We start from the raw sequence: 60,948 nt of genomic DNA on the forward strand, positions 1-60,948 counted from the left end.
ATAACTTCTCTAGGGCCAGTGGGATGAAATCGTCCCACCTACGTAACAGCCAGTGGAATCCTGTGGCGCTCTATTCAAATACCTTAGAAATGCTATTACTTCAATTTCTCAAACATATGACTATTTTACACCATTTTAAAGACAAGACTCTCGTTAATCTAACCACACTGTCCGATTTCAAAAAGGCTTTACAACGAAAGCAAAACATTAGATTATGTCAGCAGAGTACCCAGCCAGAAATTATCAGACACCCATTTTTCAAGCTAGCATATAATGTCACAAAAACCCAGAAGACAGCTAAATGCAACACTAACCTTTGATGATCTTCATCAGATGACACACCTAGGACATTATGGTATACAATACATGCATGTTTTGTTCAATCAAGTTCATATTTATATCAAAAACCAGCTTTTTACATTAGCATGTGACGTTCAGAACTAGCATACCCCCGCAAACTTCCGGTGAATTTACAAAAAATGTACTAAATTACTCACGATAAACATTCACGAAAAGCATAACAATTATTTTAAGAATTATAGATACAGAACTCCTCTATGCACTCGATATGTCCGATTTTAAAATAGCTTTTCGGTGAAAGCACATTTTGCAATATTCTAAGTAGATAGCCCGGCATCACAGGGCTAGCTATTTAGACACCCTGCAAGTTTAGCACTCACCAAAGTCAGATTTACTATAAGAAAAATTTGATTACCTTTGGTGTTCTTCGTCAGAATGCACTCCCAGGACTTCTACTTCAATAACAAATGTTGGTTTGGTCCCAAATAATCCATAGTTATATCCAAACAGCGGCGTTTTGTTCGTGCGTTCAAGACACTCTCCGAAAGGGTAAAGAAGGGTGATGAGCACGACGCATTTCGTGACAAAAAAATTCTAAATATTCCATTACCGTACTTCGAAGCATGTCAACCGCTGTTTAAAATCAAATTTTATGCAATTTTTCTCGTAAAAAAGCGATAATATTCCGACCGGGAATCTGCGTTTAGGTAAAAAGACGAAAGAAAATAAAGCACGGGGTCGACTCGTGCACACGCCTAAGCCCATTTTCCTCTGATCGCAAAAAGCGCAAATGTGTCTCAGCCTGGGGTTGGAATTACATCATTCAGCTTTCTCCCGCCTTCTGAGAGCCTATGGGAGCCGTAGGAAGTGTCACGTTACAGCAAAGATCCTCAGTCTTCAATAAACAGAGGCAAGAAGCTCAAGGAATGGTCAGACAGGCCACTTCCTGTAAGGAATCTTCTCAGATTTTTGCCTGCCATATGAGTTCTGTTATACTCACAGACACCATTCAAACAGTTTTAGAAACTTTAGATTGTTTTCTATCCAAAGCCAATAATTATATGTATATTCTAGTTTCTGGGCAGTAGTAATAACCAGATTAAATCGGGTACGTTTTTTATCCGGCCGTGTAAATACTGCCCCCTACCCCCAACAGGATAACCCCTCACACTAGACTACTGACATAACCCCTCACACTAGACTACTGACATAACCCCTCACACTAGACTACTTACATAACCCCTCACGGTAGACTACTGACATAACCCCTTACACTAGACTACTGCAACATTGTTTCTCCTGACATAACCCCTCACACTAGACTACATACATAACCCCTCACACTAGACTACTGACAAAACCCCTCACACTAGACTACTGACATAACCACTCACACTAGACTACTGACATAACCCCTCACACTAGACAACTACATAACCCCTCACACTAGACTACTGACATAACCCCTCACACTAGACTACTGACGTAACCCCTCACACTAGACTACTGCAACACTGGTTCCCCCTGACATAATCCCTCACACTAGACTACTGACATAACCACTGACACTAGACTACTGACATAACCCCTTACACTAGACTACTGCAACACTGTTTCTCTTGACATAACCCCTCACACTAGACTACTGACATAACCCCTCACACTAGACTACTGACATAACCCCTCACACTAGACTACTACATAACCCCTCATACTAGACTACTGACATAACCCTTTACACTAGACTACTGACATAACCCCTCACACTAGACTACTGACATAACTTCTCTAGGGCCAGTGGGACGAAATCGTCCCACCTACGTAACAGCCAGTGGAATCCTGTGGCGCGCTATTCAAATACCTTAGAAATGCTATTACTTCAATTTCTCAAACATATGACTATTTTACACCATTTTAAAGACAAGACTCTCGTTAATCTAACCACACTGTCCGATTTCAAAAAGGCTTTACAACGAAAGCAAAACATTAGATTATGTCAGCAGAGTACCCAGCCAGAAATTATCAGACACCCATTTTTCAAGCTAGCATATAATGTCACAAAAACCCAGAAGACAGCTAAATGCAACACTAACCTTTGATGATCTTCATCAGATGACACACCTAGGACATTATGTTATACAATACATGCATGTTTTGTTCAATCAAGTTCATATTTATATCAAAAACCAGCTTTTTACATTAGCATGTGACGTTCAGAACTAGCATACCCCCGCAAACTTCCGGTGAATTTACAAAAAATGTACTAAATTACTCACGATAAACATTCACGAAAAGCATAACAATTATTTTAAGAATTATAGATACAGAACTCCTCTATGCACTCGATATGTCCGATTTTAAAATAGCTTTTCGGTGAAAGCACATTTTGCAATATTCTAAGTAGATAGCCCGGCATCACAGGGCTAGCTATTTAGACACCCTGCAAGTTTAGCACTCACCAAAGTCAGATTTACTATAAGAAAAATTTGATTACCTTTGGTGTTCTTCGTCAGAATGCACTCCCAGGACTTCTACTTCAATAACAAATGTTGGTTTGGTCCCAAATAATCCATAGTTATATCCAAACAGCGGCGTTTTGTTCGTGCGTTCAAGACACTATCCGAAAGGGTAAAGAAGGGTGACGAGCACGACGCATTTCGTGACAAAAAAATTCTAAATATTCCATTACCGTACTTCGAAGCATGTCAACCGCTGTTTAAAATCAATTTTTATGCCATTTTTCTCGTAAAAAAGCGATAATATTCCGACCGGGAATCTGCGTTTAGGTAAAAAGACGAAAGAAAATAAAGCACGGGGTCGACTCGTGCATGCGCCTAAGCCCATTTTCCTCTGATCGCAAAAAGCGCAAATGTGTTTCAGCCTGGGGTTGGAATTACATCATTCAGCTTTCTCCCGCCTTCTGAGAGCCTATGGGAGCCGTAGGAAGTGTCACGTTACAGCAAAGATCCTCAGTCTTCAATAAACAGAGGCAAGAAGCTCAAGGAATGGTCAGACAGGCCACTTCCTGTAAGGAATCTTCTCAGATTTTTGCCTGCCATATGAGTTCTGTTATACTCACAGACACCATTCAAACAGTTTTAGAAACTTTAGGGTATTTTCTATCCAAAGCCAATAATTATATGCATATTCTAGTTTCTGGGCAGTAGTAATAACCAGATTAAATCGGGTACGTTTTTTATCCGGCCGTATAAATACTGCCCCCTACCCCCAACAGGATAACCCCTCACACTAGACTACTGACATAACCCCTCACACTAGACTACTTACATAACCCCTCACGGTAGACTACTGACATAACCCCTTACACTAGACTACTGCAACATTGTTTCTCCTGACATAACCCCTCACACTAGACTACTGACATAACCCCTCATGCTAGACTACTGACATAACCCCTCACACTAGACTACTGACATAACCCCTCACTCTAGACTACTACATAACCCCTCACACTAGACTACTGACATAACCCCTCACATTGGTGCCACAAATGATAGAAGATTATGATGTGCAGGTTCACAGGAAAATGTTGCTGTTTTTGAATATTGATTAGAGATTGTCAAGGATGCACAGATATTCCAAAATGTGTGGAGTTTATTGTTCAGATTATTTGTTTGCAATGGGTGATCTATAGGCTAAGAGAGGATAATCAGCTGTTTATTGATTGTGGTGTTTGAATAGCGTGAGAAGACAACCGATTTGTCATGACTTCTGCTGAGATCGGTCCCTCTCCTTGTTCGGGCGGCGTTCGGCGGTCGACATCACCGGCGAACTGCCGATCCACTTTTCATTTTCCATTTGTTCGGTCTTTGTCTTACACACCTGGCTTCACTCAACCAATTTATTGTTTATTATTTAACCCTCTGTTCCCCATGTTGTATTTGTCGGTGATTGTTTGTTGTAATTCGGTCCGTCTTTCTGGGCTCGGTATGTTCCCTTCTATATTTGTCTTTTTGAGTAAAAGAACGTTGATTACTCATATCTGATGTCCTGCACCTGACTACCTACACCAGCTACACACAGGACCCTTACCGAATCACCGACCGAAGAATGGAGTCAGCAGGAGCAGACGCCCTCCCCGTTGCAGTGGAGGAGCGTTTTCAGCAGCACGCGACCATGTTATAACATCTGGGCACTGCCATGGATCGCGTGTTGCAGACGATGGATCGTTGGGAGAGAGGAGGAGGCTTTCCAGCACCTCCACCAGCTCCACTACAGCCGGTCCCACTGTCCAACCTTCCTTCACCCGGTCCCAGCGGGATTCGACTCGCACTCCCGAGGGAGTATGATGGGACGGCTGCCGGATGCCAGGTGTTTCTACTCCAGCTGGAGATCTACCTGGCCACCATCCACCCGGCTCCTTCGGGGCGTGAGAGCATGTCCGCCCTCGTCTCCTGCCTCTCAGGCAAAGCCATGGAGTGGGCCAACACCGTACGGAGTGAGGGAGACACGGCGTTGGACCATTACCCAGAGTTCACCCGCCGCTGTTGGGCAGTGTTCGACCACCCGCCTGAGGGTCGAGCGGTAAGTGAATGTCTGTCCCACCTGAGGCAGGGGCTGAGGAGCGCGCAGGATTTTGCCTTGGACTTCTGGACCCTGGCCACCAGCGCGGGATGGAACAACAGGGCCCTGATTGATCTCTACCGGTGCAGTCTGCACGAGGACGTCCGTCGGGAGTTGGCCTGCCGAGACACCACTCTCACATTGGACCAGCTGGTGGACCTGTCCATCCGGCTGGACACCCTGCTGATTGCCTGCGGACGTCCGGATCGGGGCCTGTCAGTTCCATCCCCCAGCACCTCCACTCCGACGCCCATGGAGCTGGGAGGTGCTGCACTTAGGGCGACCGGAGGAGAGGCCGCTCTGTGGCCGCAGATGGCACACTGCTGGTCGGTGCTGGGGGGGATTCCTCAGGGAATCGAGGCAGCAGGCAGGGCACTCCAGGTGAGCCGGCACCAGGCTCACCCAGAGCCCCCTGTTGCTCACGTGTATGTGTTTATTTCATTTCCTGAGTTTTCCCCGCATTCCCAGCATAAGGAGCTAGTAGATTCAGGTGTAGCTGGAAATTTTATTGACTGTTTATTTGCCCATAGTTTAGGGATTCCCCTTCTTCCTGTGGATATGTCCTTCCCTATGCACGCCCTAGATAGTCGACCATTAGGGTCAGGGCTGATTACGGAGGCCACCGCTCCACTAGACATGGTTACGCAGGAGGGTCAAAGGAGGAATCAGTCTCTTCCTTATTGATTCTTCTGCGTTTCCCATGGTGCTGGGCTTACCCTGGTTGGCCTGTCATAACCCCACTATTTCGTGGCAACAGAGGGCTCTCAATTGGTGGTCACGATAGTGCTCAGGGAGGTGTGTGGGGGTTTTCCATCGGTGCGACAACGGTGGAAAAGTCCAGACCAGGTCTGCAACATGCGCATCCCCTCACAATATGACGATATGGCTATCGCCTTCTGTAAGAAGAGGGCGACTAAATTACCACCTCATCGACGGGGGGATTTTGCGATAAATATCCTGGTAGACGCAGCACTTCCCAGGAGTCACGTGTATCCTCTGTCACAGGAGGAGATGGTAGCTATGGAAACATATGTCTCCGAATCCCTGGGGCAGGGATACATTCGGCCCTCCACTTCACCTGCCTACTCGAGTTTCTATTTTGTGAAAAAGAAGTATGGGGGTCTGCGCCGGTGTATTGACTATTGAGGTATCAATCAGATCACTGTGAGGTACAGCTACCCGCTGCCTCTCATCGCCAGTGCGATCGAGTCAATGCATGGGGCGAGCTTCTTCACAAAATTAGATCTCAGGAACGCTTACAACCTGGTGCGTAACCGGGAGGGCGACGAGCGGAAGACGGCATTTAGTACCACAGGGCACTATGAGTACCTCGTCATGCCGTACGGGTTGATGAATGCTCCATCAGTCTTCCAGGCCTTTATTGACGAGATTTTCCGGGACCTGCACCGGCAGGGTGTAGTGCTGTATATCGACATTCTGATATACTCCGCTACACGCGCCGAGCATGTGTTCCTGTTGCGCAGGGTGCTTTGTCGACTGTTGGAGCATGACCTGTACGTCAAGGCTGAGAAATGTCTGTTCTTCCAACAGTCCGTCTCCTTCCTAGGGTACCGCATTTCCACGTCAGGGGTGTAGATGGAGAGTGAAGGCATTTCAGCCGTGCGTAATTGGTCAACTCCCACCACGGTAAAGGAAATGCAGCGGTTTCTATGGTTTGCAAACTACTACCGGAGGTTTTTCCGGGGATTTGATCAGGTAGCAGCTCCCATTACCTCACTGCTGAAGGGAAGAAAGGTGCTGCTGCAGTGGTTCGGCTGAGGCGGACAGGGCTTTTGGTCACCTGAAGGCTCTGTTTACCTCGGCTCCCGTGCTGGCTCATCCGGATACCTCTTTGGCATTCATAGTGGAGGTGGATGCATCCGAGGCTGGGATAGGAGCTGTGGTCTCTCAGCGCTCGGGCACGCCACCAAAGCTCCACCCCTGTGCTTTCTTTTAGAAGAATCTCAGCCCAGCTCTCGACCCGAAACCTGCCCCTCCGCCTGCCCTGCCGGAAGCTGGGTCCACGGTTTGTGGGGCCATTTAAAGTCCTGGGGAGACTGAATGAGGTATTCTACAGGTTACAGCTTCCCCCAGGTTATCGTATTAATCCCTCATTCCATGTGTCTCTCCTCAGGCCGGTGGTGGCTGGTCCACTCCAGGAAGCTGAGGTGCGTTAGGTTCCTCCGCCCCCTCTGGACATCGAGGGGGCCCCGGCATATGCTGTTCGAGCCATCCTGGACTCGAGGCGTTGGGAGAGGGGCCTTCAGTACCTCGTGGAGTGGGAGGGGCACGGTCCGGAGGTCAGATGCTGGGTGCCGGTGGAGGGCGTCCTGGACCCTTCGTTGCTGCGGGATTTCCACCGTCTCCATCCGGATCACCCTGCGCCTCGTCCCCCGGGTCGTCCCCTAAGTCGGTGTCGGTGCGATGCTGGAGCCACACGTCAAGGGGGGGGGTAATGTCACGACTTCCGCTGAGGTCGGTCCCTTTCCTTGTTTCCTGCGGCGTTTGGCGGTCGACGTCAACGGCTTTCTAGCCACCGCCGATCCACTTTTCATTTTCCATTTGTTCTGTCTTTGTCTTACACACCTGGCTTCACTCAACCAATTACTTTTTTATTATTTAACCCTCTGTTCCCCATGTTGTGTTTGTCGGTGATTGTTTGTTGTAATTCGGTCCGTCTTTGTGGGCTCGGTATGTTCTTTTGTATATTTGTCTTTTTGAGTGAAAGAACGTTGATTACTCATTTCTGCTATCCTGCGCCTGACTCTCTACCCCAGCTACACACAGGACCCTTACACTATTTGGTGACATCACACCATAGGGTACAACATCTCTTCCAGCTCTTAAAGGGACAGTACACTACCTTGGGTGTACATTTTTCAATTAATCCATTATTTTTTCTGAAGTTATTCTCCAGTTTTTCTATTGCTATGTATTCTGTTAGCAATGAAATGTACAGTACATGTTAATAGTATCTTCTGATTATAATTATTATGTTGGTATCTACTATCTTCCAAAATGTAAGTCTGTTTATCTAGCTGTCCAGTAACACATTCGGATTGAATGGCTTGTCCTGCATTTTGTAAAAACCCAGGGTGCATTGACATAGAAGTGTGAATGCAAATAGGACTCGGTCCACAAAATTGGTCAAATGAACTAGCAAAAGAGTTGAGTCCTCATTCAAATCCATGGGCAGAGTGAATACAAAGAGAACTGAGTTATGTTGCTCTCTTTTACCCCAGTTCACTTTAAACAGGACTGAGATCAGTTATTTTAAACAGGACCATATTTGTTTTATCTTTACTTAACAACGCAAGCCAGTTAAGAACAATTTCATTTTTACAATGATGGCCTAGGAAACAGTGGGTTAACTACCAGGGGCAGAACGACAGATTTTTACCTTGTCAGCTCGGGGATTCAGTCCGCCAAACTTTTGGCTACTGGCCCAATGCTCTAACCACTAGGCTACCTGCCACCCCAAAATATGTGAAAACACCTAACAGAAATTAGGGCTCATAAATATTACAATTTATTCATTACTTTAGCAATATTTGATTTAACTAAATAAATGATATATAAATAAATACCTGTACATAAGAGATAAAATTTATAAATTGCCATAAGGTGGTCATCGAGATCATTTTGGGGACCAAATGGGCCCAATACGGACAGCCGATCCAAGAAGTCCGTTTATTACAGGAACAGTGAAGGCTGTCCTCATCAGATATGAGCTGCCAGCACTGGGCCAATGTCTTGGGGATAATATGGAGCCGATTAGCAAGGACGTATTGCTGAGACACACACACAGTAAACTGACCTGAGATTAGCAGGGTGAGATACCACAACGTTTCCATCACTGTGAAATTCAAAGGATATATGATTAAAATGAATGCACTTCAAGGCTGCAACACTTTACTAATGCAAACTGTCTTTCTCCTTCTTTACTGATATGACGTGACAGGACAGGTGAAGATAATGCTCCCCACACAGAGGGTTATCACCTGTTCAGAGACAGGAACAATCAGTGATTGTTAGGTTAGGTTTCTAAAGTATTGGAAGTGGGTAGTGGTGAAAAACCTCAACATAACGTTTCCAGAGAGTTAGAACACATGGTTGATTATTCTACACTGGAACCTTCAAACTGGGAATAAAGAAAGTATCTTATAAATATCATGAGCATTTCTCTACAATTAAATATGTTAGAATTACAACATGATTCTTCAATCCAAAATGGCCTTACCTGTTGTTTGAAGAAAACTCTCTTCTTCTCTCTCTGTCTCTTTATCTCTCTCTCTCTATCTAACTCTGTCCCCTTTCTCTCTCTCTGTCTCTCCTACTGTGTGTCTGTCATTCCATGTTTGTCCCTATTTAAACCTTATACTGTTCCTCATTTGCTTGAATTTGCTATTCATCTCAAAACAAAACAAAACTGTGACATGACATTCATCACACTGGATAAGGGATTGGACAGAACCAGAGAAGGAAACAGTTAGAGAGGCTATACAGAACATGTTCATGTGATGGTGCTGTTGATCCAAAGGAGATAACCGACTCCTCTAGACAGACATATTGCCCAGAAAGTGTCTCATTGTACCGAAAACGACCGAACGCATTACGTCCAAAAATCAAAGGGTTGTGTAATTTTAAGAATTGTTCAGGTCAGTGAGTGAGGCCTGAATTGAGAGTGATACAAGGTATCAATAGAGTTCCACAAGGACGAATGCCCAAGTTGACGCCAATGCTTCGCACAGTTGTGTCAAGTTGGCTGGTAGTGGATCTCCACTCCAAACAGCTCATTCCATCTCATCCCTCATTATCAGTTGGGTTGATATCTGCTGACTGGTGAATGACTGGTAACTGTCATGGAGAGAGCAGGTGGTCCTGATGTTTTGTCCACTCAGTGTCTAGATAAACACCTCTGCATTGGGTTTTCTGCCCTCCCACTCCTGTGTCATTGGGTTCTCTGCTCTCCCTCTCCTCTGTCATTGGGTGCTCTGCCCTCCCTCTCCTCTGTCATTGGGTTCTCTGCTCTCCCTCTCCTCTGTCATTGGGTGCTCTGCCCTCCCTCTCCTCTGTCATTGGGTGCTCTGCCCTCCCTCTCCTCTTTCATTGGGTGCTCTGCCCTCCCTTTCCTCTGTCATTGGGTTCTCTGCCCTCCCTCTCCTCTGTCGTTGGGTTCTCTGCCCTCCCTCTCCTCTGTCATTGGGTTCTCTGCCCTCCCTCTCCTCTGTCGTTGTGTTCTCTGCCCTCCCTCTCCTCTGTCATTGGGTTCTCTGACCTCCCTCTCCTCTGTCATTGGGTGCTCTGCCCTCCCTCTCCTCTGTCATTGGGTTTTCTGCCCTCCCTCTCCTCTGTCATTGGGTTCTCTGACCTCCCACTCCTCTGTCATTGGGTTCTCTGACCTCCCTCTCCTCTGTCATTGGGTGCTCTGCCTTCCCGCTCCTCTGTCATTGGGTGCTCTGCTCTCCCACTCCTCTGTCATTGGGTTCTCTGACCTCCCTCTCCTCGGTCATTGGGTTCTCTGCCCTCCCTCTCCTCTGTCATTGGGTGCTCTGCTCTCCCACTCCTCTGTCATTGGGTTCTCTGCCCTCCCTCTTCTCTGTCATTGGGTTCTCTGACCTCCCTCTCCTCTGTCATTGCACTGTAATGTAAAACCCTTTCCACAGAGGGTTCTACATGGAACCCAAAAGGGATATTATTCAAAGTGCTGTCATATGGATACAGTCGAAGAACCCTTTTGAAACCTTTTTTTCTGAATGTAGGATCCGCTCCCCAGTGTCCATGTCATTTCATTCATTATGATATGAAAGGCAAAACTGATCCTAGATCAGCACACCTAAGATGCTTGTGGTATGATGTGGTAGTTACAGTATGTAGCTTGCAGGTCCCAGATCTTGAAATATTTTTGCAGCGACGCTTCCGTCCAACCTGACAGAGCTTGAGAGGATCTGCAGAGAAGAATGGGAGAAACTCCCCAAATACAGGTGTGCCAAGCTTGTAGCATCATACCAAGAAGACTCGAGGCTGTAATCACTGCTAAAGGTGCTTCAACAAAGTACTGAGTAAAGTTTCTGAATTCTTACGTAAATGTAATATTTCTATTTTTATTTTTAATACATTTGCAAAAAATCCAAAAACGTGTTTTTGCCTTGTCATTATGTGGTATTGTGTGTAGATTGATGAGGGAAAAAAACTATTTAATCCATTTTAGAATAAGGCTGTAACGTAAAAGAAATGTGAAAAAAGTCAAGGGGTCTGAATACTTTCCGAATGCATTGCAGACCAAAATATAAAATATAATCTAACCTTTCATCCAAAAGTGGTTAAGCATACATTTTCCATATTGGCGGCCTCAGGGAAAACAAACCAACAATCCTGGCGGTGAAAGCACCATGCTCTACAAACTGAGCCACACAGCACCACAACAACATGAGACTTGGCAAGAGGCCACTAACAGATCTGAGACCAGGTTCATTACTGATGTCACATCATTGTGTGTTCCAGGAAATATCCTGGGTCTGGCTTGATGTGGTAAAGTTCCCCTCTGTCTAATTTGAGGAAGTGATGTAAAACGTAACTAAATCTCTGGTCAGCAGGACATGGTTCTAACTGGTACCAGTGTATCAGAGTCCTGAAGAGAGGAGTTGATTACACATTATGTCTAGATGTCTTTATCATTAAGGTAAAATGTGTAAAATAAACATGACAATAATATTAAGTTGAAACTTGAAGAATCACAACTCTAGACCAATCTGCAACAAGTATTTATTTGATCATCAGAAAAGACATCTTCATTAACCAATAAAAAACATGCTGAGACTACATTGGCTATGCAGTATGTAAACTATGGTCTAAATACATTTTCAATTAAAGAAAGTTGCATTCCAATTAGAAAAACACATTGATACTTACAGTGCTGTGGAAAAGTATCTGCCCCTTTTCTGATTTTATTTATTTTTGCATATTTTTGATACTGAATGTTATTAGATCTTCAACCAAAACCTAATATTAGATATAGTAAACTTGAGTTTACAAAATAACAAAACATATTTATACTTATTTTATCTATTTAATTAACAAAGTTATGCAACACCCAATTCCCCTGTGTGAAAAAGTAATTTCCCCTTTACACTCAAAAACTGGTTGTTCCACCTTTAGCTCTAATGACTGCAACCAAAGGCTTCCTGTAGTTGTTGATCAGTCTCTCACATTGCGGTGGAGGAATTTTGGCCTACTCTTGCATGCAGAACTGCTTTAACTCAGCAATCATCCCCAAACCATCACACTACCACCACCACGCTTGACAATTGATATGACGTTTTTTTACTGTGGAATGCAGTGTTTGGTTTTCATCAGACATGATGGGACCCATCTAGTCCAAAAAGTTAGTAGAATGAACCATGAGTTCTGCTCAGTATCAGATAATTCTACAGGAGAATGACAGGCCATCAGTCTGTCAGCTGAAGCTGAGAGCAGCTGGGTCATGCAGCATGACATTGATCCAAAACACACAGTCAAGTCTACATGAAAATGGTTAAAAAAAAAACACATTTGAAGTTTTGGAATTACCTAGTCAAATTCCAGAACCAATCCAAATTGAGATGTTGTGGCAGGACTTGAAACGAGCAGTCTACATGAAAATGGTCCCTTCATCTAATATTCTGTTTTCTTTGAAGATCAGATAACATTTAGCATCAAAAATATGTAAAAGTTGAGCAAATTAGAAAGGAGCCAAACACTTTTTCACAGCACTGTATATCAACATAACTACAGATAACTCATTTACAGACATGATGTGTGAAAAGTCTGTCTTGAGAACATTACCTGTTATAAAACAACCAAGTCAAGAAAATGATTAAAAAAAACATCTCATGATAAAACACTATTAATGTTTCTAATTAAAACATTTACTTATTTAAACACATTTAATTAGGTTCAGAAAATACTTCTCAGTACAGATTATTAATGTAAATAAAAAAGAGAAATGTTTGGAGAACATTTTACATAATTACAGTTCTCTCTTTGTCATCATTCTCTTCATCTTCTTCTCCTCCTCTTCTTTATTGGGAGACCCCTCTTCCTCCTTGTGGAAGACCTTCCCATCAGGATGCTTTTTCCATGTCACTTTGGTGTCTGCAGGTAACCCCTGCTCCTTCAGCTTGTTCCTTATCTTGAGAAACACAAAGACACACAGAGACCCACACTTTTATAGCATCTATTGCATCTCGTCTACACCGGTCGGTCATGGCCCAAACATTTATTTATATGTACATATTCTTATTCCATCCCTTGACTTAGATTTGTGTGTATTAGGTAGTTGCTGTGAAATTGTTAGATTAGTTGTTAGATATTGTTGCACTGTCGGAACTAGAAGCCAAGCATTTCGCAACACTTGCAATAACATCTGCTAACCATGTGTTTGTGAAAAATAAGATTTGAGATCATCCACAACAGACTAGAACCCAGACCAGAAAGGAGATCATCCACAACAGACTAGGAAGCAGACCAAAGAGGAGGTCTGTGCAGTTGGTATCATTGCTGAGTTGGTTCTTCATGAACAGGGTGACACTCACCTCTTGTAAGATGGCATCCTGAACAGCAGGATCACTGAGGTTCATATTTTGATCATTTGGGGTCATCTTTATTCTCACCACCTGTTTCTTCAGTTGAGGTTTCTCAGGGGTCGGGGAGGCAGTCTGGTGTATAATCCAGGGGGTAGTCGTGGTTGTTGTTGTTCTCGGGGTTGTAGTCATGGTTGTGGTTGTGGTCGGGGTGGAAGCCGTGGTTGTGGTTGTGGTCGGGGTGGAAGGCATGGTTGTGGTTGTGGTCGGGTTGGAAGGCGTGGTTGTGGTTGTGGTCGGGGTGGAAGCCGTGGTTGTGGTTGTGGTCGGGGTGGAAGGCGTGGTTGTGGATGCGGACAGGGTGGAAGGCATGGTTGTGGTCGTGGTCGGGGTGGAAGGCATGGTTGTGGTTGTGGTCGGGGTGGAAGGCGTGGTTGTGGTTGTGGTCGGGGTGGAAGGCATGGTTGTGGTTGTGGTCAGGGTGGAAGTAGTGGTTGTGGTTGTGGTCGGGGTGGAAGGCGTGGTTGTGGTTGTGGTAGGGCTGGAAGGCGTGGTTGTGGTTGTGGTCGGGGTGGAAGGCATGGTTGTGGTTGTGGTCAGGGTGGAAGGCGTGGTTGTGGTCGGGGTGGAAGGCGTGCTTGTGGTTGTGGTCAGGGTGGAAGGCGTGGTTGTGGTTGTGGTCGGGGTGGAAGGCGTGGTTGTGCTTGTGGTCAGGGTGGAAGTAGTGGTTGTGGTTGTGGTCGGGGTGGAAGGCGTGGTTGTGGTTGTGGTAGAGCTGGAAGGCGTGGTTGTGGTCGGGGTGGAAGGCGTGCTTGTGGTTGTGGTCGGGGTGGAAGGCGTGGTTGTGGATGCGGACAGGGTGGAAGGCATGGTTGTGGTTGTGGACAGGGTGGATGGCGTGGTTGTGGTCGGGGTGGAAGGCGTGGTTGTGGTTGTGGTCGGGGTGGAAGGCGTGGTTGTGATTGTGATAGGGGTGGAAGGCGTGGTTGTGGTTGTGGTCTGGGTGGAAGGCGTGGTTGTGGTCGGGGTGGAAGGCGTGGTTGTGGTTGTGGTCAGGGTGGAAGTAGTGGTTGTGGTTGTGGTCGGGGTGGAAGGCGTGGTTGTGGTTGTGGTCGGGGTGGAAGGCGTGGTTGTTGTCGGGGTGGAAGGCGTGGTTGTGGTTGTGGTAGGGGTGGAAGGCGTGGTTGTGGTGGGGGTGGAAGGCGTGGTTGTGGTTGTGGTCGGGGTGGAAGGCGTGGTTGTGGTTGTGGTTGGGGTGGAAGGCGTGGTTGTGGTTGTGGTCAGGGTGGAAGGCGTGGTTGTGGTTGTGGTCGGGGTGGAAGGCGTGGTTGTGGTTGTGGTCAGGGTGGAAGTAGTGGTTGTGGTTGTGGTCGGGGTGGAAGGCGTGGTTGTGGTTGTGGTCGGGGTGGAAGGCGTGGTTGTGGTCGGGGTGGAAGGCGTGGTTGTGGTTGTGGTAGGGGTGGAAGGCGTGGTTGTGGTGGGGGTGGAAGGCGTGGTTGTGGTTGTGGTCGGGGTGGAAGGCGTGGTTGTGGTTGTGGTTGGGGTGGAAGGCGTGGTTGTGGTTGTGGTTGTGGGCAGAGGGACAGTAGTGGTCTTCACATCTGGGTCTACAAGAGAATAAAATCCAACAATGACAGTATTGAGTCTTGGGGAAACAGAGTTCTCCTGTCATCATAATATCAGTTAGATCATGTGGACAATATTGTAATTTACCAGTATAGCAGAAGAAATTATGTCTGTGGTCACAGGGATGAATTATCCATTTAGCATAATTAACTGATTCAAAAAACAATGCAACACAGTTCTGTCCTGAAGCATCAGGATATCCTAATGTCCAGTTTCTGAATGAGGAGTCACTCTGGTCTGACCATATCCAGGAGTCTAGAAACAGACCGATCCACACAGGAAGTCCCCTCAGTGATATCTTCTGATCTATCTCTGTGTTCTCAGTCTGGTTCCTCACACTGACCAGGTCTGTGTGATGCTGTCTGCAGTAACTCTGAGCATCTATCCAGGTCTTGCTCTCCTGAACTAAGACGTATGTTAGGTTGGTGTCTTGTTTTCCTGCAAAAGTCAAATTTAAAAATCAATACAAATATCCATTGAAATATAATCTACTGATCATCTATAGTACATGTTGTCATTGATTTGGTAACAGATCAATAACTGATTAACAACTTAAAGCTATCATCAGTCTATGTTTCAACTCAATGGCAGCCCCAGCACTTAGAACAGGCTTCATCATTAGTATGTAAACACTCACCATCATAACAGATGAAGTGATGCTGGTCATCACAGGAGGCGTTGTTCCACAGCCCAGCTGTACTCATGAAAGCACAGTTACCATTTTGGGGTGTCCCAGTGTCCCAGTTTCTGAATTCAGTCTCCCCCTCTCTGTAGAAACGTCTGCCTGCCAGAGACCAGTGCCACTTCATGGAGTCTCCCTTCTCCAATCCAATCCAGGACAGAACATCAACACTACCACTGGTAATCAGCCTGTTCTGGTCCTCCATGTCATCTACTGTAGCCAGATCAGTGTAATGTGCTCTGCAGTAACTCTGGGCATCAGTCCAGTTCATGTAGTTGGTAATGACGTGATACTGATTCAGACACGAGGAAGGTGTGTGGAATCCTGTGAAAAGAATAATGATTAATGAGGGACATTTTTTCCATCAACTTCTCAACCCCAACCACACTATCTATGGATCTGTTAACATACAGTACAGTACACCTTGGTGTGCAAACACACACACACACACACACACACACACACACACACACACACACACACACACACACACACACACACACACACACACACACACACACACACACACACACACACACACACACACACACACACACACACACACACACACACACACCAAGCAAACATTTGCCCTGTGTGGGTATTCAGAGGCCAAGGTGGTTACGGGCTAGCCAACAGCAATCACAACACAGGCTATTCAACAGCAAGCCCACAGCAACATCTCAGTGGATGACAGCAGGAACTTTGTTGTCTTTCTGGTGTAATGTAACACATAAGATAAATAATGGAGTTTTCACACTTGTTCATTTTCAGCCATTATCTGTGAACTCGGAATGGTTCGCTTATTTGTTTGTGCAGATTCAACACTCCAAAGCAACGCAGACACATAAGTTATACTCGCTCCCCACTGAGTTCAGTTCGCTTGAACTCCGATATCCGGTTCCCATTTTTAGGACAATGTGAACACAAAGCTCCCCAGGTCTGCTTGTCATTATTCCCGCACCACACGCTAGTCTACAACAACACTGTTTCTCCTGACATAACCCCTCACACTAGACTACTGACATAACCCCTCACACTAGACTACTGTCATAACCCCTCACACTAGACTACTGTCATAACCACTCACACTAGACTACTGACACAACCCCTCACACAAGACTACTGACATAACCCCTCACACTAGACTACTGACACAACCCCTCACACAAGACTACTGACATAACCCCTCACACTAGACTACTGACATAAACCCTCAACCTAGACTACTACATAACCCCTCACACTAGACTACTACATAACCCCACACACTAGACTAATGACATAACCCCTCAAACTAGACTACTGACATAACCCCTCACACTAGACTACTGACATAATCCTTCACAGTAGACTACTGACATAACCCCTCACACTAGACTAATGACATAACCCCTCACACTAGACTACTGTCATAACCACTCACACTAGACTACTGACATAATCCCTCACACTAGACTACTACATAACCCCTCACACTTGACTAATGACATAACCCCTCACACTAGACTACTGACATAACCCCTCACACTAGACTACTGACATAATCCCTCACACTAGGCTACTGACATAACCCCCCACACTAGACTACTGACATAACCCCTCACACTAGACTACTGACATAAGTCCTCACACTAGACTAATGACATAACCCCTCACACTAGACTACTGACATAATCCCTCACACTAGACTACTGACATAACCCCCCATACTAGACTACTGACATAACCCCTCACACTAGACTACTGACATAAGTCCTCACACTAGACTAATGACATAACCCCTCACACTAGACTACTGACATAACCCCTCACACTAGACTACTGACATAACCCCTCACACTAGACTACTGACATAACCCCTGACACTAGACTACTACATATCCCCTCACAATAGACTACTGACATAACCCCTCACACTAGACTACTACATAACCCCTCACACTAGACAACAGACATAACCTCTCACACTAGACTACTACATATCCCCTCACAATAGACTATTACATAACCCCTCACACAAGACTACTGACATAACCCTACACACTAGACTACTGACATAACCCCTCACACTAGACTATTGCATAACTCCTCACACTAGACTACTACATAACCCCTCACACTAGACTACTACATAACCCCTCACACTGGACTACTACATAACCCCTCACACTAGACTACTACATAACCCCTCAAACTAGACTACTACATAACCCCTCACACTAGACTACTGACATAACGCCTCACACTAGACTACTGACATAACCCCTCACACTACACTACTACATAACCCCTCACACTAGAAAACAGACATAACCACTCACACTAGACTACTGACATAACCCCTCATACTTGACTACTGCATAACCCCTCACACTACACTAATGACATAAACCCTCACACTAGACTACTTCATAACCCCTCACACTAGACTACTGACCTAACACCTCACACTAGACTTCCACATAACCCCTCACACTAGACTACTGACATAATGCTTCACACTAGACTACTACATAACCCATCACACTAGACCAATGACATAACCCCTCACCTAGACTACTGACATAACCCCTCACACTAGACTACAACATAACCCCTCACACTAGACTACTGACATAACCCCTCATACTAGACAACTGCATAACCCCTCACACTACACTAATGACATAACCCCTCACACTAGACTACTGTCATAACTCCTCACACTAGACTAATGACATAACCCCTCACACTAGACTACTGACATAATCCCTCATACTAGACTAATGACATAACCCCTCACACTAGACTACTGACATAACCCCTCACACTAGACTACTGACATAAGTCCTCACACTAGACTAATGACATAACCCCTCACACTAGACTACTGACATAACCTCTCACACTAGACTACTGACATAACCCCTCACACTAGACTACAACATAACCCCTCACACTAGACTACTGACATAACCCCTCATACTAGACAACTGCATAACCCCTCACACTACACTAATGACATAAACCCTCACACTAGACTACTTCACAACCCCTAACACTAGACTACTGACCTAACACCTCACACTAGACTACTACATAACCCCTCACACTAGACTACTGACATAATGCTTCACACTAGACTACTACATAACCCCTCACACTAGTCCAATGACATAACCCCTCACACTAGACTAGTGTCATAACCCCTCACACTAGACTAATGACATAACCCCTCACACTAGACTACTGACATAATCCCTCACACTAGACTACTGACATAAACCCTCAAACTAAACTACTGACATAACCCCTCACACTAGACTACTGACATAACCCCTCACACTAGACTTCTGACATAACCCCTCACACTAGACTATTGCATAACTCCTCACACTAGACTACTACATAACCCCTCACACTAGACTACTACATAACCCCTCACACTAGACTACTGACATAACCCCTCACACTAGACTACTGACATAACCCCTCACACTAGACTACAGACATAACCCCTCACACTAGACTACTGACATAACCCCTCATACTAGACTACTGCATAACCCCTCAAACTCCACTAAGGACATAAACCCTCACACTAGACTACTTCATAACCCCTCACACTAGACTATTGATCTAACACCTCACACTAGACTACTACATAACCCCTCACACTAGACTACTGACATAATGCTTCACACTAGACTACTACATAACCCCTCACACTAGACCACTGACATAACCCCTCACACTAGACTAATGACAAACCCCTCACACTAGACTACTGACATAACCCCTCACACTAGACTACTGACATAACTCCTCACACTAGACTACTGACATAACCCCTCACACTAGACTACAACATTACCCCTCACACTAGACTACTGACATAACCCCTCATACTAGACAACTGCATAACCCCTCACACTACACTAATGACATAAACCATCACACGAGACTACTTCATAACCCCTAACACTAGACTACTGACCTAACACCTCACACTAGACCTCCACATAACCCCTCACACTAGACTACTGACATAATGCTTCACACTAGACTACTACATAACTCCTCACACTAGACCAATGACATAACCCCTCACACTAGACTACTGTCATAACCCCTCACACTAGACTAATGACATAACCCCTCACACTAGACTACTGACATAATCCCTCACACTAGACTACTACATAACCCCTCACACTAGACTACAGACATAACCCCTCACACTAGACTACTGACATAACCCCTCATACTAGACTACTGCATAACCCCTCAAACTACACTAATGACATAAACCCTCACACTAGACTACTTCATAACCCCTCACACTAGACTACTGACCTAACACCTCACACCAGACTACTACATAACCCCTCACACTAGACTACTGACATAATGCGTCACACTAGACTACTACATAACCCCTCACACTAGACCAATGACATAACCCCTCACACTAGACTAATGACATAACCCCTTTCACTAGACTACTGACATAATCCCTCGTACTAGACTACTACATAACCCCTCACACTAGACTAATGACATAAACCCTCACACTAGACTACTGACATAACCCCTCACACTAGACTACTGACATAACCCCTCACACTAGACTACTGACATAACCCCAGACACTAGACTACTGACATAACCCCTGACACTAGACTACTGACATAACCCCTCACACTAGACTACTGACATAACCCCTCACACTAGTCTACTGACATAAGTCCTCACACTAGACTAATGACATAACCCCTCACACTAGACTACTGACATAACCCCTCACACTAGACTACTGACATAACCCCTCATACTAGACAACTGCATAACCCCTTAAACTACACTAATGACATAAACCCTTTCACTAGACTACTTCATAACCCCTAACACTAGACTACTGACATAATCCCTCACACTAGACTAATGACATAACCCCTCACACTAAACTACTGACATAAACCCTCAAACTAAACTACTTACATAACCCCTCACACTAGACTACTGACATAACCCCTCACACTAGACTACTGACATAACCCTCACACTAGACTACTGACATAACCCCAAAAACTAGACTACTGACATAACCCCTCATACTGGACTACTGACATAACCCCTCACAGTAGACTACTGACATAACCCCTCACACTAGACTAATACATAACCCCTCTCACTAGACTACTACATAACCCCTCACACTAGACTAATGGCATAACCCCTCACACTAGACTACTGACATAATCACTCACACTAGACTACTACATAACCCCTCACACTATACTAATGACATAACCCCTCATACTAGACTACTGACATAACCCCTCACACTAGACTACTGACATAAGTCCTCACACTAGACTAATGACATAACCCCTCACACTAGACTACTGACATAACCCCTCACACTAGACTACTGACATAACCCCTCACACTAGACTAATACATAACCCCTCTCACTAGACTACTACATAACCCCTCACACTAGACTAATGGCATAACCCCTCACACTAGACTACTGACATAATCACTCACACTAGACTTCTACATAACCCCTCACACTATACTAATGACATAACCCCTCACACTAGACTACTGACATAACCCAACAAACTAGACTACTGACATAACCCCAAACACTAGACTACTGACATAATCCTTCAGAGTAGACTACTGACATAACCCCTCACACTAGACTAATGACATAACCCCTCACACTAGACTACTGTCATAACCACTCACACTAGACTACTGACATAATCCCTCACACTAGACTACTACATAACCCCTCACACTTGACTAATGACATAACCCCTCACACTAGACTACTGACATAACCCCTCACACTAGACTACTGACATAAGTCCTCACACTAGACTAATGACATAACCCCTCACACTAGACTACTGACATAATCCCTCACACTAGACTACTGACATAACCCCCCATACTAGACTACTGACATAACCCCTCACACTAGACTACTGACATAAGTCCTCACACTAGACTAATGACATAACCCCTCACACTAGACTACTGACATAACCCCTCACACTAGACTACTGACATAACCCCTCACACTAGACTACTGACATAACCCCTCACACTAGACTACTACATATCCCCTCACAATAGACTACTGACATAACCCCTCACACTAGACTACTACATAACCCCTCACACTAGACAACAGACATAACCTCTCACACTAGACTACTACATATCCCCTCACAATAGACTATTACATAACCCCTCACACAAGACTACTGACATAACCCTACACACTAGACTACTGACATAACCCCTCACACTAGACTATTGCATAACTCCTCACACTAGACTACTACATAACCCCTCACACTAGACTACTACATAACCCCTCACACTGGACTACTACATAACCCCTCACACTAGACTACTACATAACCCCTCAAACTAGACTACGACATAACCCCTCACACTAGACTACTGACATAACGCCTCACACTAGACTACTGACATAACCCCTCACACTACACTACTACATAACCCCTCACACTAGAAAACAGACATAACCACTCACACTAGACTACTGACATAACCCCTCATACTTGACTACTGCATAACCCTCACACTACACTAATGACATAAACCCTCACACTAGACTACTTCATAACCCCTCACACTAGACTACTGACCTAACACCTCACACTAGACTTCCACATAACCCCTCACACTAGACTACTGACATAATGCTTCACACTAGACTACTACATAACCCATCACACTAGACCAATGACATAACCCCTCACCTAGACTACTGACATAACCCCTCACACTAGACTACAACATATCCCCTCACAATAGACTATTACATAACCCCTCACACAAGACTACTGACATAACCCTACACACTAGACTACTGACATAACCCCTCACACTAGACTATTGCATAACTCCTCACACTAGACTACTACATAACCCCTCACACTAGACTACTACATAACCCCTCACACTGGACTACTACATAACCCCTCACACTAGACTACTACATAACCCCTCAAACTAGACTACTACATAACCCCTCACACTAGACTACTGACATAACGCCTCACACTAGACTACTGACATAACCCCTCACACTACACTACTACATAACCCCTCACACTAGAAAACAGACATAACCACTCACACTAGACTACTGACATAACCCCTCATACTTGACTACTGCATAACCCCTCACACTACACTAATGACATAAACCCTCACACTAGACTACTTCATAACCCCTCACACTAGACTACTGACCTAACACCTCACACTAGACTTCCACATAACCCCTCACACTAGACTACTGACATAATGCTTCACACTAGACTACTACATAACCCATCACACTAGACCAATGACATAACCCCTCACCTAGACTACTGACATAACCCCTCACACTAGACTACAACATAACCCCTCACACTAGACTACTGACATAACCCCTCATACTAGACAACTGCATAACCCCTCACACTACACTAATGACATAACCCCTCACACTAGACTACTGTCATAACCCCTCACACTAGACTAATGACATAACCCCTCACACTAGACTACTGACATAATCCCTCATACTAGACTAATGACATAACCCCTCACACTAGACTACTGACATAACCCCTCACACTAGACTAATGGCATAACCCCTCACACTAGACTACTGACATAATCACTCACACTAGACTACTACATAACCCCTCACACTATACTAATGACATAACCCCTCATACTAGACTACTGACATAACCCCTCACACTAGACTACTGACATAAGTCCTCACACTAGACTAATGACTTAACCCCTCACACTAGACTACTGACATAACCCCTCACACTAGACTACTGACATAACCCCTCACACTAGACTAATACATAACCCCTCGCACTAGACTACTACATAACCCCTCACACTAGACTAATGGCATAACCCCTCACACTAGACTACTGACATAATCACTCACACTAGACTTCTACATAACCCCTCACACTATACTAATGACATAACCCCTCACACTAGACTACTGACATAACCCAACAAACTAGACTACTGACATAACCCCAAACACTAGACTACTGACATAATCCTTCAGAGTAGACTACTGACATAACCCCTCACACTAGACTAATGACATAACCCCTCACACTAGACTACTGTCATAACCACTCACACTAGACTACTGACATAATCCCCCACACTAGACTACTACATAACCCCTCACACTTGACTAATGACATAACCCCTCACACTAGACTACTGACATAACCCCTCACACTAGACTACTGACATAATCCCTCACACTAGGCTACTGACATAACCCCCCACACTAGACTACTGACATAACCCCTCACACTAGACTACTGACATAAGTCCTCACACTAGACTAATGACATAACCCCTCACACTAGACTACTGACATAATCCCTCACACTAGACTACTGACATAACCCCCCATACTAGACTACTGACATAACCCCTCACACTAGACTACTGACATAAGTCCTCACACTAGACTAATGACATAACCCCTCACACTAGACTACTTCATAACCCCTAACACTAGACTACTGACCTAACACCTCACACTAGACTACTACATAACCCCTCACACTAGACTACTGACATAACCCCTCATACTAGACAACTGCATAACCCCTCACACTACACTAATGACATAACCCCTCACACTAGACTACTGTCATAACCCCTCACACTAGACTAATGACATAACCCCTCACACTAGACTACTGACATAATCCCTCATACTAGACTAATGACATAACCCCTCACACTAGACTACTGACATAACCCCTCACACTAGACTACTGACATAAGTCCTCACACTAGACTAATGACATAACCCCTCACACTAGACTACTGACATAACCTCTCACACTAGACTACTGACATAACCCCTCACACTAGACTACAACATAACCCCTCACACTAGACTACTGACATAACCCCTCATACTAGACAACTGCATAACCCCTCACACTACACTAATGACATAAACCCTCACACTAGACTACTTCATAACCCCTAACACTAGACTACTGACCTAACACCTCACACTAGACTACTACATAACCCCTCACACTAGACTACTGACATAATGCTTCACACTAGACTACTACATAACCCCTCACACTAGTCCAATGACATAACCCCTCACACTAGACTAGTGTCATAACCCCTCACACTAGACTAATGACATAACCCCTCACACTAGACTACTGACATAATCCCTCACACTAGACTACTGACATAAACCCTCAAACTAAACTACTGACATAACCCCTCACACTAGACTACTGACATAACCCCTCACACTAGACTACTGACATAACCCCAAAAACTAGACTACTGACATAACCCCTCATCCTAGACTACTGACATAACCCCTCACACTAGACTTCTGACATAACCCCTCACACTAGACTATTGCATAACTCCTCACACTAGACTACTACATAACCCCTCACACTAGACTACTACATAACCCCTCACACTAGACTACTGACATAACCCCTCACACTAGACTACTGACATAACCCCTCACACTAGACTACAGACATAACCCCTCACACTAGACTACTGACATAACCCCTCATACTAGACTACTGCATAACCCCTCAAACTCCACTAAGGACATAAACCCTCACACTAGACTACTTCATAACCCCTCACACTAGACTATTGATCTAACACCTCACACTAGACTACTACATAACCCCTCACACTAGACTACTGACATAATGCTTCACACTAGACTACTACATAACCCCTCACACTAGACCAATGACATAACCCCTCACACTAGACTAATGACAAACCCCTCACACTAGACTACTGACATAATCCCTCATACTAGACTACTACATAACCCCTCACACTAGACTAATGACATAACCCCTCACACTAGACTACTGACATAACCCCTCACACTAGACTACTGACATAACCCCTCACACTAGACTACTGACATAACCCCTCACACTAGACTACTGACATAACTCCTCACACTAGACTACTGACATAACCCCTGACACTAGACTACTGACATAACCCCTCACACTAGACTACTGACCAAACCCCTCACCTAGACTACTGACATAACCCCTCACACTAGACTACAACATTACCCCTCACACTAGACTACTGACATAACCCCTCATACTAGACAACTGCATAACCCCTCACACTACACTAATGACATAAACCCTCACACGAGACTACTTCATAACCCCTAACACTAGACTACTGACCTAACACCTCACACTAGACCTCCACATAACCCCTCACACTAGACTACTGACATAATGTTTCACACTAGACTACTACATAACTCCTCACACTAGACCAATGACATAACCCCTCACACTAGACTACTGTCATAACCCCTCACACTAGACTAATGACATAACCCCTCACACTAGACTACTGACATAATCCCTCACACTAGACTACTACATAACCCCTCACACTAGACTACAGACATAACCCCTCACACTAGACTACTGACATAACCCCTCATACTAGACTACTGCATAACCCCTCAAACTACACTAATGACATAAACCCTCACACTAGACTACTTCATAACCCCTCACACTAGACTACTGACCTAACACCTCACACTAGACTACTACATAACCCCTCACACTAGACTACTGACATAATGCGTCACACTAGACTACTACATAACCCCTCACACTAGACCAATGACATAACCCCTCACACTAGACTAATGACATAACCCCTTTCACTAGACTACTGACATAATCCCTCACACTAGACTACTGACATAACCCCTCATACTAGACTACTGACATAACCCCTCACACTAGACTACAGACATAACCCCTCACACTAGACTACTGACATAACCCCTCATACTAAACTGCTGACATAACCCCTCACACTTGATTACTGACATAACCCCTCACACTAGACTACAGCATAACCCCTCACACTAGCCTACTACATAACCCCTCACATTGGTGCCACAAACGATAGAAGATGATGATGTGCCGGTTCAATGGAAAAAAGTTGCTGTTTTTGAATATTGATTAGAGATTGTCAAGGATGCACAGATATTCCAAAATGTGTGGAGTTTTTAGTTTAGATTATTTGTTTGCAATGGGTGATCTATGGGCTAAGAGAGGATCATCAGCTGTTTATTGATTGTGTGGTTTGAATAGCGTGAGAAGACAACATATTTGTCATGACTTCCGCCGAGGTTGGTCCCTCTCCTTGTTCGGGGGGCGTTCGGCGATTGACGTCACCGGCTTTCTAGCCACCTCCGATCCACTTTTCATTTTCCAGTGATTCTGTCTTTGTCTTACACACCTGGCTTCACTCAACCAATTTATTTTTTATTATTTAACCCTCTGTTCCCCATGTTGTGTTTGTCAGTGATTGTTTGTTGTAATCTGATGTCCTGCACCTGGCTACCTACACCAGCTACACACAGGACCCTTACAGAATCACCAACTGAAGAATGGAGTCAGCAGGAGCAGACGCCCTCCCTGTTGCAGTGGAAGAGCGCTTTCAGCAGCACGCGACCATGTTATAACATCTGGGCACTGCCATGGATCGCGTGCTGCAGAAAATGGATCGTTGGGAGAGAGGAGGAGGCTTTCCAGCACCTCCAACAGCTCCACTACAGCCGGTCCCACTGTCTACCCGTCCTTCACCCGGTCCCAGCGGGTTTCGACTCGCGCTCCCAAGGGAGTATGATGGGACGGCTGCCGGATGCCAGGTGTTTCTACTCCAGCTGGAGCTCTACCTGGCGACCGTCCACCTGGCTCCTTCGGGGCGTGAGAGCGTGTCCGCCCTCGTCTCCTGCCTCTGAGACAAAGCCCTGGAGTGGGCCAACATCGTATGGAGTGAGGGAGACGCGGCATTGGACCATTACGCAGAGTTCTCCCGCCGCTTTTGGGCAGTGTTCAACCTCCCGCCTGAGGGTTGAGCGGTAGGTGAATGTCTGTCCCACCTGAGGCAGGGGACGAGGAGTGCGCAGGATTTCACCTTGTACTTCCGGACCCTGGCCGCCAGCGCGGGATGGAACGACAGGGCCCTGATCGATCACTACTGGTGCAGTCTGCACGACGACGTCCGTCGTGAGTTGCCCTGCCAAGACACCACCCTCACATTGGACCAGCTGGTGGACCTGTCCATCCGCCTCTCATCTGTCATTGGTTGTTCTGACCTACCCCTCCTCTGTCATTGGGTTCTCTGCTCTCCCTCTCCTCTGTCATTGTGTTCTCTGCTCTCCATGTAGAACCCTTTCCACACAGGCTTCTACATGGAACCCAAAAGGGTTCTACCTGTGTTTAAAAGGGTTCTACGTGGAGCCATAAAGGGAAATTATTCAAAGGGTTGTCATATGGATACAGTCGAAGAACCCATTTGGAACCTTTTTTTCTGAATGTAGGATCCGCTCCCCAGTGTCCATGTAATTTCATTCATTATGTTCTGAAAGGCAAAACTGATCCTTGATCAGCACACCTAAAATGCTTGTGGTATTGTGTTGTAGTTACAGTATGTAGCTTGCTGGTCCCAGATCTGTTGTGCTGTCTGGCAACTCCTATGGTCGTTGTCATTTGTAGCTTGATAATAACCAAACTACACTGAACAAAAATATGAACATAAATATGAACAAATATATGAACGCAACACGTAAAGTTTTTGATCCCATGTTTCATGAGCTGAAATAAAAGATCCCAGAAATTCTTCATAAGCACAAAAAAGCTTATTTCGAATTTTTTTAAATTAATTTACAAACCTCATAGTGAGCATTTCTCCTTTGCCAAGATAAACCATCCACCTGACAGGTGTGGCATATCAAGAAGCTGACTAAACAGCATGATCATTACACAGGTCCACCTTGTGCTGGGGACAATAAAAGGCCACTCTAAAATGTGCAGTTTTGTCACACAACACAAGTTTTGAAGGAGCTTGCAATTGACATGCTCACGACAGGAAGGTCCACCAGTGATATTGCCAGATATTTCAATGTTAATTTCTCTACCATTAGCTGCCTCAACATCATTTTTGAGAATTAAGCAGTACGTCCAACTGGCCTCACAACCACAGACACCATGTATAGTGAAAATTCACCTTCCAACAGGACAACAACCTTAGGCAGACAGCCAAGACAACACAGGAGTGGCTTTAGGACAAGTCTCTGTATGTCCTTGAGTGGCCCAGCCAGATGGCAGACTTCAAACCGGTCGAACATCTCTGGAGAGACTTGAAATATTTGTGCAGCGACGCTTCCGTCCAACCTGACAGAGCTTTTAGAGGATCTGCAGAGAAGAATGGGAGAAACTCCCCAAATACAGGTGTGCCAAGCTTGTAGCATCATACCAAGAAGACTCAAGGCTGTAATCACTGCTAAGGGTGCTTCAACAAATTTCTGAGTAAAGGTTCTGAATGTAAATCTAATATTTCCATTTTAATTTGTAATACATTTGCAAAAAAACTGTTTTTGCTTTGTCATTATTTGGTATTGTGTGTAGATTGAGGAGGGGGAAAAAACGATTTAATCCATTTTAGTATAAGGCTGTAACTTAAATTTTTTTTGAAAAAGTTAAGGGGTCTGAATACTTTCCGAATGCACTGCAGACCATAATATAAAATATAATATAACCTTTCATCCAAAAGTGCTCAAGCATACGTTTTCCATATTGGCGGCCTCAGGGGAAACAAACCAACAATCCTGGTGTTGAAAGCACCATGCTCTACAAACTGAGCCACACAGCACCACAACACACATGAGACTTGGCAAGAGGCCACAAACAGATCTGAGACCAGGTTCATTACTGATGTCACATCATTGTGTGTTCCAGGAAATATCCTGGGTCTGGCTTGATGTGGTAAAGTTCCCCTCTGTCTAATTTGAGGAAGTGATGTAAAACGTAACTAAATCTCTGGTCAGCAGGACATGGTTCTAACTGGTACCAGTGTATCAGAGTCCTGAAGAGAGGAGTTGATTACACATTATGTCTAGATGTCTTTATCACTAAGGTAAAATGTGTCAAATAAACATTAAAATAATATTAAGTTGAAACTTGAAGAATCCCAACTCTAGACCTATACTGTCAATCTGCAACAAGTATTTATTTGATCATCAGAAAAGACATCTTCATTAACCAATAAAAAACATGCTGAGACTACGTTGGCTATGCAGTATGTAAACTATGGTCTAAATATATTTTCAATTAAAGAAAGTTACATTACAATTAGAAAAACACATTGATACTTACAGTGCTGTGAAAAAGTATCTGCCCCCTTTCTGATTTTCTCTATTTTTGCCAAATTTTTATAATTCAGTTTGGTTTTCATCAGACATAATGGGACCCATCTAGTCAAAAATGTTGTCTAAAGTTAACGAAAATGCACCTGGAAGCACATAGATGATCATCCAGACTCTTGGAAGAATGTTTTATGGACAGATGAGTCAAAAGTGAGTCAAAACTTTTTGGATGACATGGGTCCCATTATGCCTGGCGAAAACCAAACACTGCATTCCGCAGTAAAAACCCTATACCAACGGTCAAGCATGGTGGTGGCAGTGTGATGGTCTGAGGATGCTTTGCTGCCTCAGGACCTGGACGACTTGCCTTTATAAAAAGAACCATGAATTCTGCTCTGTATCAGATAATTCTACAGGGGAATGTCAGGCCATCTGTCTATGAGCTGATGCTGAATCGCAGGTGGGTCATGCAGCAAGACATTGATCCAAAACACACAATCAAGTCTACATGAAAATGATTAAAAAGCAACACATTTGAAGTTTTGTAATGACCTAGTTAAAATCCAGACCTAATAATCCCATTTGAGTTGTGGCAGGACTTGAAACGAGCAGTTCATGCTTAAAGACCCACAAATGTCCCTGAGTTTACTTTTTAACAAATGAACATTGGGTGTTAGATAACTTTGTTTGTGAAATCAATTAAATAAGTATGTAATTGTTGTTATTTGTTCACTCAGTTTCCATTCATCTAATATTCTGTTTTCTTTGAAGATCAGAAAACATTCAGCATCAAAAATATGTAAAAGTTGAGAAAATTAGGAAGGAGGCAAATACTTTTTCACAGCACTGTATATCAACATAACTACAGATAACTCATTTACAGACATGATGTGTGAAAAGTCTATCTTGAGAACACACCCTGTAATAAAACAACCAAGTCAAGAAAATTATCAATAAAACATATCATGATAAAACACTATTAATGTTTATAATTAAACAATTGACTTAATAAAATACATTTAATTAGGTTCAGAAAATACATCTCAGTACAGATTATTAATGTATATAGAAAGAGAAATGTTAGGTGAACATTTTACATAATTAGAGTTCTCTCTTTGTCATCTTCTTCATCTTCTTCTCCTCCTCTTCTTTATTAGGAGACCCCTCTTCCTCCTTGTGGAAGACCTTCCCATCAAGCTGCTTTTTCCACGTCACTTTGGTGTCTGCAGGTAACCCCTGCTCCTTCAGCTTGTTCCTTATCTGGAGAAACACAAACATACAGAAACCCACAATATTTCACTCTAATAGTCATTCTAAAGATCTAGAACTACCATTCCTTCCTGCTATACTGAGACATTATTCACTTCAAACCTTTGACTCTATGAGGAGATGATGCTATTATTTGTCCTATTTCACACACGTTCAAGTTTGTTTTAATATACATGTGTAAATTGGAAATGTATTTTGGCATACCCACTCTCCTTGACACACCCTCAGAGAGTTTGGTCACTGCAGGAGAGAATGTCATCCACAACAGACTAGGACCCAGGCCAGAGAGGAGGTCATCCACAACAGACTAGGACCCAGACCAGAGAGGAGGTCTGTACAGTTGGTATCATTGCTAAGTTGGTTCTTCATGAAAAAGGTGAAACTCACCTTTTTTAAAATTGCGTCCTGAACAGCAGGATCACTGAGGTTCAGATGTTGATCCTTTGGCGTCATCTTCATTCTCACCACCTGTCTGTTCAGTTGGGGTATCTCAGGGGTCTCCACAGCTGGCTCTACAAGATAATAAAATCCCCCAATGACAGTAGTGAATCATGGGGCAACATTAGAGTTCTCCTGTCATCATTATATCAGGTAGATCAGGAGGAGAATTTTGTAATATACCATAGCAGATGAAAGGAAAGTTGGTGCCACAGGGATAATTTATCCATTCAGAATAATAATACTCATTAGGATTAGAAGACACCAGAGTGCAGTTGTATCCCTGATATATTGTAGGATATCTTGACCACCAGTTTCTGAATGAGGAGTCACTCTGGTCTGACCATATCCAGGAGTCTAGAAACAGACCGATCCACACAGGAAGTCCCCTCAGTGATATCTTCTTCTCTATCTCTGTATTCTCAGTCTGGTTCCTCACACTGAGCAGGTCTGTGTGATGCTGTCTGCAGTAACTCTGAGCATCTATCCAGGTCTTGTTCTCCTGAATTAAGACGTATGTTAGGTTGGTGCCTTGTTTTCCTGCAAAAGTCAAATGTAATAATCAATACAACGATCCAATGAAACATAATCTTGTGATCATCTATATAGTACATGTTCTCATTGATTTAATAACAGATCAATAACTGATTAACAACTTAAAGCTATCATGAGTCTATGTTTCAACTCAATGGCAGCCCTAGCAATTAGAACATGCTTCATCATTAGTATGTAAAAACTCACCATCATAACAGATGAAGTGATGCTGGTCATCACAGGAGGCGTTGTTCCACAGCCCAGCTGTACTCATGAAAGCACAGTTACCATTTTGGGGTGTCCCAGTGTCCCAGTTTCTGAACTCAGTCTCCCCCTCTCTGTAGAAACGTCTGTCTGCCAGAGACCAGTGCCATTTCATGGAGTCTCCCTTCTTCAGTCCGATCCAGTACCATCCATAAATACTGACACTGGTAATCAGCCTGTTCAGGTCCTCCATGTCATCTACTGTAGCCAGATCAGTGTAATGTGCTCTGCAGTAACTCTGGGCATCAGTCCAGTTCATATTGTTGGTAATGAAGTGATACTGATGAAGACATGAGGAAGGTGTGTAGAACCCTGTTAAAAGAATAATGATTAATGAGGGACATTCTCTCCATCAACTTCTCACCCCCAACCACACGATCTATGTATCTGTGCACATGTTATACACCCAGGTGTGCAAACACACAGACACAAACTACATCCCTAAACACACACACACACCTAAAGCCATGAAGACACACACACCCAGCGTACAAGACCACACCTGTCCTGTGTGGGTATTCAGTGGGCAAGGTGGGCATGGGCTAGCCCACAGCAAGACCAAAGAAAGTCCACACCTTCCCAACAAGGGCTAGCCCAGTCAAAGCTCACACCTTCCCAACAAGGGCTAGCCCAGTCAAAGCTCACACCTTCCCAACAAGGGCCAGCCCGGTCAAAGCTCACACCTTCCCAACAAGGACTAGCCCAGTCAAAGTTCAGCAGCAACATCTATGTGAATGACAGCAGCAACTATGGTTGTCTTTAAGGTGTAATGTAACACATTAGATAAATAAGGGTGTTTAAGCACTTGGTCCCTTTCAGATCATTTTTGTGAACTCAGTGTGGTTCGCACAATTTTGTGTACAGTGTGAACACTCCAAAGGAATTCAGAACCCTCAAGAGAGCCCGGACGCAAACCAAACTGATGTGGTCTGAGTTTGGTTTGCTGAAATTCCGCGTCCGGTTTCACTTTTTTAGGGAAATGTGAACACAAAGATCCCCAGGTTGGCTTGTCATTATTCCTGCACCACACGCTAGTCTACTGACATAACCCCTCACACTTGACTACTGACATAACCCCTCACACTGGACTACTACATAACCCCTCACACTAGACTACCAACATAACCCCTCACACTAGACTACTGACAAAACCCCTCACACTAGTCTACTGACATAACCCCTCACACTAGACTACTGACATAACCCCTCACACTAGACTACTACATAACCCCTCACACTAGACTACTGACATAACCCCTCATACTAGACTACTACATAACCCTCACACTAGACTACTGTCATAACCCCTCACACTAGACTCCTGACATAAGCCCTCACACTGGACTACTACATAACCCCTCACACTAGACTACCAACATAACCCCTCACACTAGACTACTGACAAAACCCCTCACACTAGTCTACTGACATAACCCCTCACACTAGACTACTGACATAACCCCTCATACTAGACTACTACATAACCCTCAAACTAGACTACTGTCATAACCCCTCACACTAGACTCCTGACATAAGCCCTCACACTAGACTACTGACATAACCCCTCACAAAAGACTACTACATAACCCCTCACACTAGACTATTGCAACACTGTTCCTCCTGACATGAAACCTCACACTAGACTACTACATAACCACTCACACTAGACTACTGACATAACCCCTCACACTAGACTACCACATAACCCCTCACACAAGACTACTGACATAACCCCTCACACTAGACTACTGAAACAACCACTCACACTAGACTCCTGACATAACATCTCACACTAGACTACTGACATAACCCCTCACACTAGACTACTGACATAACCCCTAACACTAGACTACTGCAACACTGTTTCCCTTGTCATAACCCCTCACACTAGACTCCTGACATAACCCCTCACACTAGACTCCTGACATAACCCCTCACACTAGACTACTGTCATAACCCCTCACACTAGACTACAGACATAACACCTCACACTAGACAACTGACATAACCCCTCACACTAGGCTACTGCAACACTGTTTCCCTTGTCATAACCCATCACACTAGACTACTGACATAACCCCTCACACTAGACTACTGACATAACCCCTGACACTAGACTACTGACATAACCCCTCACACAAGACTACTGACATAACCCCTCACACTAGACTACTGACATAACCCCTGACACTGGACTACTGACATAACCCCTCACACTAGACTACTACATAACCCCTCACACTAGACTACTACGTAACCCCTCACACTAGCCTACTACATAACTCCTCACACTATCCTACTACATATCCCCTCACATTGGTGCCACAAACAATAGAAGATTATGATGTGCAGGTTCACAGGGAAAAAGTTGCTGTTTTTGAATATTGATTAGAGATTGTCAAGGATGCACAGATATTCCAAAATGTGTGGAGTTTTTAGTTCAGATTATTTGTTTGCAATGTGTGATCTATGGGCTAAGAGAGGATCATCAGCTGTTTATTGATTGTTGGGTTTGAATAGCGTGAGATGACAACCTATTTGTCATGACTTCCGCCGATTTTGCCACTGCCGATCCACTTTTCATTTTCCATTTGTTCTGTCTTTGTCTTACACACCTGGTTTCAATCAACCAATTTCTTGTTTATTATTTAACCCTCTGTTCCCCATGTTGTGTTTGTTGGTGACTGTTTGTGTTAATTCGGTCCATCTTTGTGGGCTCGGTATGTTCCTTTGTATATTTGTCTTTTTGAGTAAAAGAACGTTGATTACTCATATCTGCTGTCCTGCACCTGGCTACCTACACCAGCTACACACAGGACCCTTACAGAATCACCGACCGAAGAATTAAGTCAGCAGGAGCGGAGCAGTGGAGGAGCACGATCAGCAGCACGCGACCATGTTACAATGTCTGGGCACTGCCATGGATCGCATGCTGCAGACGATGGATCGTTGGGAGAGAGGAGGAGACTTTCCAGCACCTCCACCAGCTCCACTACAGCCGGTCTCACTGTCCACCCCTCCTTCACCTGGTCCCAGCGGGACGGCTGCCGGATGCCAGGTGTTTCTACTCCAGCTGGAGCTGTACCTGGCGACCAAGCACCCGGCTCCTTCGGGGTGTGAGAGCGTGTCCGCCCTCGTCTCCTGCCTCTTAGGCAAAGCCCTGGAGTGGGCCATCGGGAGTTGGCCTGCCAAGACACCACCCTCACATTGGACCAGCTGGTGGACCTGTCCATGCGGCTGGACAACCTGCTGATTGCCCGCGGACGTCCGGACTAGGGCGTGTCAGTTCCATCCCCCAGCACCTCCGCTCCGACGCCCATGGAGCTGGGAGGTGCTGCACTTAGGGCGACCAGAGGAGGGGCCATTCCCTGCACCATCTGTGGCCGCAGAGGGCACACTGCTGGTCGGTGCTGGGGGGGTTCCTCAGGGAATCGAGGAAACAGGCAGGGCACTGTCGTGGCACCCCAGGTGAGGTGGCACCAGGCTCACCCAGAGCCCCTGTTGCTCACATGTATGTGTTTATTTCATTTCCTGAGTTTTCCCCGTATTCCCAGCATAAAGAGCTAGTAGATTCAGGCGCAGCTGGGAATTTAATTGACCAATCATTTGCCCAAAGTTTAGGCATTCCCCTTGTTCCTGTGGATATGACCTTCCCTGTGCATGCCCTAGATAGTCGACCATTAGGGTCAGGGCTGATTAGGGAGGCCACCGCTCCACTAGACATGGTTACACAGGATGGTCATAAGCAGAGAATCAGTCTCTTCCTTATTGCTGGGCTTACCCTGTTTGGCCTGTCATAACCCCACTCTTTCGTGGCAACAGAGGACTCTCAATGGGTGGTCATGAGAGTGCTCAGAGAGGTATGTGGGGATTTCCATCGGTGCGACTACGGTGGAAAGTCCAGACCAGGTCTCCACCGTGCGCATCCCCTCAGAATATGGCGATTTGGCTCTCGCCTTCTGTAAGAAGAGGCTGACTAAATTACCACCTCATCGACGGGGGGATTGTGTTATAAATCTCCAGGTAGATGCAGCACTTTCCAGGAGTCACGTGTATCCTCTGTCACAGGAGGAGACGGTGGCTATGGAAACATGCGTCTCCGAAACCCTGGGGCAGGGATACATTCGGCCCTCCACTACACCTGCCTCCTCGAGTTTCTTTTTTGTGAAGAAGAAGGATCGGGTCTGCGCCCATGTATTGACTATCAAGGTATCAATCAGATCACTCTGAGGTATAGCTACCCACTGCCTCTCATTGCCAGTTCGATCGAGTCAATGCACGGGGCGTGCTTCTTCACAAAATTGGATCTCAGGAGCGCTTACAACCTGGTGCGTATCCGGGAGGGGGACGAGTGGAAGACGGCATTTAGTACCACCTCGGGGGACTATGAGTACCTCGACATGCCGTACGGGTTGATGAATGCTCCATCAGTCTTCCAGGCCTTTGTTGACGAGATTTTCCAGGACCTGCACGGGCAGGGGGTAGTGGTGTATATCGACGACATTCTGATATACTCCGCTACACGCACCAAGCACGTGTCCTGGTGCGCAGGGTGCTTTGTCGACTGTTGGAGCATGACCTGTACGTCAAGGCTGAGAAATGTCTGTTCTTCCAACAGTCCGTCTCCTTCCTAGGGTACCGCATTTCCACGTCAGGGGTGGAGATGGAGAGTGACCGCATTTCAGCCGTGCATAATTGGCCGACTCCCTCCACGGTAAAGGAAGTGCAGTGGTTTGTAGGGTTTGCCAACTATTACCGGAGGTTTATCCGTGGTTTTGGTCAGGTAGCAGCTCCCATTACCTCACTGCTGAAGGGGGGACCAGTGCGGCTGCAGTGGTTTGGCTGAGGCGAACAGGGCTTTTGCTAACCTGAAGGCTCTGTTTACCTCGGCTCCCATGCTGGCTCATCCGGATCCCTCTTTGGCGTTCATAGTGGAGGTGGATGCGTCCAAGGCTGGGATAGGAGCCGTGCTCTCTCAGCGCTCGGGCACGACACCAAACATTGAGCGGCCGTTACGCACAGAGCCCACTCCCCCCCAGTGTCCAGCTGGGTGCCTGTACGTTCCGTCTGCTGTCCGCGACCGTTTGATCTATTGGGCCCATACGTCACCCTCCTCTGGTCATCCTGGCATCGGTCGGACAGTGCGTTGCCTTATTGGGAAGTACTGGTGGCCCACCTTGGCCAAGGACGTGAGGGTTTATGTTTCCTCCTGCTCGGTGTTTGCCCAGTGCAAGGCTCCCAGGCACCTGCCCAGAGGGAAATTACAACCCCTACCTGTTCCACAATGGCCATGGTCGCACCTGTCGGTGGACTTCCTGACGGATCTTTCTCCCTCACAGGGCAACACCACGATCCTGGTCGTTGTGTATCAGTTTTCTAAGTCCCGCCGTCTCCTCCCTTTGCCCGGTCTCCCTACGGCCCTTCAGACTGCGGAGGCCCAGTTCACACACGTCTTCCGGCACTACGGGGTGCCTGAGGACATAGTTTCTGATCGGGTTCCCTAGTTCACGTCCAGGGTCTGGAGAGCGTTCATGGAACGTCTGGGGGTCTCGGTCAGCCTCACCTCAGGTTTTCACCCCGAGAGTAACGGACAGGTGGAGAGAGTAAACCAGGATGTGGGTAGGTCTCTGCGGTCATATTGCCAGGACCGGCTGGCGGAGTGGGCGGCGTTCATGGCCTGGGCAGAGATGGTCCAAAACTCACTCCGCCACTCCTCCACTAACCTCTCTCCTTTCCAGTGCGTAATGGGGTATCAGCCAATCCTGGCACCTTGGCATTAGAGCCAGATCGAAGAACCTGCGGTGGACGAATGGTTTAAGCGCTCGGAGGAGACCTGGGACGCCGCCCATGTGCACCTACAATGGGCCGTGAGGCGGCAAAAAGCGAGCGCCGACCGCCACCGCAGCGAGGCTCCGGTGGTCTGGCTCTCGACCCGAAACCTGCCCCTCCGCCTACCCTGCCGGAAGCTGGGTCCGCGGTTTGTGGGGCCATTTAAAGACCTGAGGAGACTGAACATGGTATTGTCATGACGTTGGCCTCTTTGGGTACAGGAAGGACAGTTGACCCCCTCCCCTTTGTACCATTCCCCAACCTACCTTCCCCCCAACCCAGGCCCTGTGTGAAAGGGTTGTAAAAACCCTAAGAGGAGAATCTCCTACCACATGTTTCATAGAGAGACAAAGGAAATTCTTCCAACTCATAGAATTGGAGAACCGAGCGACATTTGTGTTCTGGAGAAGGTATGGAAGATTGGTGAAGAATCCAGCTACGAATTGGTCCGCTTGGTACAATTTTGTGATACTCTGAAGAGACAATATAGCCATATTAACCATAAAACTGTTTATATAATGGCCTCAGCTTGAGACTTGCATCATAATGGTTGTATAGAATGTATTAATAAGGATAAAGCTTTTGTAATACATTGAGATGCTATGTACTGATGTAATGTGATAGAATTGTATTTCTGTAACCAAGTCTAACTCAGTCATAGGCACGCCTCCAGGGACACATACAGGACCAGGCATCATTTGACAAGCCTGTTCAAGGGTCACTATAAAACCCACCCTGATTTACATTTCTTTAGACCAGGCCTCCACTCCATGGCCAATAGGTTTTACCATCCAATTCCTCTACTGAAAGTGAACTATACCACGTGGTTAACTTTTACTATTGATACCGACAGAATAAGAACAAGTCTTTGATATTAATTATTAGTCTGCAGCTAAGTAAATTATATCATCGAACGCGAAGACCAACGAAACATCCATTCTATGACGACATTAATGAATTTCGCTTTGAAAGGTCCATTCTAACCGAGAGAGAGAGAGAGAGAGAGACAAAACTCTCCACCGAACGACGCTCCAACAAAGAACGACGACACATGAGCGTAAATATATATTGATTGCAATTGTTCCCGAATGAGCGAGCCTTCAATTGTCAATTGTTAATATTAATGAACTCTGTGTACCTTCTCAGCTGACCGTTTATGACCCATTGTCTAACAGACCAGCCATGCCTGTTAGCCATTAGCGCGCATTACTATACCAATCCTTTGTGACGATAATTACTGATTGTATGTTTTCTGTTAATTACTTAGTGTAGTAAATAAATGATTTTAAGACAATTGATGTATGGATGATTTTAGTAAAGACTGGGTTCGTGCAGATACAACAATTTACGACGTTTGGAATGAGACTGGACTCGAGGTAAAATACACCATTTAAACCAGAAGATAATTGGCCTATATTATAGTATAGGAAAGTAACGTTAGGAAAATTATAACTTTGTAACCTGAATATTCTCCTTGGTGCCCCGATCTCCTAGTTAATTACAATTAAACGATTAATCAGTTTAATCGCGTGATAATAATTACAGGGAGTTAATTGATAAACATGTCTTCAGTTTAATGGTAACCCAAAGACACGACAGTATGCTACAGGTTACAGCTTCCCCCAGATTATTGTATTAATCCCCCGTTCCATGTGTCTCTCATCAGGCCGGTGGTGGCTGGTCCACTCCATGAAGCTGAGGTGCGGGAGGTTCCTCCGCCCCCTCTGGACATCGAGGAGGCCCCGGCGTATGCTGTTCAAGCCATCCTGGACTCGAGGTGTCGGGAGAGGGGCCTTCAGTACCTCGTGGAGCGGGATGGGTACGGTCCGGAGGAGAGATGCTGGATGCCGGTGGAGGGCGTCCTGGACCCTTCGTTGCTACGGGATTTCCATCGTCTCCATCCGGATGACCCTGCGCTTCGTCCTCCGGGTCGTCCCCGAGGTCGGTGTCGGCGCGCTGCTGGAGCCGCGCGTCAAGGGGGGGTACTGTCACAACTTCCGCCGAGGACGGTCCCTCTCCTTGTTCGGGTGGCGTTCGGCGTTCGACGTCACCGGCTTTCCAGCCACCGCCGATCCACTTTTCATTTTCCATTCGTTCTGTCTTTGTCTTTGTCTTACACACCTGGCTTCACCCAACCAATTAATTGTTTATTATTTTAACCCTCTGTTCCCCATGTTGTGTTTGTTGGTGATTGTTTGTTGTATTTCGGTCCGTCTTTGTGGGGTCGGTTTGTTCCTTTGTATATTTGTCTGCTATCCTGCGCCTGACACTCTACACCAGCTACACACAGGACCCTCACACTATTTGGTGACATCACACCATAGGGTACAACATCTCTTCCAGCTCTTAATGGGACAAGCTCTTAAAAGGACAGTACACTAGCTTGGGTGTACAATTTTCAAATAAACCCTTATTTATTCTGCAGTTATTTTCCAGTTATTCTATTGCTATGTATACTGTTAGCAATGAAATGTACAGTACATGTTAATATTATCTTCTGATTACAATTATTATGTCTGTATCTACTATCTTCCAAAATGTAAGTCTGTTTATCTAGCTGTCTGATGACACATTCTGATTGAATGGTTGTCCTGCATTTTGTAAAAACGCAGGGTGCATTGAGTGAATGTTAGAAAAAGATCTTGATTCCTTTCTAAACATAGAAGTGTGAGTGCAAAGAGGACTCGGTCCACAAAATAGGTGAAGTGAACTAGCAAATGAGTTGAGTCCTCATTCAAATCCAGGGGCAGAGTGAATACAAAGAGAACTGAGTTATGTTGCTCTCTTTTACACCAGTTCACTTTAAACAGGACTGAGATCAGCCATTTTAAACAGGACCATATTTGTTTTATCTTTACTTAACTACGCAAGCCAGTTAAGAACAATTTCATTTTTACAATGATGGCCTAGGAACAGTGGGTTAACTACCAGGGGCAGAACGACAGATTTTTACCTTGTCAGCTCGGGGATTCAGTCCGCCAACCTTTTGGCTCCTGGCCCAACGCTCTAACCACTAGGCTACCTGCCACCCACAAATATGTGAAAACACCGAACAGAAATTAGGGCTCATAAATATTGCAATTTACTCATTACTTTAGCAATACTTCATTTAACTTGTGCTAAATAAATGATATATAAATAAATACCTGTACATAAGAGATATAACTGATATTTGCCATAAGGTGGTATTCGAGATAATTTTGGTGACCAAATGGCCCAATACGGACAGCCGATCCAAGAAGTCAGTTTATTACAGGAACAGTGAAGGCTGTCCTCATCAGATATGAGCTGCCAGCACTGGGACAATGTCTTGGGGATAATATGGAGCCAATTAGCAAGGACGTATTGCTGAGACACACACACAGTAAACTGACCTGTGATTAGCAGGGTGAGATACCACAACGTTTCCATCACTGTGAAATTTAAAGGATATATGATTAAAATGAATGCACTTCAAGGTTGCAACACTTTACCAATGCAAACTGTCTTTCTCCTTCTTTACTGATATGACGTGACAGGACAGGTGAAGATAAGGCTCCCCACATAGAGGGTTATCACCTGTTCAGAGACAGGAACAATCAGTGATTGTTAGGTTAGGTTTCTAAAGTATTGGAAGTGGGTAGTGGTGAAAAACCTCAACATAACGTTTCCAGAGGGTTAGAACACATGGTTGATTATTCTACACTGGAATCTTCAAAACTGGGAATAAAAAAACTCTTATAAATATAATAAACATTTCTCTACATAAAAATACGTATGAAATATGTATGAAATATGAAATATCTACAATCCAAAATGGCCTCACCTGTTGTTTGAAGAAAACTCTCTTACTCTCGCTCTCTCTCTCTCTCTCTCTCTCTGTCTCTCTCTGTCTGTCTCTCTATCTCTCTCTCTCTATCTAACTCTCTCCCCTTTCTGTCTTTCTGTCTCTCCTACTGTGTGTCTGTCATCCCATGTTTGTCCCTATTTAAACCTTATACTGCTCCTCATTTGCTTGAATTTGTTATTCATCTCAAAACAAATAAAACTTTGACCTGACATTCATCCCACTGGATAAGGGATTGGACAGAGCCAGAGAAGGAAACAGTTAGAGAGGCTAAACAGAACATGTTCATATGATGGTTCTGTTGATCCAAAGGAGATAACACACTCCCCTAGACAGACATATTGCCCAGAAATTGACTCATTGTACCAAAAAGGACCCAACTCCTAAAAATCAAAGGGTTGTGTAATTTCTAGAATTGTTCAGGTCAGTGAGTGAGGCCTGAATTGAGAGTAATACAAGGTATCAATAGAGTTCCACAAGGACGATGGCCCAAGTTGACGCCAATGCTTCCCACAGTTGTGTCAAGTTGGCTGGTAGTGGATCTCTACTCCAAACAGCTCGTTCCATCTCATCCCTCATTATCAGTTGGATTGATATCTGCTGACTGGTGAATGACTGGTAACTGTCATGGAGAGAGCAGGTGGTCCTGATGTTTTGTCCTCTCAGTGTCTAGATAAAAACCTCCAGCATTGGGTTTTCTGACCTCCCTCTCCTCTGTCGTTGGGTTACCTGACTCCCCTCTCCTCTGTCATTGGGTTCTCTGCTCTCCCTCTCCTCTGTCATTGGGTTCTCTGCTCTCCCTCTCCTCTGTCATTGGGTTCTCTGACCTCGCTCTCCTCTGTCATTGGGTTCTCTGACTTCCATCTCCTCTGTCATTGGGTTCTCTGACTTCCATCTCCTCTGTCATTGGGTTCTCTGACCTCCCTCTCCTCTGTCATTAGGTTCTCTGCCCTCCTTCTCCTCTGTCATTGGGTTCTCTAACCTCACTCTCCTCTGTCATTGGGTGTTCTGCCATCTCTCTCTCCTCTGTCATTGACAGTAAATTAATTCAAAACTTCAGTCTTTTTCAAATGCAAACCATTGGTCAGCAGGTCATGGTTACAGTTGACACCTGTTTGGTGGTTGTGATGGGTCTTAATGACTAACATATAAATGAAATATGAACCATATATAACAAACACACCATACAACATTTTAAACCTTTATTTGGTCATAATAAATGTCTGTTTTAATTAATATAAAAACTTGTTGATAAATGAGAGATTATTTCTTGAAATCTAAATTAACATCCAATACAGAAATACAGAGCTGTTGAAATGGTTATCTGACATGAGATCTGTGCTTGCAACTGGGACTTTCACCTGAGGCATTCATGTCAATGCACATAAATTCCAGTGAGCAGATCTCAAGTCTGAATAGTGTCTATAATGACTGAGGATAAAGAGCATCTCTCACTATCACACATCATGTTATTTATTAACGTTCCAAATGAACCATCAAGTCTACAGTTGAAGAAAAACTAGGTTCTAATATATAAACTAACAAAAGAAATTCAAACACTGAACAATTTTAAAGATTTGTAACTTAAGATCACATCCTATGATAAAACAATACTAATACACAATTAAACTAAATTCAGAAATGATAAAAACAATAATAATAAATGATTAAACAATATTAATGAATGATTTAACAATATTAATAAATGATAAAACAATAGTATATATGAAAAAACAATATACATCTGGACCAGTACAGATTATTAATGTAAATAAAAAGATACATGCAAGGAGAACATTTAACATAATTAGAGTTCTCTCTTTGTCATCATTCTCTTCATCTTCTTCTCCTCCTCTTCTTTATTGGGAGACCCATCTTCCTCCTTGTGGAAGACCTTCCCATCAGGCTGCTTTTTCCACATCACTTTGGTGTCTGCAGGTAACCCCTGATCCTTTAGCTTGTTCCTTATCTGGAGAAACACACATATACAGAAACCCACAATATTTCACTCTGTAATAGTCATTCTGAAGATCTACAACTACCATTTCTTCCTGCTATACTGAGACATTCTTCACTTCAACCCTTTGACTCTATGAGGAGATGAGGCTTATATTTGTCCTGTTTCTGTATGGACAGACGCTGGAGTCGAGAAGCAGGTACCGGGAGTCAACATTTAATTAGGAACAAACATGGAACAAGACAGGAACAGCGTCAGCACACTGGTATACAAAGACAGACGACAATCAATGCTGAGAGCAGGGGAACAGAGCAGGGGAACAGACAGATATAGGGGAGATGACAGATGTGATTGAGTCCAGGTGAGTCCAATAATCACTGATTGCTCGTGATGGGGGAAGGCAGGTGTGCGGAATGATGGTGGCAGGAGTGCGTAATGTTGGGGATACTAGCGCCCTCGAGCACCAGGGGGAAAGAGCAGGAGCAGTTGTAACAATTTAACACATGGACAAATGTGTTTTTCAATATCCCACTCTCCCTGAGACACCTTCTGAGAGTGGGGTCACAGCCAGGAGAAAAAGTAATCCACAACGGACTAGAACCCAGACCAGAGAGGTCATCCACAACAGACTAGAACCCAGATCAGAGAGGAGGTCAGCCACAACAGACTAGAACCCAGATCAGAGAGGAGGTCAGCCACAACAGACTAGAACCAAGACCAGAGAGGAGGTCATCCACAAAATACATTTATCCAGACCAGAAAAGAGGTCTGTACAGTTTGTATCATTAATGAGTTGGTTCTTCATGAACAGGGGGAAACTGACCTCTTTTAAGATGGCGTCCTGAACAGCAAGATCTCTGATGTTCAGATATTGATCCTTTGGTGTCATCTTCACTCTCACCACCTGTCTCTTCAGTTGAGGTTTCTCAGGGGTCGGGGAGGCAGTCTGGTGTATAATCGGGGGGGGTAGTCGTGGTCGTGGGCAGGGGGGTAGTCGTGGTTGTGGGCAGGGGGTAGTCGTGGTTTTGGGCAGGGGGGTAGTCGTGGTCATGGGCAGGGGGGTAGTTGTGGTTGTGGGCAGGGGGGTAGTCGTGGTTGTGGGCAGGGGGGTAGTTGTGGTTGTGGGCAGGGGGGTAGTTGTGGTTGTGGGCAGGGGGTAGTCGTGGTTGTGGGCAGGGGGGTAGTTGTGGGCAGGGGGGGTAGTCGTGGTCGTGGGCAGGGGGGTAGTCGTGGTGGTGGGCAGGGGGTAGTCGTGGTTGTGGGCAGGGGGGTAGTCGTGGTCATGGGCAGGGGGGTAGTCGTGGTCATGGGCAGGGGGGTAGTCGTGGTTGTGGGCAGGGGGGTAGTTGTGGGCAGGGGGGTAGTCGTTGTTGTGGGTGTGGGCAGGGGGGCAGTTGTGGTCTCCACAGCTATGCCAAGAAGATAATAAAATCCCACAATGACAGTAGTGAATCATGGAGGCAACATTAGAGTTCTCCTGTCATCATTATATCAGGTTGATTAGATGGAGAATTCGGTAACTTACCATAGCAGATGAAAGGAAAGGTGTTCTCACAGGGATAATTTCTCAATTTAGCATGGTAAGGAGAAGAAGGATTAGAATGCACCATAGTGCAGTTGTATCTCTGTTCTGTTGAAAGCCATCCTGGCCACCAGTTTCTGAATGTGGAGTCACTCTGGTCTGACCATATCCAGGAGTCTAGAAACAGACCGATCCACACAGGAAGTCCCCTCAGTGATATCTTCTGATCTATCTCTGTGTTCTCAGTCTGGTTCCTCACACTGACCAGGTCTGTGTGATGCTGTCTGCAGTAACTCTGAGCATCTATCCAGGTCTTGTTTTCCTGAATTAAGACGTATGTTAGGTTGGTGTCTTGTTTTCCTGCAAAAGTCAAATTTAATAATCAATACAAATATCCAGTGAAATATCATCTACTGATCATCTATAGTACATGTTGTCATTGATTTGATAACAGATCAATAACTGAATGTCAACTTACCTCTAACATTAGTCTGTTTCAACTCAATGGCAGCCCCAGCACTTAGAACAGGCTTCATCATTAGTATGTAAACACTCACCATCATAACAGATGAAGTGATGCTGGTCATCACAGGAGGTGTTGTTCCACAGCCCAGCTGTACTCATAAAAGCACAGTTGCAATTTTGGGGTGTCCCAGTGTCCCAGTTTCTGAACTCAGTCTCCCCCTCTCTGTAGAAACGTCTGTCTGACAGGGACCAGTGCCACTTCATTGAGTCTCCCTTCTTCAGTCCGATCCAGTACCATAATTTATAATCATTGACACTGGTAATCAGCCTGTTCAGGTCCTCCATGTCATCTACTGTAGCCAGATCAGTGTAGTGTTCTCTGCAGTAACTCTGGGCATCAGTCCAGGTCATAGAGTTGGTAATGGAGTGATACTGATGAAGACATGAGGAAGGTGTGTAGAAACCTGTGAAGAGAATAATGATTCATGACAGACATTTTATACAGCAACTGTTCACCCCCAACCACACTCATCTATGCACCTTTGTACTTTGTTCACCAAATTGTGCAACCAAACACATACGTACACACACACACACACACACACACACACACACACACACACACACACACACACACACACACACACACACACACACACACATCTTGAACTGACCTGAGATTAGGAGGGTGAGGTACAAAGAAGCTTCCATCAGTGTGAAATTCAAAGGAAATATGATTAAAGTATTGAACAGAGACTCCTACACTCAGTTTAGAGTTGTGTTCCAAGAGGTTTGAAAATGTACCATTACATCTGAAATGTAACCAGAATGATTGGAAAAGAAACTGGGTTACATACATTTCTCTACATTAATGCTAAAATTATTATACATTTTATAAATGGCCTCACCTGTTGTTTGTAGGAAACTCTGTCTCGCTCCATCTATCTTGCTCTCTCCAGCTCTCTCTCCTTCTGTGTGTCTGTCCCCCCCTGCTTGGCCCTAAATACATCTTAAACTGATACCCATTGATTTGAATTTGTTTTTCATATTCTTTGTTTCCAAAAAGGAGTATGCAAAAAGGAGTAGACATTCTCATCAAGTTATTATCTTACTCAAACAAACAGGTGGCACGTAACATATATCACTATGGCAACAGGGTTGGACAAAGCCAGAGACACCAGCTGAGCATTTTGTGAAAGTTTAGAAACAGTTTTTTTGAAGGAAAAATTCATGAAAATAAATGTATTCTAATTATTCACAGTACCAACTGAACCTGGTTCGTCAGCTCACCTCAAAACTGTCTTATCCCACTGAGCCATGGCACAAGCTCGGATCGTCACCAGTTACCATAGCCACAGTCATAAACCCTACCAATTTCTATCATTTCTCTTATTAAAATCTGATTTTAACCCTAACCTTAACCACACTGCCAACCTTATGCCTAACCTTAACCTTAAACAAGGCAACAGTAAACATGTCGTCCCCCCTTTGGGCCCATTGAGATATCACTTGACTAACCCATTTCATTTAATTACTACAGCTCTGGCCTCGTGACAATCAGTGTACTTTTTTAAATGCCAGATCTCTTTGGCAAGATGCATCATTCACCCAAGTTTTGTCAAAGCCATTACTGTCTGAGATATCGCGTGTGACTAACGTACAAACGGACGGACCGACGGAGACAGATCCACGTTCCCTCCTCGATTTCATCATGTGGGAGTGGGACAATTAACCTCTCTGGGCTAGGCGGGACGAATTCGTTCCACCTACGTAACAGCCAGTGTAATCCAGTGGCGCGATTTTCAAATACCTTAAAAATCCTATTACTTCAATTTCTCAAACATATGACTATTTTACAGCTATTTAAAGACAAGACTCTCGTTAATCTAACCACACTGTCCGATTTCAAAAAGGCTTTACAATTAAAGCAAAACATTAGATTATGTCAGCAGAGTACCAAGCCAGAAATAACCAGACACCCATTTTTCAAGCCAGCATACAATGTCACCAAAACCCAGAAGACAGCTAAATGCAGCACTCACCTTTGATGATCTTCATCAGATGACAACCCTAGGACATTATGTTATACAATACATGCATGTTTTGTTCAATCAAGTTCATATTTATATCAAAAACCAGCTTTTTACATTAGCATGTGACGTTCAGAACTAGCAAACTTCCGGGGAATTCGCTAACATTTTACTAAATTACTCACGATAAACGTTCACAAAAAGAATAACAATTATTTTAAGAATTATAGATACAGACATCCTCTATGCACTCGATATGTCCGATTTTAAAATAGCTTTTTGGTGAAAGCACATTTTGCAATATTCTAAGTACATAGCCCAGGCATCACGGGCTCGCTATTTAGACACCCGGCAAGTTTAGCACTCACCATAATCATATTTACTATTATAAAAGTTTGATTACCTTTTGTTGTCTTCGTCAGAATGCACACCCAGGACTGCTACTTCAATAACAAATGTTGGTTTGGTCCAAAATAATCCATCGTTATATCCGAATAGCGGCGTTTTGTTCGTGCGTTCCAGACACTATCCGAAATAGTAAAGAAGTAACGCGCGCATGGCGCAATTCGTGACAATAAAATTCAAAATATTCCATTACCGTACTTCGAAGCATGTCAACCGCTGTTTAAAATCAATTTTTACGACATTTTTCTCGTAGAAAAGCGATAATATTCCGACAGGGAATCTCCTTTTCGGCAAACAGAGGAAAAAATCCCAAAGGCGGGGGCGGTCGGGTCACGCGCATAAGCCCAGTGTCCCTTGATCGGCCACTTGAGAAAGGCGATAATGTGTTTCAGCCTGGGGCTAGAATGACGACATTCTGTTTTTTCCCGGGCTCTGAGCGCCTATGGACGACGTGGGAAGTGTCACGTTAGAGCAGAGATCCTTAGTAAATGATAGAGATGGAAAAGAAGTTCAAGAAATGGTCAGACAGGCCACTTCCTGTAAAGGAATCTCTCAGGTTTTGACCTGCCATTTGAGTTCTGTTATACTCACAGACACCATTCAAACAGTTTTAGAAAATTTAGGGTGTTTTCTATCCATATGTAATAAGTATATGCATATTCTAGTTACTGGGTAGGAGTGGTAAACAGATTAAATCGGGTATGTTTTTTATCCAGCCGTGTCAATACTGTCAACCATAAGCTTGGGAAGCTGACTCAAGTCTCCAGGTTTCAGGCATGGTTCCCCGAACCACCTCCGGATATGGTCTGTTTTGAGAGAAAAATCACGTATTTCCCTGATTTGTTTAATATTAATAGTTAACAATTCATATCCTTAACAATAGTAGAGACATTTCTTCTTCTGAAAAAGGATGGTTCATCTCTTCCATGTTCACTCCCCGTAGCTGGTCTAGGCGCTGGTCTAGGCGTGTTGTCAAGGACATGGGATAGAGATAAACTTGAGGAACAGATACACCTGTATTGTTTCCAATGAGTAACCTAGTCACACGGCAAAAGACAAAGAGCCTCTGAGAAGTGAGCACAGTTCTTCAGCTCATCCTGTTCTTTTACTATCTTCCAAGGGCCCAGCTGTGGGGAAATAGAGGAGAACGGAGGCTAGCTTGGTAGAGAAACAAGTAAACGGAACTGCAGTTATCACTTGTCTGGTATGTTTTTGTTTAACCTTTATTTAACTAGGCAAGTCAATTAAGAAGAAATTGTTATTTACAATGACGGCCTACCCGGGGTACAGTGGGTTACCTGCCTTGTTCAGGGGCAGAACTACATATTTTTACCATGTCAGCTCGGGGATACAATCCAGCAACCTTTTGGTTGCTGGCCCTACACCAACAGTAAATATCATAACCCAGCAGTAAATATCATAACCCAACAGTAAATATCATAACCCAGCAGTAAATATCATAACCCAACAGTAAATATCATAACCCAACAGTAAATATCATAACCCAACAGTAAATATCATAACCAAGTAGTAAATATTATAACCAACAGTAAATATCATAACCCAGCAGTAAATATCATAACCAACAGTAAATATCATAACCAACAGTAAATATCATAACCAACAGTAAATATCATAACCAACAGTAAATATCATAACCCAGCAGTAAATATCATAACCAACAGTAAATATCATAACCAACAGTAAATATCATAACCCAGCATTACATATCATAACCAACAGTAAATATCATAACCCAGCAGTAAATATCATAACCCAACAGTAAATATAATAACCAACAGTAAATATCATAACCAACAGTAAATATCATAACCCAACAGTAAATATCATAACCAACAGTAAATATCATAACCCACAGTAAATATCATAACCCAACAGTAAATATCATAACCCAACAGTAAATATCATAACCCAACAGTAAATATCATAACCAACAGTAAATATTATAACCAACAGTAAATATCATAACCCAACAGTAAATATCATAACCAACAGTAAATATCATAACCAACAGTAAATATCATAACCCAACAGTAAATATCATAACCAAGTAGTAAATATCATAACCAACAGTAAATATCATAACCCAGCAGTAAATATCATAACCAACAGTAAATATTATAACCCAACAGTAAATATCATAACCAACAGTAAATATCATAACCCAACAGTAAATATCATAACCAACAGTAAATATCATAACCAACAGTAAATATCATAACCCAACAGTAAATATCATAACCCAACAGTAAATATCATAACCAACAGTAAATATCATAACCAACAGTAAATATCATAACCAACAGTAAATATCATAACCAACAGTAAATATCATAACCAACAGTAAATATCATAACCCAACAGTAAATATCATAACCAACAGTAAATATCATAACCAACAGTAAATATTATAACCCAACAGTAAATATCATAACCAACAGTAAATATCATAACCCAACAGTAAATATCATAACCAAGTAGTAAATATCATAACCAACAGTAAATATTATAACCAACAGTAAATATCATAACCAACAGTAAATATCATAACCAACAGTAAATATCATAACCCAACAGTAAATATCATAACCCAACAGTAAATATCATAACCCAACAGTAAATATCATAACCCAACAGTAAATATCATAACCCAGCAGTAAATATCATAACCAACAGTAAATATCATAACCCAACAGTAAATATCATAACCAACAGTAAATATCATAACCCAACAGTAAATATCATAACCCACAGTAAATATCATAACCCAGCAGTAAATATCATAACCAACAGTAAATATCATAACCCAACAGTAAATATCATAACCCAACAGTAAATATCATAACCCAACAGTAAATATTATAACCAACAGTAAATATTATAACCAACAGTAAATCTCATAACCAACAGTAAATATCATAACCCAACAGTAAATATCATAACCCAACAGTAAATATCATAACCAACTGTAAATCTCATAACCCAACAGTAAATATCATAACCCAACAGTAGATATCATAACCAACAGTAAATATCATAACCCAACAGTAAATCTCATAACCAACAGTAAATATCATAACCCAACAGTAAATATCATAACCCAACAGTAAATATCATAACCAACTGTAAATCTCATAACCCAACAGTAAATATCATAACCCAACAGTAAATATCATAACCAACAGTAAATATCATAACCCAACAGTAAATATTATAACCAACAGTAAATATCATAACCAACAGTAAATATCATAACCCAGCAGTAAATATCATAACCCAACAGTAAATATCATAACCCAACAGTAAATATCATAACCAACAGTAAATATCATAACCCAACAGTAAATATCATAACCCAACAGTAAATATCATAACCCAGCAGTAAATATCATAACCAACAGTAAATATTATAACCAACAGTAAATATCATAACCAACAGTAAATATCATAACCAACAGTAAATATCATAACCCAACAGTAAATATCATAACCAGCACACCTGACCAGCACTACTTCCTTTAAATTAGCAGTAAATAACATTCACCCACTGCAACTGTAATGATGAAATATGCTCTCTCTCCATCCCCCCATCTCTCTCCCTCTCCCTCTCTCTCTTTTTTTCTCTCTCGTCTGGTCCCTCTTTAATTAGGACCCTCTCCATCCCTTTCACGCTCTCTTCATCTGTTCCTCTCTCTGTGTTCTCCCTCTCTTTGTTCTCCCTCTCCATCTCTCTCAGAAAGACATGGCATCTTTCTCTCACCTTGCCCGTGTTTGTTTCTGTCACTTTACTAGTGCTACACTCTATCACTCATTCATTTTGTTTCAGTCCAGTTCTGTGTATGTGTGTTTTTGCTAAACTATCCTTGTAGGGAACCAGAAACCCTCACAAGGATAGTTAAACAAGGATCATTCAGACAATTGGGGACATTTTGCCCATCCCCACAAGGAAAAATGCTATTTTAGGTATCGGGGTTAGATTTGGGGTTAGGGTTACAATTATGGTTAGGATTAAGGTTAGGGTTTACAGTTAGGTTTAGGGTTAGGAGTTAGGGTTAGGATTAAGGTTAGGGTTAGGGGTTACAGTTAGGGTTAGAAATTAGGGTTTAGGATTAGGATTAAGGTTAGGGTTAGGGGTTATGGTTAGCTTTAGGGTTAGGAGATAGGGTTAGGATTAAGGTTAGGGGTTACGGTTAGGTTTAGGGTTAGGAGTTAGGGTTAGGATTAAGGTTAGGGTTAGTCAATCACCACCTTCCGGAGACACCTGAAACCCCACCTCTTTAAGGAATACCTAGGATAGGATAAAGTAATCCTTCTAACCCCCCCGGATAAGAGCGTCTGCTAAATGACTTAAATGTAAATGTAAATGGTTAAGGGTTACAGTTCGGTTTAGGGTAAGGAGTTAGGGTTGGGATTAAGGTTAGGGTTAGGTTTAGAGTTAGGGTTAGGATTAAGGTTCGGGTTAGGTTTAGGGTTAGGAGTAAGGGTTAGGATTAAGGTTAGGGTTAGGGGTTACGGTTAGGTTTAGAGCTAGGAGTTAGGGTTAGGTATAGTTTTAGGGTTATGGGTTTGGGGTGCAGCATAGAGGTTACTATTAGGTTTAGGGTTATGGTTAGAATGTAGGGTTAGATTTAGGGTTAGGGGAGAATAGGATTTTGGATGGGAAACAATTATTTGGTCTCCACAAGGATAGCAATACAAAACTGTGTGTGTGTGTGTGTGTGTGTGTGTGTGTGTGTGTGTGTGTGTGTGTGTGTGTGTGTGTGTGTGTGTGTGTGTGTGTGTGTGTGTGTGTGTGTGTGTGTGTGTGTTCTCTTTTGCTTTCATAATAAATAGCCTGAACTCTGTCTATGTTGTTGTTGTTGTTGTTGTTAGGCTAACAGTCCCTTTAGTGGTGAGCATCGCTGTCCGTGATGTTAAATAGGTCCTGTCAGGTTTCTGTTATCATGATCTCTTCCATTGAGGTCAAAATAGTTTGCATAAAGATAGTGAAGGACAATACAGCATATGGATAGAAAGAGAGAGAGAGAAAGAGAGAGAGAGAGAAAGAGAGAGAGAGTTCTACTTTCTATGTTCATTTCCTTTTGAAAAAAACTACTACTTTGTATTGAATGACTATAAAAGCTATATCAATAGCATCGTATCAAATTCTCCATCCCTTTGTTACTGGTTTTTACAGGTCTGTAGCTGAACATGGGGAGGTTGAGAGGCAGGTAGGAGTGAGATGAGCAGGTTCTCATGGGGTCAATGCTTAGGGCCCTAAATCACCTAAATGATGTCACTACTGGAAATGAAAGGGATTCCTTAGTGCTTTGAGGGTTGCTTTGTGGTTTGACTGGAGAGCAGGAAATAACATGCACCGAAGGAACATAAAAACAGGAACAGACTCAATACCAATCAGACAGCCAATCAGATGTGTTAGCCACCATTACACAAGTAGAAGCCTGTCAGCCTTCATGTGTCTGTGTGTGTGTGTGTGTGTGTGTGTGTGTGTGTGTGTGTGTGTGTGTGTGTGTGTGTGTGTGTGTGTGTGTGTGTGTGTGTGTGTGTGTGTGTGTGTGTGTGTGTGTGTGTGTGTGTGTGTGTGTGTGTGTGAGTGTGCATGTGCGTGTGAGTGTCTATGAGGTTTTTCTAAGGAGAGGGAAAAGGCTCTTTCCACACAGTTCCGAGCCAGACAGTGAGCCACCATGTTGGAAATCAACCAAAACTAACAAGACAATCATTTGGGTGCTTATGCATTAAAAACTTCCAAGACATCCCCTAAATCCTCCTGAAAAGTCTTATTCATGTCAACTTTTTTTTCAGTCCAATGTGCTTTATTTTACCATGGGCAACCAGTGAGGTGGCATTTATTCATGATTCCAAGCCATTTACAGAAAATGAATAACTTAAGGTAAGAAGGAACACTCTCTCTCACCAGAGAGCCTAGTGACTCCGTTCACCTACACAGATGTTGTCTACAGAAGGTGGCATTGTACTGTGGTTGTGACGTAACATGGAAGGTGGTGGAAGGCTACTTTGTTTGTCATTTGCGTATGCTAAGCAACTGTATGCTAACATGTGGCTTTAGTGACACGCATACTGTAGCATTGCTCTGTTGTTCTTTGTTCAAGCTCAAAACCGGCCTGGCCCCATTCAATACTCAGAAATTCAGGCCCTGCCCGGCCTGAGCCCGTCTGGTTTGGGATGAAAATGAAAACTCTATTCCTGATCCCATGCCATTTACAGAAACGGAATAATTTAAGGAAGAACAGAAACCTCTCTCTCACCAGAGAGAAACACGTGTATGTGACCAATACAATTACATTTGACTTGAGCCTACGCAGAAAACATGACCCCATTGGCCTGATCTGGGAATTTGATAGGCAAGGTGGTCAGGAGTTAGCCCACACCAAGCCCAACACAGGCTAGCCCACACCAAGCCCTAACCAGCCCAACACAGTCTAGACACACCAGCCAAACACAGGCTAGACACAACAGCTCAAGACAGGCTAGCCCACACCAACCCAACACAGGCTGGCCCACACAAAGCCCAGCACAGGATAGCCCACAGCAGCCCAATACAGGTTATCCCACACCAGCCCAACACAGGTTAGCCCACACCAAGCCCAACACAGGATACCCCACACCAAGCCCAACACAGGTTGCCCCACACCAAGCCCAGCTGCTTCATAATGTAGAGGAAGGGCTAATTTGAATATTTGGAGGCGTGTTTTGCAAATACCTGAATTAATGTCGTTAACCTGTTTAGGATAGGGGGCAGTATTGACACGGCTGGATAAAAAACGTACCCGATTTAATCTGGTTACCACTCCTACCCAGTAACTGGAATATGCATATACTTATTACATATGGATAGAAAACACCCTAAAGTTTCTAAAACTGTTTGAATGGTGTCTGTGAGTATAACAGAACTCATTTGGCAGGCAAAAATCTGAGAAGGTTTCATTCAGGAAGTGGCCTGTCTGACAAGGTGTCGTTCTTCTTGTCTCTGTTTATTGAAGAGTGAGGATCTTAGCTGTCCCGTGACACTTCCTACGGCTGCCATAGGGTCTCAGAAGGCGGCAAAAAGCTGAATCGTGGCTTTGCAGGCTCTGGCTGAAACAAAGTAGCGCGTTTGGGTAGTGGCTGGTTACAGTACTGTGAGACTCAGGCTCGTGCCCGCGTCGACCGAAAGCTCTATTTACTTTGCTCTGTTTAGCTAAATGGACATTCCCGGTTGGAATATTATCGCTTTTTTACGAGAAAAATGGCATAAAAATGGATTTTAAACAGCGTTGACATGCTTCGAAGTACGGTAATGGAATATTTAGATTTTTTTTGTCACGAATTGCGCCATGCGCGTGACCCTGATTTACCATTTCAGATAGTGTCTGGGACGCACGAACAAAACGCCGCTATTCGGATATAACGGTGGATTATTTTGGACCAAACCAACATTTGTTATTGAAGTAGCAGTCCTGGGAGTGCATTCTGACGAAGACAACAAAAGGTAATCAAACTTTTATAATAGTAAACCTGATATTGGTGAGTGCTAAACTTGCCGGGTGTCTAAATAGCTAGCCCGTGATGCCTGGGCTATGTACTTAGAATATTGCAAAATGTGCTTTCACCGAAAAGCTATTTTAAAATCGGACATATCGAGTGCATAGAGGAGTTCTGTATCTATAATTCTTAAAATAATTGTTATGCTTTTTGTGAACGTTTATCGTGAGTAATTTAGTAAATTCACCGGAGGTTTGCGGGTATGCAAGTTCTGAACGTCAAATAGCCATATGTTTGAGAAATTGAAGTAATAGGATTTTTAAGGTTTTGAAAATCGCGCCACAGGCTTCAAGTGGCTGTTACGTAGGTGGGACGAATTCGTCCCGCCTAGCCCATAGAGGTTAACATTCCAAATGAACCATCAAGTCTACAGTTGAAGAAAAACTAGGTTCTAATTCATAAACTAACAAAAGAGATTCAAACAATGAGCAATGTTAAAGATTTGTAACATATGATCCCATCCTATGATAAAACAATATTATATATGATAGAATAATATTATATATGATAAAACAGTATTATATATGTCATTATATATGTCTGTTTTCTGCCTGAGTTGCCTGTTTACTGTCTTGGAGTCTGTTTGCTGAGGTTCCTGAACGCACCCTGTCTGGTTGCCGGGCGACGAAGCTAGGCGAGAGATCTCTCGATTACCCGCACCTGCATCTCATCAGCTATCTGCACACCTGGTCCTGATCATCACCTCTTCACTTCATAAGCTCTGACCTGACATCCATTCCCTGCCGGATCATTAGCACTGCCTGGTCGTCAGTGGCTTGTGTGACATCATTGGCTCTGCCTATTCACTCTCATCAACTCACCTCCGCTGCCCGCTCCGTCTCCTGGATTATTCTGCTTTCACATTTGAGTCTGTAAATAAATACTCACCTACGTTCCACTCACCTTGTCCTGGTCTGCTACTGGGTTCTGCTTTAGAGAATCGTGACAGAACGATCCGGCCAAGAATGAACCCAGCGGACCTGGACTCCGTTCGCTATGCCATTACCCATCAGGAGAAGATGTTGGGACAACACAGCACGCTGCTACAGGAGATCGGTTTGGAACTTTTCTGCTAGTCTGACGAGTATCCAGGCTCAGCTCAGTTTGCCGGCGGATCATCCACCACCTGTTTCACCCCTCTCACCTGTTGCTTCTGGAGCTGTTTCCTTCCGTGAGCCCAAGGTTCCGACGCCAGATAAGTACGAAGGGGATTTGGGAAGATGCCGTTCGTTTCTTATGCAGTGTGGATTAGTGTTTAATCTGCAGCCCCACTCTTACGCCACAGACAAGGCAAGGATAGCTTTTGTTATTGAACTGCTGCGTGGAAGAGCTCTGGAGTGGGCTTCAGCCGTATGGGAACGACAGGACACCTGCATGGCGTCATACCAGGAGTTCACGGCAGAGATTAGGAAGCTTTTTGACCATCCTGTCCGAGGTAAGGACGCAGCTAAGCGTTTGTTTTCTCTTCGCCAAGGAGTTCGCAGTGTGGCAGACTTTGTTATCGAATTCAGGACATTGACTGTGGAGAGTGGGTGGAATGAGGTGTCACTACAAGCGTTTTTTTATCAGGGGTTGTCGGAGCAACTCAAGGATGAGCTGATCTCCTATCCTGAGCCTAGTGACCTGGACAGTCTGGTAGCATTATCTATTCGGGTGGATAACAGAGTCCGAGAGAGAAGGAAGGAGAAGCAATGGGGCACGTCAATCAATCAGCCACTCGGTTGCCATTCGGGTCAGGAAGTGGACCAGAACGAGTCAATCATTATTCACCACACGGGATTAGTGGAGGGGTCCTGCCTCCAGATCCTGAAATCATGCAAGTGGGGCGGCACTGGTTAACCAAGGAGGAGCGCCAACGTAGACGTGAGACCAACAGCTACCTCTACTGTGGTAGCTCGGGACATTACATCTCCGCTTGTCCCCAGCGCCCGTTAAACTGCCCGGCTCGCTAAGTTTGGGAGGGCTTTTAGCGAGCCAGTTTCAACCTCTCAATAGTCCTGTCAGACCCCGTTTTCCTGCAACACTCATGAACACGAATCAGAGTTTAGCGATTAACGCTTTTATCGATTCAGGTGCCGATGGCAGCTTTATGGATGCCGACTTGGTGGAACAGCTGGGGATTTCCAAGGAGCAATTACCGGAAGCAATTGAAGCTACCACCCTGAATGGCAGTAGTCTGGCACATATCACTATGAGGACTGAACCGGTTAAGATGCTGTTGTCAGGGAATCATTCAGAGGTTATCTCCTTCTTCAATCTGCCTTCTCCCCATGTTCCTCTGGTTCTTGGATACCCCTGGCTGAGAGAACACAATCCCACGTTCGATTGGGTGACTGGCAAGGTAACTAGTTGGAGCACTGAATGTCATGCTAACTGCCTTAAGACTGCCTGTTCCCATTCTGTTCCCAGTCAGGTCATTGATTCTACCCCCCCCCAGATTTGTCCCTGGTTCCTGAAACATATCACGATTTGGGTGAAGTGTTCAGTAAGCAGAAGGCTCTGTCACTTCCTCCCCACCGACCATATGATTGTGCCATTAACCTGTTCCCTGGAGCTGCCTATCCCAAGGGACGGTTATACAGTATCTCTCGACCTGAACGTGAAGCTTTGGAGACCTACATAAAGGAGTCTCTAGCTGCTGGTCTCATTCGTCCCTCGTCATCACCCCTGAGGGCAGGATTCTTTTTTGTGAGTAAGAAGGATGGCTCTCTTCGACCTTGTATTGATTATCGGGGTTTGAATGATATTACGGTCAAGAACAAGTATCCCCTGCCCTTGATGAGCTCTGCTTTCGACTCCTTACAGGGTGCTACTGTGTTCACGAAGCTGGATCTAGGCAATGCGTATCATCTGGTCTGGATCAGAGAGGGGGACGAGTGGTTGACTGGTTTCAATACACCGATGGGTCATTTCAAGTATCTGGTGATGCCGTTTGGACTGACCAATGCTCCAGCAGTGTTCCAAAGTATGGTTAATGAAGTCCTGAGATATAAGATTGTCATCCAGGTACATGAACACAAAAAGACCAATCTTATCTTCTCTAAGGAGCTTTCCAGCCACATCCAGCATGTCAAGCAGGTTCTGCAGCGATTGTTGGAGAACTGCCTGTTTGTGAAGGCCGAGAAGTGTGAATTTCACGCCCACACTACATCCTTCCTCGGGTACATCATCTCCAGAGGAGAGATTAAGATGGACCAAGAGAAGCTTAGGGCATTTCTGGATTGGGCCCAGCCCGGTACGAGATTGCAGCTCCAGTGGTTTCTGGGGTTTGCGAATTTCTATCGTAGATTTATCCATGATTACAGCCGTGTGGCCGCTCCATTAACTGCCCTGACTTCTAGCACCAGGAACTTCTGTTGGAATCCTGAGGCAGACCGAGCATTTCTGGATTTGAAGAGTCAATTCACCAATGCCCCCGATTCTTTCTCAACCTGACGCTGCCCGTCAGTTTGTCGTTGAAGTGGACGCGTCTGATGTGGAGGTTGGTGCCGTCCTGTCCCAGTGAAGCTCCACTGACGGTATACTCCATCCCTGCGCCTTCTACTCTCATCGTCTTTCGTCTGCGGAGAGGGACTACGATGTGGGTAACCGGGAGCTTCTCAAGGTGAAACTGGCCTTGGAGGATTGGCGCCACTTGTTGGAGGGGGCGGAGCAACTGTTTATTGTCTGGACTGACCACAAGAATCTTGCTTACGTGCAATCGGCTAGACGTCTCAACTCCAGTCAGGCCAGTTGGGCTTTGTTTTTGAACGCTTTAATTTTTCCCTGACGTTCCGACCTGGGTCTAAGAACGGCAAGGCGGACGCCTTGTCCCGGATGTTCTCCAAGACGGAGGAGAGTGGGGCCACGACCGAGACGATTCTTCCCCAGAACTTCGTCCTGGGAGCAGTTACGTGGAGGATTGAGGAGGAGGTTCTGGCGGCCCTTCGGACGCAGGCCGGTCCCGGTAACGGTCCACCCGGTCGGTTGTTTGTGCCTGAGTCTGTCCGTTCTGCTGTCCTCCAATGGTCCCACGCCAGCAAGATGGCTTGTCACCCGGGCGTGGCTCGGACGATGGCGTTACTACGCAGACAATTTTGGTGGCCTGTCATGGGAGAAGATACCCGGAGGTTTGTTGCTGCCTGTCCAGTTTGTCCACAGAATAAGAGTGCCAATAGACCCAGCTCTGGACTTCTTCACCCCCTACCTATTACCCGGCGAACATGGTCGCATCTGGCCCTGGACTTTATCACTGGGTTGCCCTCTTCTGATGGGAACACGGTCATTCTGACTATTGTGGACAGATTCAGCAAGTTCGCCCACTTTGTGCCCATCTCCAAGCTTCCATCTGCCTCTGAGATGTCCGAGATCCTGGTTAGGGAGGTTTTCAGGGTCCACGGGTTGCCCATTGACATAATTTCCGACCGTGGTCCTCTGTTTACCTCTGCTATCTGGAAATCCTTCTGTTTGGCCATTGGAGCTACTGTCAGTCTCACATCTGGATTTCACCCCCAATCTAATGGTCAGGCGGAGAGAGCCAACCAGAAGATAGAATCCACGCTGCGCTGCCTTGTCTCCTCCAACCCCGCCTCTTGGGTCTCTCAGTTGCCATGGGTTGCGTATGCCCACAATACTCTCCCTACATCTGCCACTGGGATGTCTCCCTTCCAGTGCCTGTACGGTTACCAACCTCCCTTGTTTCCTTCTCAGGAGAAGGATCTCTCGGTAACCTCTGTCCAGGCCCACATTCGCCATTGCCACCGGACCTGGCATCAGGCCAGAAAGGCCCTCCTTAGAGTTCCTGACCGGTATCAGCTCCAG

At 44.5% G+C, this 60,948-nt stretch overlaps 3 protein-coding genes and 1 long non-coding RNA gene across 5 annotated transcripts; all 4 read right to left on the minus strand.

Annotated features, from left to right (window-relative positions):
- Window positions 1–12,933: 12,933 nt before the first annotated feature.
- LOC106608539 (GATA zinc finger domain-containing protein 14) lies at window positions 12,934–16,102 on the minus strand. Its single transcript, XM_045722578.1, has 5 exons — window positions 15,709–16,102; window positions 15,159–15,509; window positions 14,933–15,052; window positions 13,458–14,891; window positions 12,934–13,054 (listed from the first exon to the last, which is right to left on the minus strand). Exons 1-4 carry the CDS (start codon window positions 16,022–16,024, stop codon window positions 13,561–13,563), a joined length of 2,118 nt encoding a protein of 705 aa, XP_045578534.1. The 5' UTR covers window positions 16,025–16,102; the 3' UTR covers window positions 12,934–13,054; window positions 13,458–13,560.
- Window positions 16,103–29,891: 13,789 nt separating this feature from the next.
- Window positions 29,892–42,326, minus strand: LOC106591080 (putative C-type lectin domain family 20 member A). 2 transcript variants are annotated; one of them, XM_045721482.1, is made up of 7 exons: window positions 42,186–42,306; window positions 41,755–41,793; window positions 41,334–41,402; window positions 32,495–32,863; window positions 31,937–32,293; window positions 31,703–31,827; window positions 29,892–31,306 (listed from the first exon to the last, which is right to left on the minus strand). In XM_045721482.1, exons 4-7 carry the CDS (start codon window positions 32,808–32,810, stop codon window positions 31,148–31,150), a joined length of 957 nt encoding a protein of 318 aa, XP_045577438.1. In that variant the 5' UTR covers window positions 32,811–32,863; window positions 41,334–41,402; window positions 41,755–41,793; window positions 42,186–42,306; the 3' UTR covers window positions 29,892–31,147. The 2 variants fall into 2 exon arrangements, with proteins under 2 accessions (XP_045577438.1, XP_014037748.2); XM_014182273.2 differs by lacking the exon at window positions 41,334–41,402 and having other exon boundaries at window positions 42,186–42,326.
- Window positions 42,327–43,394: 1,068 nt separating this feature from the next.
- On the minus strand, window positions 43,395–45,198 carry LOC123743733 (uncharacterized). Its single transcript, XR_006770562.1, has 2 exons — window positions 44,987–45,198; window positions 43,395–44,175 (listed from the first exon to the last, which is right to left on the minus strand). It is a non-coding gene; the product is annotated as an uncharacterized lncRNA (long non-coding RNA).
- A 12-nt stretch (window positions 45,199–45,210) lies between these two features.
- On the minus strand, window positions 45,211–47,148 carry LOC106591081 (putative C-type lectin domain family 20 member A). Its single transcript, XM_014182274.2, has 5 exons — window positions 47,059–47,148; window positions 46,825–46,962; window positions 46,243–46,614; window positions 45,689–46,045; window positions 45,211–45,572 (listed from the first exon to the last, which is right to left on the minus strand). Exons 2-5 carry the CDS (start codon window positions 46,859–46,861, stop codon window positions 45,211–45,213), a joined length of 1,128 nt encoding a protein of 375 aa, XP_014037749.2. The 5' UTR covers window positions 46,862–46,962; window positions 47,059–47,148.
- Between the last annotated feature and the right edge of the window lie 13,800 nt (window positions 47,149–60,948).

This window comes from Salmo salar, chromosome ssa07 (genome assembly GCF_905237065.1).
Source record: "Salmo salar chromosome ssa07, Ssal_v3.1, whole genome shotgun sequence".
Lineage (NCBI taxonomy): Eukaryota > Metazoa > Chordata > Actinopteri > Salmoniformes > Salmonidae > Salmo > Salmo salar.

Coding starts and splice junctions, on each gene's coding strand:
- LOC106591081 (XM_014182274.2), bottom strand. CDS start 46,861: ATGGAAGCTTCTTTGTACCTCACCCTCCTAATCTCAG. Junction 46,615..46,824: donor CCTCACCCTCCTAATCTCAG/GTCAGTTCAAGA, acceptor TTCTCTTCACAG/GTTTCTACACACCTTCCTCA. Junction 46,046..46,242: donor TCACTTCATCTGTTATGATG/GTGAGTGTTTAC, acceptor TGACTTTTGCAG/GAAAACAAGACACCAACCTA.
- LOC106608539 (XM_045722578.1), bottom strand. CDS start 16,024: ATGAACTGGACTGATGCCCAGAGTTACTGCAGAGCACATTACACTGAT. Junction 15,510..15,708: donor TCACTTCATCTGTTATGATG/GTGAGTGTTTAC, acceptor TGACTTTTGCAG/GAAAACAAGACACCAACCTA. Junction 14,892..14,932: donor CACAACCACAACCACGCCTT/CCACCCCCACCA, acceptor CCTACCACAACC/ACAACCACGCCTTCCACCCC.
- LOC106591080 (XM_014182273.2), bottom strand. CDS start 41,791: ATGGAAACGTTGTGGTATCTCACCCTGCTAATCACAG. Junction 32,294..32,494: donor TCACTTCATCTGTTATGATG/GTGAGTTTTTAC, acceptor TGACTTTTGCAG/GAAAACAAGGCACCAACCTA. Junction 31,828..31,936: donor CTTTCCTTTCATCTGCTATG/GTATATTACAAA, acceptor ATTATCTTGTAG/AGCCAGCTGTGGAGACCCCT.